A 68,876-nucleotide genomic window follows, 5' to 3' on the forward strand; every position below is an offset into this window, starting at 1 on the left:
AAGAATTCTCTCAGTTTTCCGTAAGCCGCCCATGCCAGTCCCAGGATCTTAAATGTGTCTAGAATCATTAATAGAGCAAGTTCAATAGTTTAAATATTTAGTCTCAGGGATAAATAAATTAAATAACTTTTAAACTATTTGACCGATCGGGGTATATTTCGCACAAATTTAAAAGACGGTAATTCCTCGATGTTCAAATGTATTAATAACATTTTATTTTGTTAATAAAAAAATTAATAAAATCTATAAATTAGTGCAAAAAAACTGCTTTTTTGTAAATATCTCCGTAAATTATTTATCAATTTGAATTTAAAAAACGGGAAAATAAAGATATTCTTGATATAAAAAAATGATATAAATATTGTTTATGTAAAATATGAGGGAAAAACTTATAGACAAAAAATCAAATTGTGACCATAAATTATTGTTTAAAAAAAAAACGCAAGGTAAAAATACGAGTATCTTTTCATCTATTCGTCATCTATTAACCCCCACCTATGTTAAAAGCTTCAAATATCTGCAAAAAATTTTTCGACCTTTTTTTTTGTAACCAGACTAGGCTGAATTGACTATACTGGCATATGTATTAAAATCGGATAGTTCCCGGGAGTTTAGGTAGTCCAGTCGAAAATACCACTGAGCCTCTAAAAATCATACAAACTGAATTTTGATGAGAATGTCACTTTTGGGTCCCCAAAAAATATTAAAGAAAGTTTGCCACTCCTACCCCCGGACTTCCCACTAAAACCCTCCTCGTAGGGGGGACAACAGAAAACATCGCTGCACGGCGTAAAAAAATATTTCTAATAAGAAATGTAGCTGAGATTATTTTGAACAAAAATGTTTAGTAGCATTTTTCTGTAAAATGAACCGTTCTCTCAGAAACAACGCTGGACTCGACCGACGATTCTAAAACGTTTAAAATTCCTTCTTTTTGATTGCTCAGGCATGTCTTTCAAAACTCCAGAACTTCAACTGCAAATTCTACCTAATGCCATCTTCGTGGAAGCATTTCCCGTAATGTAATATCGTTTGTAACGCAATAGTTTAAATTTTGCGTTTTTTAGGCTTATTTCAAATGCCTCATATTTTTTGCCAAATCTTAAAATCGAAATTTTGTGTTATAAATTTTGAAGATTAGGTTCTGTCAATGAAAATTCCATAGCGACCAATCAATTGAAGTAATAAACTTTATTAATCTCATGAGAATCGTAGAAGATGGCAAAAATGGCGCAACTTTTATATACTTGAAGAGTGGTCGATCTAAGGGATCCAAGTGCCAAAATTAAAATTTGCCAGAAATAAAAAAAAAACTTGAAGTACGGAAATAACATATATCAAATTTTTGGTGTTAATACACTGAAGAAACTTAGTCATAGACAATAAATAAAGAAAAAATGGCAATGATCTAAGTCCACAAAAATAATATATGATTAAAAATCTAAAACAGAGGTGAAAAATGCTGTATTTTCCTGGTTACTAAATTCTAGCATGGCCCGAAAGCCTTTTTTTTACTTTCGTTTATTTGCTGAACTGAAGAGCTCCGTTGACTTTAACTTTTGGACATTCTCACCTTTTTTCAATACACGACACTTCTCCCATACCATTAAGTCACTGAAACTTTTCTTGTACAATACTGTTCCTGGATTTTCTTTCATCATACGTAACCACGATCCTTGAGTAATGCCAAGTTTAGATGTATCTATACATTTTGAAATTTTATCGAAATCAAAAAACGTACATTCTTCCATATCTAACACTTTATAATGCCTAAAAGGTCTAGCATCAGCAATTACGGCTTTTACATCGTTTACTGTTTGAAGCTTGGAACATTTTGCACGTTTCTCGATAAGAGCAAAATCTCTATCTAAAGATGAAAAGTTATGACCGAAACTAAAAATTAATGATCGATGGTATCAAAATGTCCATTTGCTACTAAGAAAATATATAAGAAAATAAACATTCGGTTTTTTAATTGCCCTGCATAGTTGTCGCTCCATATACATAGTTTTCGCTTATAAGTTAAAAGCTGCCTGTGTTCAAAGCTTGTACAAGACATGATTATATTTGGTTCCCACCATGACCCGACTATCCTTCATGCCAGATGCACATTATTCTATCTGACGTATCTTGTACGTGTATTCCAAAATTGTAGCATGACAATTTTCGGCTGTAGTACATACTACTATGCGTCAATTTAGGAAGCGAAACTACTTTTTGTAGATCCATGGTAAGGGTACGGGTATCGCTATCTGAAAGAGTACTGCTCCTACTGTCTTCTTGAATAACGTTAAGAGCGTTAGCTGTGTTTCTATGATGTAATTCCAACTAAGTTTTAGCTTTTGTGGATACATTAACATCTTTGTCTCTGCTTTTTAAAAAAAGAAAATCCCAAGTCCTGCAGGTGTCAACTCTAGGTGGTCTCAAAGAAAGATTCGGAAAATCCTTCATAAAAGTTCTCCTATAAAATTTGTATGTTGTGGTACAGTTAGGATGTTTTATTTTAAAAGCGTTGAACAGCTTTATAACATTGAGGTCCGGACTGCGACTGAGATATAATTTTTCACTTTTTGATCGACTGTAGTGGCTCTCGTACCTCAGAAAGCTATTGATGTGATCTTTTACCCTCTGTCTATCATAAAGAGTGTTCTTAAACCTTTTAACACCTCCTCGTTTTTCCTTGAAGATTGTGTGCCCCTCATTTTTAAGCCTTACAAGCGTAGTAATCTTTTGCGAACTTATAGCAAATATTTCCAAAAACGTTTTTTTACAAACTCTTTTCACGTTACCTTGCCCATCTGGAACTGCAAAAGCTACGGTACACTGTCGTCTACTTTCTGATGAATCATCATAACTACCATGGCGTCGACGTTGAACTGGTGAAACTTCCAATAGTCCCATGAGATAGCTGCCTTGCTCGTTGAGTTCAAAGCCACGATTAAAGTTTAATCTTCATATCAATCACGGCCCTAAATTTACATTTGCATGTGATCTAAAATAGAAAAGTTTCATGATAACATCATATCAACAAAACCAAAGTAACAATAAAAAGAGTTTTAGGTTGTAATATTGAATAGCATTGGTAGCTCTTCACAAGTTAGACTCTCGTACGGCCTAAAATTTTAAGAGAAATATCTGTTAAAAATCTCTCTCTAACCTCATGTTTTGGAACGGCTTTTCCAGGTTTTTGCAGCTTACATTTTTGTGTAACATAGGGTTTTCCATTCAATCTAGCTTCACTCTGTTTTTTCCTTATTGATTTCGTATTCTTTTTGTCGCCAAACGCACTAAAATCCATTGTATTTACGTTAAAACGCAAATACATATACAATAATAATCGATTCTATTGACAAAATGTCAACCTATATACTGGCACTTAGATCAATTAGAAAAGTATATGATGCCGGATTTACAGGCGGGTCCATCTTTGGGCTTCGTTTGCAACCATTAGAGTGAAGTTGGCTCTTCTAAGGGGATATTGGCATCGGAACATAGATCATATTAATTGAAAAAAAAAATAAAATTTATGTTTTGGCAGTTAGATCACTTAGCTCGGCCACTCTCCATTTAATGACTTTATACAAGGTGACTCTATTGCGGCAAAATACAAAAATATTTTATAAGGAAACTGCACTCTTAATCTTTAACACCCATTTTAATTTTTGTCGATAGAACACTCTAATCAAAAGATATCGAATTTTTACCGTCGAGTTGATACAAATTTAAAAAATTGATTTCGAGCGCGTACCAGACATTGAAAATCACCGGTCGCTTCAAGCGTTGTTTCTGAAAGATCGGTTCATTCTACACAAAAAGTGCTAATTAATATTTTCGTTCAAGATTATTTCTATTACATTTTTTGTTTGATACATTTTTTTCTACGTCGTACAGATTCTTGGTGAACCGATGGTTCATGTTTTCAGCCCACACAAGGGGAGTTTTAGGGGGAAGCCCGAAGGTAGAGGTGGCAAACTATTTTGCATCTTTTTTGGTGTTGTGATTGACATTCTGGGCAAAAGTCAGTTTGTTCGAATGATTTTTAGAGGTCAAATATCTGGCGATTGTACTAAGAGGCACTGTTTTTGGAAGTATTTATGTTCTAAGTTATAATGAATACGAATTTTTGTCAAATAACCACCAATTCCATAAAGATTTTAAATAAAAATATTTTCATTTCGTGTGTCTAAGCCGGAACACAAATAAGAATAGAAAAATAATATTGGTGTATGCTCCTACTACACAATAATCCTTAGTCATGTGGTCGCCCGCGGGCTGCCAATCGTCTAAGCAATGAAAGTTGGCACTCTCGTTCTAAATATACTCAATGAACCTGGTTTATCTGTGACGATGGTTTCGTGAAAACTTTCGTGGATATGGGGAATACGCACATCAAACCCCATCCCCGACAGAGAAATAAGAAACAAGTTCATTGGAAAGCAGCTGGTAAATATGTTTGATATTTTGCTATCAGTGATAACAATTTTTTGCTTTATAGCGCTTATAAAACTGCTTAGAATAAATGAGAGTGTGTTATTTTCGGACGGTTTGAGTGTTGTATTTTTATCTACTTACACCAGCCGAGTGTAGGAATGTTGTTGATATTATAGATTGGTTAAAAAGTTTGGTGGCAAAGCTATAAAATTAAAAAATTATTAAAGTCTGTGTTTTTAGATTAATTACTTACCACTGAGTAAAATTACAGAAATAGCTCTGTAGAATATCGGCATACATTATACAATTGAAACTGACTGAAATTAAGAACTTTGTTCTAACTTAATCTACTTTATATCTAATAATCTAAGAAAATATCCATATTTGATCAAAGAATATGTTTGTCGTTTATTCATTTAGATATAGTGTCTAATAGGTAACCAATTTTTTTTCATCGCTTATAATAAATTGTGTCATGAGGATTGATGGCGAGCTTCCATTAACACGTTCACTGCTACGTTGCTCTCATAGGACCATGCTCTCATAGACCGATGCTGCTTTAGTAGGCCACATTGATCCGATGGTGCCAAGATATAATTTGCCGTACCAGGCCATGTTGGTTTTATGGGGTCAACACCTTTTCTTATAGCTGATGGGCCGGTGCAGCATATTGAACCTATGTACAATTATTGTAGAAATTAACCAACATGGCCTAGAAGCTATATTACACACACCCACATACAATTTCTTACATTTTTTTGTGGTCCCTGTTGAAAAATGATCCCTGTAATAACTAAACATTAATCGCTATACCAGAAATAAAAATCCTTATCTTATTTAATTTTTATGAAGTTCATTAAAACAAGGTATGCACAAAAATGGCTCGTTCGCACAACTTCTGCTAAAGGAATCTATCTTTTTAGTTTTGTTTAGTATATATTGGCGGTCACACTCTTCACTGTTCTTCTCATAACAGTTTTTGCATATCTTTCTTCGCTGATGTTTACTTCCATCTGATTTCTCTTCAATAACGTGATAAACAATTGGTGTAGGTATTTGTTTATCTGAATTTATGTCTTCATTGTGTGTCACTAGATGGTTCACTATCTGCTCTTCTGACACCCATATATTTTCTCCAGTTACAAGCTTGTACAAAATATAAGAATTTACCATAGATGTCGATAATAAGCTATTTTCCTAAACCACTTCTCGATTTTCCTTGGAGAATTAGAGTATGCCCCTAGTTGGTCGGATAAATCAACTGCTTTGCTGCTTCAGAAAAAACGGCCACATACACAGCATACCCGCTGGTTGCTTTGAAACCATTTATCTCAGTAGCCGTTGTAGCTGCTCATATATGCGACACTGAATACGGACAAATTTGCTGAATTGTAACTACTCTTCCAGGATGTATTCTAAGCATTTAGGAATGCAACATCTAAGACCTGTGGAAGGTGCGTCCAATGAGATGGAAAACATAGAATTTCCACCCCATGTTCCCTCGCATAATTAATTACGTCTAGATTTTTCGTATTTGTTGAATGACCATCTAGCAGTAACAGAACTGGTGAATCCTTTAAAAATAAACTCTAGAATACTCGACAAACTTCTTAAACCATGACAAAAACAATGTCATCTCTATCCACCCTTTTTCATTAAGCTCAACTCATCTACCAGGCCATCTAAAAATCCCTATTCCATTCGCTTTCGGGGAAATATTAACATGGGAGGCATATAGGCTCCTGAGGCAGAGATTTTTATTTCAATTCTTGAGGTTATTTTTAATATAAAATCCCCTCCCTTCAGTTGGAGTGGAGTCCACCCCAGGGGAAAAGTACACCTCGGCGTACGGTATATTTTGCTTTTTAAGGTATTTCCTACTTACTGTTAAAATTTTAAGAAAATGATGCCTGTTGATGAAATTCGGAGTTCGGATGAAATTCCGTGATACACTAGATTAGGAGGACGCCCATTGAAAAGATGGAACAATGTAGTTGTCTAGTAGTATCAAAAGAACCAATGAAGTTGAAACTTAGAGCCAGCAGTGAATGTATGAAATATAAGCAAAACATGATGCAACGGTAAAAAAAACATGCAGTAGGCTTAAAGAAAAGAAAAATAAGAAATTAAGGTTTGGTGTTGTGTATCTGGAACTCTTAAATAAAGCTGGTTCTTTACTTTAGATCCTTGGTGTAGACAGCAACACCCACTAAGTGTTGTAGTCACGTTGTAGTATTCATTACGATTTTGCAGTTGCTCTTGTCTACGAAATTCAGAGACATTAACAGGTTAATGTCAAGTTTAACTATTCTCCTTGGTTAATGTTGAATAATGTGTTTGAAAATAATACAACGTTGCCAATTGTATAAAAAATACCTGCAATTTATTCAAACATGACAAACTTCTGTGACACTTAGAGTTGCATAAAATATCAGCTGCCTTACATTAGCACTTTTTTTAACCATATTTGATTTTGCACGAGCATCTTTTATATCCTTGACCACCATATAGAGATAAAGACGCGGCAATCTCACGAAGAGATTTTTTAACAACTAAAACTTTTTCGGTAGCAATAAGGGAAGCTGGACATACACTGAACTGATTTCTTGTAAATAACTGTGGGAATGTGCCCTTTTATGTCCCGATTTTGTAATACATGTTATCTTCAACTGTCATAAAAACGCCTAATATATTTCTTCCATTAGCTCTATCAACATCGGGGACAGGTAATCTAACAATATCACCAATTTTTGCAGCCGGTAACTTATTGAAATTTACTTTCATTTTTTTGCTTGTTGAAGCAAACCATCTTTTGCTTGAAATCTATTTTCGATAATAGATTTCTTTCATCAACATATTAGGCACCTTAAATCATTTTTATTATTTTCGTTAATTTCAGCACAACAGGCTGTATGAACAAACATATTGTACGAGATACATAAGAAAACGTTCGAACAATTAAACTCACAAAAACCACAAACAATTAGGCTGTTATTTGGTATAAGCGTTAATTGAAATATTGGATAATATTCCCCCTATAATACTTCAATCAACGGTATAAGATTCTCATTTAACGTTTAGTTAAATTCGTTTAAATCTTCAAATGTTCCTTCGACTTCTGAGTTAACTAGAAGAAGAAGATTTACAAAATACCAGGACTTGTTGTTTTTGTTTTTGTACTTCGTTTGTTTCATCGATTTCTGTCGTAACTGGAGGAATAATATTTACAGATGTCTTGGAATGGTTGATTTCGTTTGGTACTTCATATTTGTCAGCAACTTCTGTGATAACTGGAGGAATAATGTTTAGAGAAGAGCTAAATTTGTGATTTTCATTTGGTATGTTTGAACTGGTTATAAAAGTTGTACTTGTAAGTAATAAGAACACGAATAATTAATAACAATAATTATTTACTACCCATAGCTTTACAATATACCTGTAGTAGTTCTCTTATCATTGTTACGAGAGTCCGATGAATTTGTTACAGCAACTTTGATATTATTAATCCCACCTTCTTCTGCAATATTTACTTTATCTAATAAATGTTGAAGATCTTCTTCTGTTTCTATTTCTACTTACTTTCCTACTTACTTTCCGTGTCCGGAACACCAACAGCTTTAAATTTTGTGTTTCCAATGGTTGGCCACATAGATGGCCCTGTTATTCGCTAAGAATAGGTCTTCTTGTGTGCAGGTCTCTCTCATCTCTGTGCATGATAGTAGATGGTGACTATTCTGAGCCGCGCCACAGTCGCAGGTATCGTCCTCCTGGTATCCCCATTTCTCCCCCATTTCTTAATCTACTTGGCTGAACTTGGTGGTCATACAAGGGGTGTCTTCGATCCGTCTCCTGCTTCTTTCGTTCTATCTCTGACGTGACCTGTCTTCTGATAGCAGAAGTCTTTTAACTATATGCTAGACCTCTTCGATACCTTCGATAGACCTGTCGGTTTCAGGCAACCAGATATTATACCAACCGTTTCATTTAACGCAACATCGACGTTTTTCCACCTCCAATGTCCTTCGGGCATGCTTGTTTCTAAGGTGGAAAGCACACACCTGGGTTTTTGTAGGATTGGGTTTCAGATGGTTTTCGTCATAGTATAGTGCTAAGAACAATGTTAGATATGCCGACGACACCATGGTGATAGCAGATAGTTTAGAGGGACTTCAGAGGCTAATGGACAGAATAAACGAGTACAGTCAACAGTACGGACTAAACATTAATACCCACAAAACCAAACAAATGATTGTCAGCAAGGAGAATATAAATGGGGCTCATCTATACATTAATGGGACGCAGATAGAGCGAGTAAAACAGTATTGCTACCTGGGAACTATTATAAACGAACAGTGGAGCAATGTACAGGAAATAAAGAGCCGCATAGGAAAGGCAAGAACGGTCTTTAACAAAATGAGCGCCATCTTCAAAAGTCACAACATATCCCTGGATACAAAAATGAGACATTTGAGATGCTATGTTTTCTCTGTGTTGTTGTACGGGGCGGAGGCATGGACGCTTACAGACACCACTATTAAAAAACTTGAAGCATTTGAGATGTGGCTTTATAGAAGAATGCTGAGAATATCATGGACAGCAAGGATCACGAACAAGGAAGTTCTAGAAAAAATGAAGAAGGAACCAGAGATTGTGTTTACGATCAAACGCATAAAATTGCAATATCTGGGACACGTTATGAGAAATCAGCACCGTTACTCCCTGCTGAAGTCTATATTGCAAGGTAAAGTCAAAGGTAAGCGAGGACCCGGTAGAAGGAGAATATCATGGCTGCGGAATTTAAGAACATGGTTTAAGAAAACCTCAACGGAGCTGTTTCGAGCCGCAGCGAGCAAGGTCATGATTGCCAATATGATTTCCAACATCCGAAACGGATAGGAACCAGAAGAAGAAGATAGTGCTAAGTCTTCTAGGGCATCTGTCAATTTTACTTCTACTTCATTGAAGGTACTTTCCTAAGCTGCCACAGCTGTATCATCCGCGTAAATAAACTGTTTTGTTTGTTGGATTTTGGGTTTGTCGTTGGTGTAAATGTTGTATAGCAATGGCGCGAGGACACTTCCCTGTGGGAGTCCATTTTTTTGATCCCTCCACCGACTGTTCTTGGACTGGAGCGTTACGTAGAAGCGTCTATTCTGGAGAAGACATTTCATTATTCTTGTTAGTCGGAAATCCTTCGTAATTTCGTAGAGTTTTACCAGTAGCCGTTGATGGTTAATTGTGTCATAGGCGGCAGTCAGGTCTATGAACGCTACTCCTGTTATTTATTTCCATTCAAACCCATCTTCAATATGTTGGGTGAGATTAAGAGTTTGACTGCAGCAGTATTTTCCGGGTCTAAACCCTGCTTGTTCAGGAATAATTTTAGTGTCCACAGATTTAGCGATCTGGTTTAGTATCATTCTTTCGAACGCCTTGAAAAGGTGACACAAAAGAGAGACAGGTCTAAAACTCTTTGTATCTGCCGGATCCTTTCCTGGTTTTAAAGGCCACCATTCTAGCTTTCCTCCAGATTTTGGGGATTTGGAATATACGGACATCATCGTTTGTACGAACCACTCTAGAGTTTTTGGTCCAAAGTTTTGTTCTGTTCGTATATCGTCTAGGCCAGCCGCTTTATTATCTTTTCTTTGGTAGATCGTACCGCTCATCTCCTCCAGACAAAAGGAGGTACCTAGAACATCCTCTTCTTCTATTTCATTACTACAGTCCTTTGGAAAGATAAAATCCGATAGACCAACTTTTATTTTCGAACCAAACATTGCTTCGTAGGGAGACTGTTTTATTTGCATCCACGTTATTAGAATATACTGAATGTCACGATTACTCCTTTCGACTGACTATGCCGAGGCTTTCCATGAACAATTTTTAAATCTGGCCACATATTTTTCAGTTAATTTATTACTGTGTTAACGAACTCACGGCCATTATCTAATTGGAGTATTGAAGGTGCTCCAAAAATGCAGAAAATTTCTACCAAATGTGTAGCTACTTCATCTGCCTTTTTTGAAGTTAAAGATCTTAATTTTACGAATTTTGTAAGGTGATCCTGATATACAAAGATGAAACGAAATTGTCCATCAGCTACGGATTACATATCGATCAAATCAACTTGACACCGACTCTTCATGACTAGACTGGTGAATCTCGATATTAACTGGAAAATATTGAGATTAACTTGATTTCATCAGTTTCAAATATTTCATCAAATAAAACCAATCAGTTTTTTGTCCTTCGCAACCTGTAGAAGTCAAGCATAGGATTTTAAAAGAAATATATAGGGCACTATTGTTTATTGATACTAAACCTAATTTTTCCAATAAAGAGTATAGCAAATTCATAATCAAGTTAATTTTAAATTTGGCACTGAGGCAAAGTAGTAAATTTGCGTATAACATAAAATCTATTTGCATAAAGTGAAGTGAATTTAATTACAGACAAACTTGAAAGGTATGCTGGATATACAAAAAGTAATACTTAGTGAAGGTCGAGAAGGAAATAGATAATAATGAAATTTAAATTTTTTAAACTTGTCCACCTTCCAACTTTTTTTGGACTTATAATATTTGGTCTCTATAGGCAGAAAATGATCTAATAAAATAGTTTTTCCAAAGAGACATGCTATGATTTTCTTTTTCGAAAATTTATGTTTGAATTTTATGACATGAAAACTGGGTTGGCGCCATTGCAAAGATTGTCATTTTGACTCAGCAGTGTAGTGATTCACGTTTTGTAGTGATTACGTTTTATAGTGATTATGTTTTGTATCCTCATCATTATCATTCTGGTTTTACATCCCTGCGTGGGTCCTAGCCTCCTCAAAAATTTCTCTCCAGTCGTCGCTATCCATCGCCTTTCTCTGCAAAGTAAGTATTCCCATATTTCTCATGTCTTCATCGATGTTATCAAGGAACCTTGTTCTGGGTCTTCCTCTTGTTCTCTGATCAATGGGTCTATCAAGGAGCGTTTTTCTAGCTGGGTCATTTTGTTCCATCCGCATTACATGTTCTATCCACCTCAGTAGTCCTCTTTTAATATGTTTTACGATATCAGGTTCCTGGTATATTTTATAAATTTTCGAAGTTGTATCGTCTTCTCCACACTCCATTGTCATTCACTGCTCCATAGATTCGCCTTAGTACTTTTCTAACATGTTTTCATTATTTTTAGAGTCCAGGTCTCTGACCATATGTTAGGACTGGACGTATTATTGTTTTGTAGAGTTTTATTTTTGTATTTCTCGATATAATTGTGGATTTAAGGAGGAGATTGAGCCCAAAATAGCATCTGTTGGCCTGTCAAATTCTTCGGTTTATCTCTGCGGTAGTATTATTTTTAGTGTTAAGGAGCGCTCCGAGGTATACAAATTCGTTCACTGCTTCGATGACGTCGTTTTCTATAACGAGTGATCGTAGGATTTGTGGTTGCGTGCTTATTTTCATATACTTCGTTTTGTTGGTGTTTATTATTAAACCCATTTTTGTAGCTGATTCTTTTAATGCTACACACGCCTCTCGTACAGCGTTTTCCGTTTTCCCAACAATATTGATATCATCAGCATAAGCCAGGATTTACACTGATTTATTACATATTGAACCAGTGGTTGTGATTTGTGACATACGTATTACTTTTTCCAGAGCAAGATTTAACAGTATACAAGACAGAGGGTCTCCCTGGCGCAGCCTATTATTTGTTTTGTTTTATAACGTTGTAGAAATTCACATGTAGCTGAAATACTGTACAGTGTAATATACACACCGTGCACACAACTCTTTAAGCCCAATTTTTTTAATACATGCGGATTTCATATTCAGTGACACAAGACGCCGTTTTATCAGTGATTTGGAATTCTGTTTTTCACACCATGTTAGAAATTCTAGTATTTATATATATTTTTTTTATATATTTCTGATCTTTGTTATACTTATAAAAAACGAACTTGGTTCTGTTTTTCTTCAAAAAAATATTACTTTTCTGTGTCCATGGTTCTAGAGTTGAACTTTTTTATGTTTTACTTTTATCAAATTGGCGGCTACAAATTCTCGTAAGGTCTTCTTCTTCTACTTTCTTTACATAAGTAAAGGTTTCCTTGTTCATTGGTGGGTTGTTGCTTCTATAGAAGATTGTCACTCCATCTCTTACGCGATCTATTGATACTTCTTCTATAAAAAAAGCCACAGTTAGAATGCAGTGTTGTTCATAGGGAGCGCAGCGATACCGCTTATGTCGGCACAGTGGTAGGTGTGTGGTAGTTTGGCGATAGACTGAGAAATCAAAACCGTTCGCGCTTCGTTTTAAAAATCTTTACTCATTAATTTACCTGAGTTAAATAAGAGAATAAACAAAAAAAAAATTATTTCTATAAAAAATGCTCGTGTACATAAAATATCTAATACCTCGTAAATACTTATATACATATATACAAAAAAATGCAAGTAGTTTAGCCTATACAATACGATAAATATATATACTTATATAATTTCTAGTGTTAATAATGATAGTCTTTTATACAACCGTAGGCAATTGTTGTGTGCGCGTATATTCCAGTGCTATGATTCGTAAATTCGGTCCTGATGCGCCGCTCGGGGCAAAGCGGCAACGTGGTTGGCCGTTCTTCCATAAGAAATACATTGCCTATCTTACCTGAAATACATTATAACTATGGCTTCTACTATACCACTTGGTGATTTGTCCCCTGCTATTTTAACGACTCTTGTGGCCATTCTACTGATGTGATTGTTCCATTATTTTTTCTATTTAGTGTCTAGTTTTTTGTTCAAATCTCGTCACTTCTTATTCGGTTTTTCAGTGTGTTTCCTGTAAATCTTGTCAATATTCTCATTACTGCTGTTTCCAGTACCCTTTTGTTTTGGCTATGTCCATCGACTTCCACTTTATATCTTATTGGTTCTTTACTGATTACTATTATTTTTATTCTTGTAAGTTATTCTTTGAAATTTTTTTTTCTATAATTATTGTAAGCTTATTGATTTACTTTTAGATGAACTGCTGGTGTGTGTATTCATATATGAAACGCTTTTATTAAAATGTGAAGTACCACTTGTTATATACGCTTATATACAGGGTGTTTCAAAAAGGTATGTCATAAATTAAATCACGCATTTCGGGGACAAAAATAAATTGATTGAATCCAACTTACCTTAGTACAAAAGTGTACACAAAAAAGTTACAGCCCTTTGAAGTTGCAAAATAAAAATTGTTTTTTTGCATTATCTCCTAAACTACTTGACATTTTGTAATAAAAATGAACACGTTACTTTCTTGTTCCGAAAGCATTTTTCATAAAAAGGAAAGAACAAAATCTAAGCTCACAGAAAAATTTTAAGAGGGTGTGCAGCGCTAAATCCCCCCAAACTTTTGAGTACGTTTAAATCAAATGAATTGTGTGGCATCATTAGTTTAACACATTATTTTTAAAAAAATTTTGCCTCCTATCACTTTTTTCAAAAAACAGTTTTTATTGAGTTACGGCCCTTTTGATTAACCTTTAAAAAATTACGCGCAACTAAATAAATGGCTTAAATGAATTAACAAGTACAAAAAATGTCTATAACCTCTATAAATATGATATTACAATAAATGTTTAAAATGACCCCCATTTTCTTCAATACACATTCGGTATCGTTTTAATAGGGAAAACCAAATGAGCTGAAAAATCATATTTTTCTGACGAAATTGATTTGCAGCTTCAATTATTCTAACCCTCAATTGTTGTTCGTTGTCTATTGTTACAGAATACACTTTCTCTTTTATAAACCCCCAAAAGCAAAAGTCTATGGGGTTAAAACCTGGACTTCTGAGTGGCCAAGAAATAGGTGCGTCACGACCCCTTCCAATCCACCAACCAGGATACTACCTGCAAAGGTATTCCCGGACTTCATTACTAATATATTAATAATAATTGTAATGCGGTGGAGCGCCATCTTGTAGAAACCACATATTTTGCCTTATTGCAATATTCTCGTCTTCCAAATACTCTTGTAAATCGTTTGCCAAGAACTGCAAATAATTATCACCATGTAAATTGTAGGGAAGAAATACTGGGCCTATTAGATTGTTATCCACAATTCCTGCCCAAACATTAACTTTGAAAGTCCTTTGGTGATGAGTCGTTTGTTTAGCGTGAGAATTTTTGTCGGTCCAAATGTGCTCGATATGATGGTTTGATATTCCATTTCTACTGAAGGTAGCCTCGTCGATAAACAAAATATTTCTAATAAAATTAACATTTCGAGTGTTTTCCATTAACAACCAATCGCAAAATCCAATCCTTTTAAGATAATCTTCAACCAATAACTCTTGAACCGTTGTTAAGTGATAGGGTTTAAGCAGCTGATCTTTCAAACGCCTCCAAACCCTTACGTGAAGAACATTTTGTTGAGCAGCTATTACCCTTGTACTTGTTCCAGGGACTTCTTCAATGATTTCTAAAATGTCTTCATCAGTTGCATCCATTATTGGACGACCACTATTGCGAGAAACTTGCGGCTGGAATGTACCCGTTATCCGTAAACGACGATCAATGGTCAGAAATAATCGTCTATCGGGTGTATTTCGATTGAGGTATTTTACTGCATAACGCTTTGCGGCTGCTGCACTATTTCCTTGACATTCACCTACGATATTCCCGATAGTTTATTGAAATCATAATTTAATCTGATCCAACTTACCCAAAGTTAAATGCATATCTGCCATTTCCTGAAATGTGTAGGCCATTGTAATATCACAATTTTTAATATTATTCTTATTCACACAATAAATGATAGCTTCAAATTATTGACTATTATTGATGGAACTGTTTGTAATTATTGTATCCGTAGAAACTAATTTAATTTTATGGCCAACTAGAAAAAACCTAGTTTTTCGAAAAAGTGATAAGAGGCAAAAAAGTTTTAAAAATAATGTGTTAAACTAATGATGCCACAAAATTCATTTTATTTGAAGTAATCAAAAGTTTGGGGGGATTTAGGGCTGCACACTCTCCTTAAATTTTTTCTGTGCGCTTAGATTTTGTTGTTTTTATTGTATAAAAAATGCTTTCAGAACAAGAAAGTAACGTGTCCATTTTTATTACAAAATGTCAAGTAGTTTAGGAGATAATGCAAAAAAACAATTTTTATTTTGCAACTTCAAAGGACTGTAACTTTTTTTATCTACACTTTTGTACTAAGGTAAGTTGGATTCAATCAATTTATTTTTGTCCCCGGAATGTGTGATTTAATTTATGGTATACCTTTTTGAAACACCCTGTATAAATTATGTTACAGAAACCAATTGCTTACATTTTTTGCTTTTGCAGTAGATTGCTTCAGTAGTACGAGTAGGCTTAGCAGAATAATATTAGGTTTGTAATTATATGCTTACTTTATGAAACAAAAAATACAATAAACAATATCATTGGTTTATAAACTTCACGCTTTTACTAATATGTATTAAAATAATTAATAGTTAATAAAAAAAAAACAATTTAAATATTAAAATTCAAACTTAGTTTCAGGGAAATAATAATGAAGTTAAAATAAGAATTTTATTTTACTTTGCCATTGTAAAGACACACAATTTAGAAACTACGGATTAATAACTTTCGAACGATCGAAAAAAAAGTTTTTGCTTATTGTATTTTTAAAACATACATGTGTTTGTGACTTGTTTGTTTTGATATCTAATAAATCATATTAAATATATCTCAATGCCTCAAGACTATATATAGATCGACGACAACAATAACAACGCGGGTGCACATCAATAAAGAGGCAAAACATATTAGAACACTTTCCATCATCTATTAAAAGTATAGAAATTATTCTGTACAAATATGTTTGTACAAAATAATTTTGTACGTATGATACCACAATACTCTTTATATGTATGTTCACATTTAAAACGTCTTTGTAGACGTTTTTAAAATGTTTTCTAATAAAAAAAGGTTTTCACGATGTTTTTTATTTACATCATATTTCAGTATTACTCAATTACTTCAGTGCTCATAAGTTCTTTAAATTTTTCTGCGAACTTATGTATTTATAATTTTAGGTTTAGGTTATAAGAATAATGGTATTCTTGCGTGATGGTATACTATAGCAGTATACCATAGTATAATCAACACCAGACTATATCAGATAGTACAAGACGAGTTTCTTGTGCAACCACTCTTAATCAACAGTAATCCTAGAGGAAAATTCTGAAAGCATAAACTTCCAGCCCAGTGTATAGGCGGACGTTTATGCTCCGGAATAAAACGAGGCGGAGAAGAATGTAACGAAATATACAACCTAATAAGAAGGATTTGGAAAGAAGAAAGAATGCACGAAGAATGAAAAACAGGGTGGATATTTGGTGTTCTAAAGAAAGGAGACACCACACAATGTAACAACTATAGAGGAGTAAAGTGCTACAAAATATTGACATCATTAATCGTACAAATACTACTCAAAATACATTGAAACTAAAATAGGAGACTACCGGGAGGGATTTAGAGAGAAAAGGTCAACAATAGACGCAATACACATAATCACACAGTCAAATGAGAAGTGTTACGTACATTACATCGACTTGCATATCCTGTTCATAGATTTCAAGCAAGCATTTGACAGCGTAATAAGACGTACCTAATAAAAGACCTGAAAAACCTCAAAAAATGAAGCTCGTAAAGCTTACGAAAATGACAATGAAAGGATCGACGGCAGCAATAATAACAGATGACGGCATCTCCAAAAATATAGAAATAGCAACTGGAGTACGACAGGGCGACTCTCCATCAACATCATTATTTAATGGCGCTATAGAAGGGACAATAAGAACTACCAAAAGGAAAGGTACAATATTATAACATCGACGTTGCAATCGACGATTAGCAGAAACCTAAAAAGTTTATAGGCAGAAAGTGTGAAGGAAAACATACAAAAGGGGTTTGACAATAAATTAAGATAAAAAATAATTAATATGCTCAAGAAAAAATACAGTTAATATGATAAGGTTAAATATTGGCGAATATGAGTTTGAACGATTTTGAAATTTTGAAGTTTTTATAACCACATATACGAAACTGGAACACTGCCACGAATATGGTTGGAGTCTACATTTATCCCACTTCCAAAAAAACCTAATATATCATCATGTAAAGACTTTAGACTAATTAGTCTCATGAGTCACTCTCTCAAGCTATTTCATAGGATAATTCTTAATAGAAACAAGCAGAAATGTGAAGACACAATGGGAAATAAACAATTCGGTTTCAGAGAAGGATTGGGAACAAGGGAAGCTTTGTTCTCAATGCTAACACTATTTCAACGATCATGGGAAGTACAGAAACCAATTTACGTCTGTTTTATAGATTTTGAGAAGGCGTTTGATAGGGTTCAACATGGTAGGCTGTTCGAATATCTAGAAATGATTGGAATAGATGATAAAGATCTGAGACTTTTACAACATCTATATTGGTAGACGGCAAAGAAACAGACAACATTTGTATTCAAAGAGGTGTTAGACAGGGTTGTGTGTTGTCCCCAACTTTGTTTAACGTTTACTCAGAAATAATTTTTAACGAAGCCTTGGAAATGCAATGTGGAGTTCGAATCGGAGGAGAAACTATTAACAACATCAGATACGCAGATCTAATATCGAAGATCTCCAATTCCTTATAAATCGAGTCACTAGAGAATGCTCTAATAACGGACTAAGCATAAATACAACAAAGACAAAGTTACTTGTGGTTAGTAAACAAGACCTCGGCGCTATACAACTAATTGTCAATAATGAACCAATAACAAAAGTTAACCATTTTAAATACCTAGGATGTTGGATAAACGAGACGCCAAATCCGAATGAAGATATTAAAACTCGTATAGAAATTGCAAGAGGAGCATTTATGAAACTTAGATCTATTCTGAGCATTCTCAGCTGAACTTACAGCTGAGAATTAAGTTTCTAAAATGTTATGTGTATCCTGTATTACTGTATGGATGTGAAACCTGGATTATGAAGGTTAACATGATGAACAAATTAGAAGCCTTCGAGATGTGGTTATATCGTAGAATGCTCAGAATATCATGGGTTCAACACATTTCAAACAGAGAAGTCTTGAACAGAGTAGCTCAAGGTGAAGGCGACTTAATAAAGATGATAAAAAAGAGAAAACTCGAATATCTGGGGCATATAATGAGAGGAAGCAGATACAGGATAATGCAGTTGATACTCAACGGAAATATCTACGGAAAAAGAGGAATTGGCAGGAATAAATACTCATGACTCCGAAACTCAATGGACTGGCTTATCAGCAGATGAATTAATGATAGTAGCATAGTAATCAATAAAAGAATTTTAGCAAGAAACAGAACTTACTGGAAATACAACTTCCTCAAAGATAAGAAGATTACTCTGAATACTAAACTGAAAATTTACAGAGTAGCAACTAGACCAATAATCACATATGGTGCTGAAGTAACGTGCCTGACACAGAAGGATGAAGAAAGACTGAGGATCCCAGCAGATTTACTAAACTTAGGTAATAATGAATTTAGAAAACTGATGAACTACGAAATAAGAGAACTTTTGAAAGGAGAAGAAACCATCAGATTTATCAACGCACAGGGAAAAGCAGTTATCAAGAAATTCATCAAATGGAGACCAGTATCAGGCACACCACGATGAAGACTGAAAACGAGTTGGAAGATCCAGATAATTACGGTCATTAAAAAAATGGGAGTTAGAGAATAGAAAAGTATAAGCAAAAACAAGAAAGAATGTACAAATATTGTAGAGGATGCCAAGTCACACAATCAAGTCATTAAACTCAAATGTTAATGCGGTCTGATTCCCCGAGACAAATGAATCAGAAGAGCCCAAAGAGGGCGGCAATCACTCCGCTAGGAGTGTAGACGCCATGATGCTAGTAGACGCCAATAACATACGTTACGTAAAAGAAGGACATACTAAAATGAAAGTATCAGTATTAGTATTGATCAAATAAAATTGAAGACAGAACAATAAATTATTACTAAAATTGCAACATACAAAGCCTAAAAAATGACAGCTTACAGTGCTTGTACCAAAGGAGATTTGATGGAAAATTTAAAGCATAGAAGAAAACAATAGAATAAAAATTCAAACACATAACGAACAGTATCAAAGAAGTAACAGGTTATGCAGTTTCTCAAATGGTTATAAGTTAGTCTTGCTTAAATTTTACTAGAAAAAAAAACTTTTTACACTTTAATGATAGTGTCAACTATTTCCGAAATCACATACACAAAAATATTTCGAATTATGTGGGTGCGACTATTTAATCGACTTGATTAACATTAACACATCTTAACCTAAAACTTTTTGACGTCAAAAAATTGGCATGACATTTATTTCTTTTGCACCACATCCAAGTATTACATAAAATGTGTATTTCCTGTATATGCTAAAACATTTTTTTTTATAAATATTACAAAATATCTTATTTTAGACAATAAAGAAAAAACCTGAATAATATATCTTCTTATTTTTTGATAATATTATCCCTGTTCGTGCTTCGAATGCCTTGTTATTGGATCAGTAGATCTTTTTCTATGATTTCTTATACTTTTTCAAACTTTTAGTGATTGATTTTGTATTATTTTTACTACGATTATAATTCATTTATAGATTTTTACTCATTTGTTAGACAATTTTCAAACAAATTTTTATAGCTATAATTCAGTATTTCTAAGTAGTTGAATTCCTTTCTTGCTTAGTTATTTTGCCATCCACTTGACGTTTGCGTCTTATGATATTCTTAGAGATTGTCATATAGTTTGTGATGTATCGACATCACGTATCAGTTCTTTGATTTCCCATTTTGTTTCTACTTTTACACAATTTCTTCCTATACTTTTAATTTCCTTAATATTGTTAATCTTTAATTTTTGATGTAAAATATCTTTTACAACCACCGGGTGCAATCGGCCTATATTCTGATCATTCATCTTTTACACATAAACACAACAATTTTGAAAGTCGTAATTACTAGGATTAATATTAAAAAGTTTTACTTTCGGAAAGTAACGAACACTAACATATCAAAAAAGAAAACACCATGGTTTAGAGAGGAAGTGAAGACAAAATGCGAAGAAAAGAAGAAAGCCTTTTTACAATACAGAACACAACAAATACAACAGGCATACAACCACTATAAACGAATAAGAACTGAAACGAATACTTTAGTTAGACAAATAAAAAGGGAACATTGGCAGGGCTAGAGAAACTAATAAAAACTAAAAACATTCAGAAGGAAACATGGGTAGACTACTTTTGATCCCTATTTGCTAAAGATGACTGTAATGAACCATCAACATCAGAGGTGACGACAAACGAAGATATAAATAAAAAGAGGTTAAATCTTTGTAAATTGGTATATTTAAAAAACCCTTAAAAGGGCTACATCACATAACATGAACGTTTTCGGAATACGTTCGGAAAACGTTCGTGTTATGTGATGTAGCCCTTTTAAGGGTTTTTTAAATATAGCCATTTACAAAGATTTAACCTCTTTTTATTTATATCTTCGTTTGTCGTTTTCCGAACGTATTCCGAAAACGTTCATGTTATGTGATGTAGCCCTTTTAAGGGTTTTTTAAATATACCCATTTACAGTTAAGATTTAACCTCTTTTTGTGATACGTGGTATACAGCCAGCTGCAGGAATTATTTTCCTTGTGGATTTTGAAGATATAAATATTGAGGAGGAAGAGGTAAAGGAAGCGTTAAGGAAATTAAAAAATAGAAAATCACCAGGAGAGGAGAGAATATTGAAAGAACTTCTAAAGTACGGAGGACCAGATCTGACCAAACAACTATTAAAAATAATCCAAAAAATATTAGAACAAAACAGCATTCCTCAAGATTGGAGATCAAGCATCCTAATATCTCTCTTCAAAAAGCGAGACAAATCAAAATCAACCAAAACAACACAATAAAATTAAAAGTAGAAGAAGAACTAACCCACCCTATTGAAGCTGGCAATGGGATAAGAGAGGGAGATTCCCTGAGTCCTCTATTGTTCAACCTGATTATGCAGGAAATAAAAACAAGTAAGAACTAAAAAATACCAGATACCAAATGAGAGAAAAAGAACTTAAAATAATCTGCTATACAGACGACGCAATACTACTCTCTCAAAGTGAAGATGATTTACAACGTATGCTGCACCGATTTAATATAACCGCCAGAAAATTTAACATGTTAATTTACCCAGAAAAGACAAAGTGCATGAGCAAATTTACTAAGATGTAAATTGGAGCTGTAAGGTCAGATAATAGAACAAGTGATGGAGTTTAAATATCTAGGCATCACATTATCTAGTTACGGAAAGCTCGAAACTGCAGTTGAAGATCAGGTGAATAGAGCAAACAGAGACGCAGGCTGCCTGAATGAAACAATATAGAGAAATAAGAATATAAGGAAAGAAACGAAAGGCAAAATTTACAAAACAGTCATCAGACCAATAATGACATACGCGGTAGTAACAAGACCTAACACAGAGAGGACAAAAGGGTATTAGAAACAGCAGAGATGAAAACACTTTAAAAAATTGATGGTAAGACACTATGGGACGGAGTTAGAAGTACAGATATACGACGTAGATGCAAGATGGAGAACATCAACAACTGGGTATGGGTATATCAACAAGAAATAGAATGGAATGATCATATAAGCCGAATGACAACAAATAGAGTAGTAAAGACGACAAGAGACAGTTCCCAATAGGAAGACGATCAGTAGGAAAACCACGAAAACGATGGAATGACAACTTAATGGAGGCACATTGAAAAACAGACATAGTCATGTCTATATAAAAAGGAGACGAAGAAGAAGTCTTACTTTCATTATAGCAGGAGAAACAGTGGTGTTAATTCCTGTATCCATAACTTATTCATCAACAGTAACAACTTCAGAAGTATGTAGTTCGGGCAATGGCGTCTTATTGATATTTTCCCCCATTAGGGGAGAGTCTACTGTCTTTGAAGGACACGATCACTTCAAATATGCTTCTGACTACGTTCCAATCCAGATTTTCTAGTGCATGGCCTATCTTGGGTAAGGCCAAATTCTTGATGTCATAATTGCCCACGATTTTTTTCAAATTAGTTAGAGCGCACCATATATCCTCGTAGCTTGCCCTGTCTGTATATGACTTCCTGGTCACCATATACAGCAACTTCTTATAAAATATGATGAGATGAATAAGACAGAGAAGATTATTTTTCACGTTAGGAACGGCTATGAATAACTGTTCTGATGAGACTTACGACTTACGATACGAAATACGTATCAACAGATACATAGACGCTTTGAACGTGAAATCAAATCTTTTCTGTCTTTTTCATGAATGAGATTCCTTTAGTCATCTCAAGATCTTGAGCAACGCAGTGGGCTAGAGAGACGTTATGCGGAACACTAAAAAGATCCTGTTGAACTTCTGTGGTCACTCCGAATCTAGCACTCTTTCTCTCTGCGTAATTTGACATACATTTATTAAATCTTGGTCGCCGGTCATCTTTGATCTCATGTTGAAGGGTTCGTGCTTCTGTTTCATTTGAGCCAGCATAAGGTGCAAGACGATTTATGTGAACTACTGTTGGTTTACCTTTCGGCAACTTCTTAATTTGGTATATTACGTCATTTATTCTCTTTTTCATTTCATACGGACCTTCCCATTGTCTTTGCAGTTTAGGAGACAAGCCTCCACGACGTTGTGGATTATAAAGCCAATCAAGATCACCTACTGCATAGCTTTCATTCTCGCATCGAGAATCATATTGATCTTTCATTCTGTCACTGGCTAACTGTGATGTGTTGTCGGGCAAGTTCATGAATGTTGTTCATTCTTAACTTCAGGTGGTCAACATAATCTTCGCTTGCAACATGTTCTTCGGAAGGTCTGTAGCCAAACTCTAGGTCGCAGAGCAAACGAACTTTACGACCTAACATCAGACAGGTTGGAGTCTGGTCTGTAGTTTCAATCACGGTCGAGAGGTAGGCCATTAGAAATAAATGAATGTGCTGGTCCCAATCTCTTTGATGTTCTGATACAACTTTGGACAGGTGTTTACCCATCGTTCGGTTCATCCTTTTGACAATTCCATCTGATTGAGGATGGAGGGGAGTCGTTCTGGTCTTATTGACACCAATAAATTTACAAACGTTTTGGAAAAGGGTTAACTCGAAGTTTCGCCCTTCCGGAGTGGAAGGGCGAAGGAGTTCCCTTCTCCAAGGGAACACTAAATCGGCTAAAGAATTATTTAACAAGTACCTTTGCAACGGTAGCAGCTTCTTGATTTGGTATTGCATAGGTCTCAGTCCATTTCGTAAAATATTCCATGGCTACCAGGATATATTTATTTTCCCTATTCGTCTCTGGAAATTGACCCGCAATGTCGATTGCTACTCTTTCCATAGGACTACCAACATTGTACTGTTTTTTGAAGGACATCATCTTTACAGTTCATCTAATAGAACCGTTCTCGAATCGCAGATTTTTGCAGAGAATCTTCGTAATACCAAAGTATCCACCTGGTGCACCGTCATGCAACTGACGCAATACTTCTGATAATTTACTTTTAGGTGTAATCAACTAAGCTTGAATTGTGTATTATCATCGTTCTCAAAGGTTTTATACAGAAGATCATCTTTTAGTACTAGGCAATTTCATTGGTTCCAGTAACACTTAACTTCTGGACTACATGCACCGATGTCTTGCCAAGAAGGTCTTTCACTTCGACGAATCCAATCCAATACTCTTTTTATATATTGATCATTTGCTTGAGCGTCTTGTAGCTGATGAGGCTGCCATTGATCATTAATAACGGTGGTTCGTCTCACGGGGCAAAGTCGTTCTCCTAATTTAAGACAGTGATTACAATTTGCACTGTATAGCCGTCTTGACTAAGCATCAGCATTTAAAAGACTTTTTTCAGCCCGGTGTTCGATCTGTTCTAGCTTCTGATTGTTGTATTATTTTCTTGCAATTTACGGCGAATGTGACCTACGTCGCCACCATTCCAACATCGGGTTTCGCGTCTCTTCGGCATCGTGTTACGAACTACTTTCCGTACGATTTCCTCCATACGTTTATCGTTTTGTTCGTCGCTCTCTTCAGAGGTTCGTACTCGATAGCTCCGTGAAGCTCAACTAGTTGTTTCGTGTTCCAAGGCAATGGCGAGCGCTTCATATAAAACTTTCGGTCTTATTAGTTGTAAAGTTTTCTGTAGTTCACTGTCTCTCAACCCATTTACGAAGGTATCTACAGCAATTTCTTCCAAAATGTTATCTGGTACCTCCGGATAAGCCAACCTCGCTACACGAGCAACATCTACTTGCATTTTTACAAATTCTCATTTGCTCGTTGAATTCTACTTCTTATTTGTACTTTGTAGACTTGGGGCATATCCGTAACGTTTAACTACTCAAGTGAACAAGGTCTGGTAACATTTTTCTTGGCACTTAGGAATCGATCTTAGGATATCCACAGCATTACCTCGTAAAGCTGCAGCCAAGGAAACAACTTTTTCTTGTTCTGTCCAATGATTGGCTGTCGCAATAGTTTCAAATTGTCTAAGGTATATGGACCAAGAACTCAAATACGAGATATATCACAGATATAAACATATATTTGGTGGTAAAGACGTAGTATATCCTTTATAAAAATAGGAAGACTAAGATGGGCAGGACATCTGGCAAGATCACAGCAGAACAACCCTCCTAGAAGAATCCTTATGTCACAACATGTGGGAAGTAGAGGTAGGGGTAGACAAATAGGCGCAGCAAACTGGCAACAGTTGGCAATGGATAGAACTGACTGGCGTAATAGACTTGGGAAGGTCGAGGCTCTTTTATAGGGCTGTAGCACCAATGATGATGATATGGACCAAGAAGACTTTTCATCAAATGGTAGCAATTTGAATCTCATATGATGTGTCGTTTCGTCTCTAGGTGATTCTCCGTTCACTACGGGATCTAAAACTACTGCATCAACTGGTGGTAGCAGTTTTGTATTGGTTATCATGGTCTCTAATTGTTTGATCTTCTCTTCTACGTCGTTTACATTTTTCTGTATCTTATATGTTCTAGAAACTTCTTCGAATTTCTCGTCATTTTGTCTAGCTGCTTCTTTAATAATTTGAGACGTTTCTTCAATCATATGCGAGACATTTTCAAATTTCTCGTCGAATCTTCTAGAAACATTTTTGAATTTATTATCTTTTTGTCTAGAAGTTTCTACGATCATTTGAGAAACATTTTCAAATTTCTCATTCATTTTTGTTAAAACTGTTTCTTCTGCTGATTGAAACTGGAATGTCTCTGGGTCGTCTCCATTCTTGTTGAAAACATTCTTCAGTCGTTCTTGGGGCATCTTCTTGGACCCGCTGCAGTCTTCATCGCGTTCTTCTAGTTGCTTAAGCAACTGTTTTACTGAAAGTTCTGGAAGCCGCATCTTTGGCCAGGCACGCACTTACTTTTTAAATCTTCGTTTTTTACAAAGACCACTACCGAACTACGTGGATATTCCCGATGAACAATACTTTTCAAAAATTTCAAAAGTCTTTTTCAAAAGTCATTGCTGAATTTATTTTTAAATCTCACACCGTGATACCAAGTAGAGTTTTTAAATAAAACGAGCGGTTCTAATTTATGTAAATATATTTATTTATAAGTTTACAGCACGACAATATCTTATCAACTAAAGTTAGTTTATACAAGTTATTATGTACTAGAATATTCTGGAATAGTCCACCTCTATTCACTTGCATTAACGCGGCAATTTTCCAGGGAGTTTCCAATAATTATGATGATAAACCCTCCCCTAATCGTGATAAGGGAATATAACGAATTAATATCTGTATCTAATTTCTGGTTAGAAGAAGGATATTCAAAAGAAAACAAAAACTATCGAACAATTATTATTCTCAGATCACATGAGCTAAAAACCATCCTATGTAGTGTTCGCACAAGAGGGACATTATTTGCTTCTAATCTTTATGTTTAAATATACTTAGATATTAGTCAAGACCTTTGTGTCTGCTACATAGACTATAAAAAAGCCTTCGATAGGGTTACACATGATATAATGATCGAAATTATCAAAAACAAAAATTGCTTATAAGATTCTTCAGAAGAAGAACGTCTGATTGGCTATTCCTATTTCTATCGATGACCATTACTTTAGTTTTTTTTATATTTGTTTATAAGGCATCTTCTCTGTTTATTATCTGAAGTCTATTTTTGTTTTTAGGTTTCTTTGGTTAACTCTGAGAATTATTTTTCTCATTTCACCATGATTCTATTTAATTACTTCCTTATGCTCCATATTTAGTACTGTATATTCTTTCTTCTCCATTTACTCTTATTAACGTTTTAAAGAACATATTTTTTTCATTTTTAACTTGTCTTACCTTTTTTATACTTCTCTTGACCAAAAGTTTCAATAATATCAAAGTACGAAAATGTATTGAGTCATAAAAAAATCAAAATTTAACCAGAGACTCCACAAAATTGTTAATTCACAAATGAATACGTCATGTAATCCACTATGTTCAGTATGTTTTTTTTTCGTAAATATAAGATTCTTTTATTGATTTTAATTAAAAACTCTTTTTTATTTGTTGCAGCTCGTCCTCATGCTCCTGGAAAACCATTTCTGGTTGCTGAGGCAGAACAAACTCCCGATTTAGTCACCATACGATGGACCAAACCACCTAGCGATGGAGGATCTCCAATTTCCGGTTACTTGGTCGAACATCGACGAACTGGTTCGCCACACTGGGTTAGGGCCACCCCTCTTCTTGTACAGCTTAACGAGCTTACCATTAGTGGACTTGAACCAGGCTGGAGGTATCAGTTTAGAATTAGTGCTGAGAACGCCGTAGGTATTTCTGATCCTAGTGAACTATCGGAACCTATAACAGTAACACTACAAAGATCTGCCGTAACAGCACCGCGAATCACACAGGAATTACAGGACACTAGTGCTTTAGAAAACGAAAAAGCTGAGTTTGTAGTCCATTTTCTTGGCCAACCACCTCCAAAAGTTTGTTGGTACAAAGACGCCTTTGAAATTTTTAGTAGTCGAAGAATACGAATCCTTACTGAAAATGACAGAAGCGTTTTAACCATACATCAGTGCTCCTTATCTGATGAAGGTGAGATCAAGTGCACTGCTACTAATCGTGCAGGTCATGTTTCTACCAAATGTAAATTGGTGGTTGAAGCTCCTCCTACAGTTAGACTCCCAAGGCAATACGAAGATGGCTTGCTATTTGAAATGGGAGAGCTAATACGACTTAAAGTTTCTGTTGCGGGACATCCGACTCCATTGGTTTTTTGGAGCCATAACGGAGAATCGATTAAAAACGACGATAACTGCGAAATCGAACACGTCGATAATTCATCAATTTTGAAAATAACCGAAGCTAAACGAGAAGATAGAGGTGAATATTTGGTAAAAGCTGTCAACAAATTGGGGGAACATACGCAATCTTTCTTAGTAACTGTAACAAATAAACCTTCTCCTCCGGGAAGAGCTAGAGTAGTAATGGCTTTGGGCAGATCAGTAACTCTATCTTGGAATACACCTAATGATGATGGTGGTTGTAAAATAGGGAATTACATTATAGAGTATTATAGGTTAGGTTGGAATGTTTGGTTAAAAGCTGCCACTAGCAGACAGCTTACAACGATGTTGGGAGATCTGATAGAAGGCAGTGAATACAAATTTCGTATAAAGGCTGAAAGTCCTTATGGAATAAGCGAACCTAGCGAAGAATCAGAGATTATATTTATTCCTGATACAAAAAGAGGTATTGTAGAACCACCCCCAAGAAGTAGAAGTCAACCAAGAGATATTCCTGAGACACCAGTAACACCTGCTGCTAGGAGAAAAAATAAACCGAGGTCTGCATCTTCTACTAGAGTAGAAGACGATCAGAAGATGATACCCACGACAGTTCCCTTAGAGCAAAGCGCTCCACCAGTGCGTCCTATGCGCACAAAAATAAAAAGTCCTACAAAGACGCCAGAGGCCTCCCCCTTACCACATAGAAGAGACTTAAATACTATAGCCAATAAAAGAGAACTGGAAGCTAAACTTAATAAAGAAATATTCTCTAGAGCCGACAGTACAGTAACTCGGGATATGGCTTATGGTAGTCCTGATATTAAGATTAAAAAAGAAGTAACCACTTCAAACTATTTAACCTCCGCGTCATCTAATATTTCAAGTAGTTCTGGCAGATCAAGCAGAAGTCCCAGTCCCAGTCCAGAAAAAGTTAGTGATCATAAAGTATACAAAGTTAAAATTGAGAAACCGCCTCGAAACGACAAGAATCTCTCTCCAAGTCCCAAACAGTTACGAAAGTCTAGATTATCAAGAGATAATAGCGAGAACTTAACAGGAAGTTCGGAGTTTATGTTAGTTCTTTATCCTGATGAAAATCAAAAGGGTAAGTAATAAAAACGTATGTTCTTTGTTTAAATTTATTTTTTAGATTTATTTCTTTATTTTTTTTATTTAAAGGATACAGTCAAAATCATCCTAAGGTTTTTAGCGGTATAACTGTAATTTAAATGTTGCGGCAAAGAAGCCACATGTTGACTTAGTTTATCGAATAAGTCTTCTTCTTCTTCTTCTTCGTCTAGCCATTCACGTCCACATCTGAACATAAGCCTCTTCAAGTCTTCCTTTCCATTGTTTTTTATTGTACGCTACTTGTAGCCAATTTTTCCCGGCAGTCCTTTTCAGATCATCTGTCCATCTCATAGGAGGTCTGCCTCTGGGTCTTTTGTGTTGGTATGGTCTCCAGGTTAAAATTGATCTGTGCCATTTGTTTAGATCGCTCCTAACTACATGTCCAGCGTATTCCCATTTCAACTTTAATGATTTTTGCACCACATCGGTGACTTTGGTTTTCTGTCTTATCCATGTGTTTGTTTTCTTGTCCTTAAGTGATATACCTAGCATTGCTCTTTCCATCGCGTGTTGAGTGACTCTAAGTATATTCATATTCTTTTTTGTGATTGTCCATGTTTGTGCCGCATAAGTTAATATCGGAATAATGCATGCATCAAAAACTTTAGATCTAAGATGTAATTGAATTTGTTGATTTCTGAGTATATAGTTCAGTTTACCGAATGCTGCCCAAGCTAACTTTCTTCTTCTTTTTATTTCTTCAGTTTGAATTTCCCTATTTAGTATTATTTTTTGTCCTAAGTATATATATTCTTCAACTTTTTCTATAACTTTATCGTTTATTATTGTCACGGTGTCTTCGGAGTGCATGACTTTTGTTTTGTTTAAATTCATTTTCAGTCTTATTTTAGAAGATTCGATATGTAGTTCTAAAAGCATGGTTTGCATTTCTTGTAGGTCAGTAGCTATCAGGATTATGTCATCTGCAAATCGTAGATTACTGAGGTAGCGGCCATTGATGTTTATTCCCTTATATTTCCAATTTAGGTTTTTAAAACCGTCCTCCAAAACTAAGGTGAACAGTTTGGGTGATAAAGTATCTCCCTGTTTGACTCCCCTGTTTAATGGTACAGGGTTCGTGTGTTCATTTTCATTTAGGTAGTATGTAGCTGTAGCTTGGTTCATAGTTTCTTTTATTAAGTTAATATATTTGCTGTCTATTCTACAATTTTGCATTGCGTTTATTACGGCCGTGTGTTCTATGTTTGGTTGAGGAACCGCTATAGTTTTTTTATGGACCATCTTTTATCTTTTATGGACCATCCCATACAGCTTCTATAGTAAATATTTCTGAAATTGAAATAGTTGCCATAGTAACTTTAATAATATCATTCCAGAGAACAAGAGTGAGCTTAAGAACTTCGCTATGCAGAACGTGGGAAGTTTCATTTTTTTTTTATTTATTTAAGTGGGGCTCTTTCAATCCTGTCTTTTCTAATTGTGCCGCTACAGTGTATCTTTTGATTTGTTACTAACTGTAAAATGTAAAAAATTTATCAATGTAGATAACACATTCCTGTTAGTCTATACAAGCCTATACAAAGCTTTTCTGTTACGGTATTTCCTAACGAGTTATCCTATAATTTATCTCTACTTCTAGTAGAGGGATGAAATTTTGCAAGGTAACCTTTACTGGTCGCAATGCACCAGAATTTATATCCGTAACGGATGGGTTTTCCTCGAATAAACTACTTCATTGAATGAAGCATAAGTCCATAATACGGCTCCACTACGGAAAACTTCCGTTGAATGGCCGATAATAATAATGAAAACGTTCATTGAGATGGTCAATTAGGGGTTGAACTTTGAATGCTTTATCGGTTTGTTGATACAACGTATTATCGTTAAAATGTAAAAGTCTATGAATCTGTTCAAATCTGTTCTAACTCATAGTATTACTAACTAGAAGCGAGTGAGAGTCCCCTCGACATTCCGAATACTTCTCCTATGTGGTATCCAGAGAGAATAAGGTTACCAAAGTAGTTATATAAATCATCAACAGACAAAGTGAAAGGGCAGGATTTTTGTGAACCGTGCTTTACCGTTTCTTTATAAAGATAATCCATGAATGTTTGTTGTTGCTATTAATCTCATGTAAACTATGCGTACCAAAGGATTCTGACTTGGCGTTCATATCACCCAGGACTATAACTGCATCCCCCTTTTGCACGTTTTCACATTCTAATTGTAGTTGATCCTAAAATTTATCGGTTACTATTTCGTCTGCCGTTTCTGTTAGGATATCGTTGTCAGTGGCGGATCCAAGAGGGGTGGGGGTCACAGGGGTCATGACCACCCCCAAAACAAAATTAAATATCAATCAAATAATCCTATTTAAAACCCATCAACCTTATAAGCAGGAAGTCAAAAGTTGAAATGATTCAAACTCATTTATTCTAGGGGTAAGTGTAGAATTATACGGAAGTATTTTTAAATTGCTCGTTAAAAAAATCAACAATTCTAAATACAGTAATACCTCGACTAAGACGTCCACGAATTCAGAGTTACGCGATTTTCAAATTTTGTCAATTCTTCATTTGAGTGCCAGAGAATCGTTCGATTATCGATGGGATAGAATTACCGCCCGCACATTATTGCTCATTCAATGTACATGACATGACCTTTTGCACGAAATCAGCACATTTTTATTTTGTATTAGGTAGTTCTTATCTTCAGTTTTGTCTACGAATTGGTTGTTTGTAATTTGAATATGTATTATAATTGTTGAAACTGTGCTACATTTTATAATTTATCTATAATAAATATAAAAGTGAACATTATAAGCTCTGTCTGATACGTTAGTGATGCTGTTCAAGGTATTTGTGAAACTCGTAGGGTTGAAAGGCATGAAGGTCATCTTTAGTTCCAGGGCGAGTCAATCATCAAAATATACAACGCTCTTGAAACAATTTCTACGTGGAAGGACAGTAAAATGTCAGCTGAGACATTTTCATAAATGGAAACTATTAGGAGACAAGAATTTCTCATTTCAGTAGTTTGTCTTAGTGATGTTTTAGGTACAACTGTATCACTTAGTCTTCTTCTTCAGTCACCAAAATTAGATTTGAAGTAGGCTACTGAGGCCAAATGCATTCTTCAAAATAAAAGATCAAATGCTAAATCTGTTTTTAGCAAACTTTACTATGAAGTAAACAAAATAGCTGAACAACTAGACATTGAATTGACGATACCTCGTATAGTTTCTCGTCAAACCTGTCATCAAAACCAATCTGCTAACTCTTGCGAAGATAATTTCCGAAGATCTATTTATTTACCCCTTTTAGACAATATCTTAACGGATTAAGAAGAACTACTTTCACCGAAAGTTATGAATCTATTTAATCTTCGAGTTGTTTTACATAAAACTGATAACACACCAGAAGATAAAGTTGCATTAAAAAATTGTTGACGCCTTCCAGGATATTATTGGACGAACTACTTACTGCATATTCCACAGTAGAACAAGAGTTTTCGCTGTGGATTCAAAAGTGGAAAAGAGTCGTGCAAAATAATGGAAAACTTCCAGATTGTATTTTAGAAGTATTAGAAAACTGCGATATTTATAATATGTATCTAAATATCAAAATATTTCTGCAAATATTAATTACACTTCCAGTCAGTGCAGCAACAACAGAGCGTTCTACGCTTAAGCGTCTAAAGACTTGGCTTAGAAATAGAACTTCGGAGAAAAGGTTAACTGGTTTAGCACTGATCAATGTGCATCTTGAAATTTCTCTAGATGTTGATGCAATCAAAGAGCGATTTGCTAAAACGGATAGGCGAAAAGAATACATTTTATAAAATTATATAATATTTACTTATCTTATTCTTATAGTATTTTTAATCACTCAAATTTTATTTACCACTCGTTACTGGCTGTTACTGAAAATTCGTGAGAAAAATTTCAATACCGAGTGAAAAAATACTTCACTCACTTGTAGTTTAATATGCCTAATTATAGAAATAACTATTCTTAAATTATATTGTTTTTTATGGCATAAATTAATTTAAATAAAATGCTGTTTACACTTCTTCTTAAGGTTCCTTCTTCATTACGGAAGGGTGGCTATAACTACAGCAAATTGCTATCTCGAGCTGTTCTTAGTATCGAATGTGTATCCTTGCCTGTCCAGTCTCTTACATTCTTCAGCCAGGAGCATTTTCTTCTTCCTGGATCTCTTTTTTCTTCTACTTTTCCTTCCATTATGAGTCGTAGAAAGTTATATTTTTCTTCTCTGTAAATATGTCCTAGATCACTCGTTTTCTGTTGCTTACAATATTTAGGAGTTCTCTCAGTCTTCATTATTCTCAGCACCTCGTTGTTGGCCACGTGCTCTGTCCAAGAAATCTTCAGCATCCTTCGAAAAACACACATCTCAAAGGCCTCATCTATACGCCTCATACTTGTAATCCCGAGAGTCAATATTTTCAATCCATATAGCAATAAGGAATAAATGAATGTTTTTACAAATTGACATCGATATCCAACGATAAGATAGAGTTTATTAGGAATGTTTAATACATTCATTAATGTTTACACTTACATTGAGTTATTGCATTTAAATTACTTAACATTGGTTTATTACTTATTTATCCTTGGTTTGTTATTGATTTTGTAACCATAGGATAGGTGGGTTTAAATTAATTGTCTTTAAAATATCTAGTTTAAATTGACAGTCCTTGATTTTTCAGTATTAATATTTTAATAACTTTCCTTTGGTTTAATAGTTTTGTACACTTGATTTTACTGCCATAGAGTATGTGAGTTTAAATTATTTTTTTTTCTGGTTTAAGTTTAAGATCCCTTAATGCTGTACCCTTCTTTGCACCCGTAGTGTTTTTGGGTTTTAATAACTTCTTATTCGTTTAATATATCGCTTAAAATAATTATTGAGAAAATAGTTCCCTTACATGAGGCACAAATCATATCAATCGTAAAGGTGCAAAAATCTAAATCCTATATCAAAATCACCCTCAAGACCCATGACCCCCCCTTCCCCTCGACAAAAAATTTCTGGGGATCAGCCACTGAAAGGTGCAAAAATCTAAATCCTGTATTAAAATCACCCTCAAGACCCATGACCCCCCCCTGACAAAAATTTCTGGATCCGCCACTGATCGTTGTCCGTTAGACCGTCCGGTTTGTACGTTGTTCATAGAATTCATGATAGCTGAGTCTAAGGTAAACAAGTCATGGGTCTATTGCATTTCTTTCATAACAATTGTGTTAAGTTAGAGTTATAACGCTCATGTTTGGTCACGGTTTGGGGAATAGGAATTGGGACTTAGGACAGCAAGAGTGATGCTCCATTCAGTTGCTTGTGACGACAAGCAGGAAAAACTGTGGGGATATTCTATCTATATAAACTTCTTTGGTGACCAGTACCCACACGAGGGAGCATAACCGTAGATCTGGAAATAAACCACTCTCGATTCCACAAAATTACCATATTCTTTTTGAAAAAGCTTTGACACCACTTCTTTTTATTGACAAAATTATTAGCCGCTTCGCTGGTTGAAAAAGAAATACCAATTTTATTATTACCTTTGACTTTAAACTCAAACATATCTTTTAAATTCAAGTTGAAAATATCATTTGCTATTTGAAAAAGATTATATTTGCCTGTTTTATGCATTTTTTTTTTTCAATTTCTTGTATACTACTAATAACGACTATTGCATTTTTATATTTATTATCACTTTCATTAAATTTACTTTTAGTCTAAGTATGTCACATCATTGCTTATCACATTTTTTATTATGTATTTTCGTTGTTTAAATATCCATTTTATCATTATCCACATTATAATTAATGTATTAAGGATCAGGTGGCTTCTTATTGCCGCCATGTGTCGACATATCAGAAACTGATCAAAAACTTTATTAATACTTGTAAGCCAAATATATGATAGAAAAAACTTTCCAATGCACTGTAAGGTATTTTATGAATAATTTTTGTGCAGGGATGTTAGTACAAAACACATTATTATTTATGTTACATCTGTCTATGAATGCAGTGTTGTGTCAAATTGCCGAAAATGGGGCCAAAGTTGTGTGAAAACCAAAAATTTTTCCTGCGTCTGGTACCAATATTTTTGTACGGCATTAGGTCGCACCATCATACAAGAAACAGTGAGAGAAATAAAAGAACAACACCTGAAGAAAGATACAGAGAAACGGAAATCGTGGATGACCAATGAAATACTTAAACTTATGGATCAGAGAAAAAAAAAAGAAAATTTCAAGAATATAAGAGAATACATACCATCGTCAAAAGATAGATAAGAGAAGCCAAAGAGAAAAAAAAACACAACAATGTCAAGAAATAGAGGAGTATCAGAGTCGATATGATAACTTCAATGTCCATCGAAAGGTGAAGGAAATAGCTGGAAAGTTCCGAAAACGCAACAGCGGAAAAAAGAAAGTATGGAAAGAATACTTGGAGTAACTTTTCCACCACCTTAAAACAATACAAGCACCCCCCATTGAAGAAAATTTAGATCTCGAACTCCTGCCAGGAGAAATAACGGCAGCCGTCAGACAAATGAAGGATGGAAAGGTACCGGGACTTGATGAAATTCCTGCAGAACTGCTGAAGCTATTAGATGGGGAACAAATAAAAATAATAACTGAAATATTTAATGAAATATACAAGGCCAGAAAAATCCCAGTAGAGTGACTCAAATCCACTTTACCATTGCCCAAAAAACCAGGAGCAAAACTTTGTAAAGACTATAGGACCATAAGCCTAATGAGCCATCTGCTGAAGCTGTTTTTAAAAGTCATCCACAAAAGAATTTTAAAAGAAATTGTGCCCAATCAGTTTGGATTTGTGAACGCCGTTGGTACGAGGGAAGCGTGCAGGTATTGTTTCAGAAATGTAGAGATGTCAGCTGTGATGTTTTTGCATGTCTGATTGACTACAAGAAGGCTTTCGATAGAATCAGGCATGAACACATGATGAAAGTGCTCAAGAGGACAGGGATTGACGGAAGAGACCTAAAAATAATAGCTAACCTGTATTGGAATAAATCAGCGGTGCGTCGAATAGATGGAAAATATACAGATTAGGTCAAAATCTTAAGGGGAGTGAGACAGGGGTGCATAATTTCACCACTGATATTCAATCTGTACTCGGAGCACATTTTTGAAGAGGCTCTAAAAGATATTGATGAAGGCATCTCAATTAATGGAGTCAAGCTCAATCACCTGCGGTGCGCAGATCATACAATAGTGTTCCAATACCATTGAAGGGATTCCAAACCTTAATGAACAAAATAACGGAAACAAGTAGGACATATGGACTGGATATAAACACCAGCAAAACCAAGCTAATGATTTTCAGCAAGGAAAACATAACTGGAGCAAATCTGTATGTGAACCAAATGAGAATTGAACGTGTCTCATAGTACAACTACTTGGGAACTATAATCAATGGGTCGTGGGACAATACCCAAGAGATTAAATGTCGCATCGGAAAGGCAAAAAGTGCATTCTTGACTATGAGCTCTGTGTTCAACAGCCATGACCTCACCCTAGAAATAAAAATAAAGCTCCTTAAATGTTACGTGTACTCAGTGCTTCTGTACGGAGTAGAAACGTGGACATTGAAGGCGGAAACTCTATCAGAACTTCAGGCTTTTGAGCTATGGTTATACAGAAGGATCCTGAAGATACCATGGACAGATTTGTTCAACATCGTGAAGGGCGGTAAGCTGCAGTACTTGAGACATATAATGAGAAATCAAGGCAGATATGAGCTACTCAATGCATTTTGCAAGGTAAAATTGATGGAAAAAGGGCCCCAGGACGAAGAAGAATATCCGAGAGCATGGTATAGAAAGACCTCAACACAGCTATTCCGTATAGTAACCAACAATGTCATCATAACCAGAATGATCGCCAACTTTTGGAATGGGCAGGTACCCTAATAAGAAGAGGTCGCAGTTTATTATTTTTGTATTATCTACCTAATTTATAAATGCCATACAAATATGTTTGGCCGAAAAGTCCTCATCCCCCTGGTTGTTAAGTTTATCTTACCAGTGTACTCACTTTTATCGATAAGAATTGACGGCATAATTTCTAAAATTGTTATTAGATATTGTAGTATTGCTTTATATTATGTGATTCATGCCGGGTCAAATGATCCCTTAAAAGTCTCCCATGGACTAGTAGTGTATAAGATCTACGCCAACAATTCTATTAGTAGTGACTGTTCGAGTTATATTAATTCAATAGGGATTTTTCCAGGTGCTGTGGTTTTCCCGTTTTTCATTTCCTTTAAGGTTTGTCTTATCTCGTCCGCACTGATTGATTGTACTTCATCTTCGTCTATTTGATCTGAAGATCTTCGAGTTTTGAATTTGTAACATTCTTCCCACTCTAATATACTTATGGGGATTAATCTACCTGTTCTTTTGTGATGTTTTCTGAGGTTTCCGATAAACTTCCATGCTTAGATACTCGAGTTTCACCCATATATCTGTTTATTTCTTCACTTTTTATGTCCCACGTTTCATTTTTTTTTTGGTCACAGTTTTCTTAACTTCCTATTCCAGTAAGTGTATGTTCTCTAATCTTCTGGATTTTCTGTTTGTAGCCAGATTCGATGGGCTCTCGTTTTGGTATCTACAACTCTCTTATTTCTTGTGACCACCCCGTCGGATCTCGGTTTCGCACATTTTCCTTGTGCACCCTATGGCCTCTTGTGCTACATTATGTATACCCTGTTTTATTTGACAGTATAATTCATCCACCGTCTTGTTTTTTTTTACATTTTTTGTGTAGTTTTGTAGACAATATGAATTTGAAAAAAAAATGGTTGATTCATTCTTTAGACTTTCCAAATTATATACTCATTTTTTCGGGCATTGTTTGTTTATACTGATGGTCGCTGTTATTTTCCCGGTATTGAACCAACACCTTTGCCATGATTAAGTGGTGACCCGACTTACACTCCTCTATCATGACATCATAAATAATTAACCTTAGCCTTCTTGTTAGCTGTGTCCATGTATACAGTGATGAGTGTCTTACCACCCGGCTTTTTAACGTAAGAGATAGAAAACACAGTTACCTTGTGAAATAAAAAGAGATGAAACTCGTAGAGGTGGGAAATAATCGGTAGAAACCTATAATTTACATTACCATTATCGATAGTCTCACACCTTTAGACGTTAGCTTCGAGCTAAATCACCTCGGTCATAATTATTATGTGTAACGTATGTGTGACGTATTTCCATTTTTTAATTTCACATAAAGTAAAAACTGATTGTCCACAATAAAGCAAAAATGTGAATAAAATAATTTAATTAATAGTAATTATTTAATCTTAAGTTTTAAATTATTAACCAAGAATAATTTCTACTATGATGTGAGGAGTTTCATACACTCTTTTCACGGAATAGTTACAATCCTTCGTGGATTAGTGGTAAGAATTCGACACAGACGTCGCAGACGATTAGAGTTCAAAACCCACATGTTTTTTTCTTTTTTTTTTTTTAATAATTTGAAATTATGCAGAGATCGTTTTGCTTTGAATCGCTAAACATTTATGTCAGTCGTTACTAGTATTAGAAGTGTTTAAAGTTAAACATAAATATCTTATTGAAAAAAAAAGTATCGTCGTACTTTCGAAAATAAAGTAAAAATTCTTCAAAATTAAAAAAACGTTTAAAGAATGTTTAAATAAGTAAAAATTCTATAAAAATAAAAAAAAATATTTTAAATAAACGTATTTACAATATGTTCAAATAAGCCTTCATTAGCAGCAGAACAATAACCCAATCTATTATAAAAGTTTCGTCTAACATTAGTTAATGTTTCTGGACTAATACCTGTCATTGAATCAGAGATCTTTTCTCTTAATTCTTGGAGAGAATTAGGCCTATCGTCTTCAATTCCATATAGCTTGGACATGATGTATCCCCACGTAAAAAAATCACAAGGTGCAAGATCAGGTGATCTTGCAGGCCAAAAAATATCTCCGTGGCCACTAATCAATCGATTAGGAAAAGTCGCACTGAGATATTCACTGATGATGCGAGAATTATGTGCGGGACAACCATCGTGTTGAAACCATATGGAATCGAAAGGTATTGGTAAATTACGAAGGGCTGGGACAATTTGATTTTGCAGAAGTTCCAAGTATTTCCGCCCAGTCAACATACCGTCTATAAAAAATGGACCAAAGACATGATTCCGTATTATGCCTCCCCAAACATTTACTTTTCGAGGACGCTGGGTACGAGCGACATAAGTCTGACGAGGATTTCCTCGAGACCCATAACGAGCATTCATTGTATTGTGACGGCCCTGCAATGAAAACGTACATTCATCGGTGAACAAAACGTTCTCTAAAAAATGTTCATCTTGATGTGACATTTCCATTGCAGTTTGACAAAATTCTAAACGTCTATATTGATCCCCAGGGAATTGTTCGTTGGATTTATGAAGTTTATAGGGACGGTATCCATGTATTTTTAAAATTTTACCTACTCTAAATCTTGAAATTCCATATTGTTCTTCGAGACGAGATGTTGTTTGGGTAGGATTTTGCTTAATACTTGCACAAATCAAAGTGTCCCTTAGATCCAAATCTGGATTTACCTCTCTTCGTCTACGAACTCCTCTTGGAGTGAACACGGATCCATAAGTAAAAAAATTACGTATAATAGACTGAATTGTTGATCGTGCTGGAGCCGGCCTATTTGGAAACATATTTACAAATTTGTTGTCTAATCATGTTGTGTGATAATCCATTCACATGCCAGACAACAATTTGCACTTTTTCCTCGACCGGTAAAACCATTTTCACGAATTGTTTTTTCAATAAAAAGTTTCTGTTTACCGTGCAAAAACACTTCTCGGTATGTTATTATTTTTGATGGCTTGATGATTTGGTTAGCTGTAAAGCAGGCAGCTGTTCGCGCGCATCCATTACAACGTTGTTAATTGTTTTAAAAATCATTACCTGTACAGAGGAATTGATATTAACACTGAGAATTTAGTGATGGATTTGGCATTAAACAGTCTTAACCGGATTATTTTGCAATCACAACTGAAGACTGTAAAACTAAAATTGAATTTGAATTATTTTGTATTTCTATTTTTTAACATTGGAATAAGAATACATTGTAAATAATGAGTTTTTCGAAAACTTTTTACCTAATATGTATCATATTTTCTATTATTTTTTGATTGAGTAAAACAAAAATTTTATCCTTGGTGTGAATTGAACCTCAATCTTCTTGTCACTAGACCACGTCTCTAACGATTACGCCAATTCGACATACAATACTTGTTTTCGGATGGAACATACCTACCTTTAGTTTAATCAAATATTTCAGTTAAGTTATTTTTATTATTAAATAAATTTAAAGATTTATAATTTAAAATCGCTAATAATTAATGTTTTTTACTATAATATATCTTAATTTATTCAATCATTTATTCTAACATCAGAAATTATTAAAATAAAATATTTTCGAGGTCATCCGTATAATTATGACTGAAGTGAAATAGCCACGTCAAGAACTAGCTTTATCTCATACTATCTCACAACTTAATCTGCCTTCTATCCTTTCCGCTATTTTGCCGGGTAGTAAGACACTCATCACTGTATCTTTATGAGCATAAAATCTATCTGACGAAGTTTTTTATCCAAAAAATATTTAATGAAAGTATACTTACTGAACCCATCTCCCATATCTATACAAAAAGATAGTGACTTTAAATTTCCATGATCTGACCAATAAATATTGGCAAAAAAGAAATATCCCTTACTCTGCGAAGCGTACAATCAAAATATAGCACTTTTAAAAAATATAGATAGAACGAACTACATATTCAAAACCTACACGTACTCTTTTTTCTTTTCACATACAGATATTATTGTACCAAATTATAGTGAAAACATGTATTTAAATAAAAATATTGTCCTGTCTATAAAGAGGAATTTAAAAAAGAGTCAATAGCTCTATCGACAGATACGTCTAAATCTTCAAATGGAACCGGATGCGCTTTTTTTATTCCATCGGGACATTCATAGGAATATAGAAAAGAAATTCACTGAAACCGAAACCGGAGACTTCGATTTATACAGCAGAGGCTCTTGCAATATATGAAGCTTTATTATATATAGCTGAATTTGATGTCGCCCATATTATAATTTTATCTGACTCCTTACCAGTGTTAAAATATATTTGTAAATATGAACCCCCAAACTTACAAGACTGCTCATACATTTATAGCATTAAACATTAAACAATTTTTTTTAACCAAAGGGATCGATGTACATTTTCTCTGGATTAAAGCACGTGCAGGATTTGAACATAATGAATATCTTCTTCTTCTGCCTTCTTGTATGTAGGCTTTAAAGCCTGTTTCTTATTCAGTATGAGCCTCCTAAATTGTTTAAATTATCGCACCATCTTTTTCTTGGTCTGTCAATACTTCTTCGTCCATTTGGTGACTGATCTCGTGCTATTTGGACTATCCTATCCTCTGCCATCCTACTAATATGTTCGTTCCACTCCTGTTTTCCTTTTGTCACTCATCCATTTATATCTTCTATATTACATGCTCTTCTTATGTTTTCGCTTCTCTCCCTATCCAACAGACTTTTCCCTGATATTCGTCGGAGTATTTTCATCTCTGTTGTTTCTAGTAGTCGTTTCGTTTTAGATTGAATATGTGTGTTAATCTTTGGAGCTCGTCTTCTGTCTCTGTGATTAATGCGTCCTCGTCTGCATAGCATAATATTTGGATTTCTTTATTTTCGATTCTGTAACCATGACCTTTACGTAGTGCTTGTATTATTTCGTCCATTAATATATTAAAGAGAAGTGGGCTTAACGAATCACCCTGTCTGACTCCGTTTTGTACTGGTATACACTGTGTTAGTTTCCATTTATCTTCGCCTGTATTCGATTATGGAAGTAGATGTTTTCGATGGTTTGTATAATATTAATTGGTATGTGTCTTTTATACAGTAGGTGTAAGAAATGTATCTTCTGTAGAACATAGATATGCTGGTTTATTGTACTCGTTGGTCTTTTTTGTGATTTGTCTTAGTACAAATACGGCGTCTACGCAGAATCTTCCAAATCTGAATCCTTGTTGTTCATCTGATAAGGTTGTTAGTTAGTAATTATTAGAGTACAATTCGGGCACGCATGTTATCCAAAACCCTTAATTAAAATACAGGTTTTGGATGATGATAAATGTTAGCATTGTGGAGAGGAAAGTAATTTAGATAATATATTTTTGGTTGTACTAAAATACAGCCTACTCATATAAACTAATAAATGATTTATTAAAATGTAAAGCCAAAAAAATCCTCTATCTTTTGTTGTTTATTCTCAGTATATTTATTTTGAATCTGCATGTATTCTGCAGATTGCCTTATATTCTCGTTTATACTATTTTTACATCTATATCTAATTCTACTAGAAGTTTTTTTAATTGTTAGTTTACTTATTGTTATTTTGTTTTTCCACCGTAAAATACTGAGATATATTATTAATGAATGATATTTTTTAGGTCAATCAGATTTAGACTTCGAAGACTCAATGCCACCTCCAATGTCGTTATCAGCACCAGAACTTGGAATTGAAGCACCCATGTTCAACCCAATTAAAACGTCTGCCAGTTCCACTGAGTTATTGCATGAAAGAGCAATGAATCGATTATACGAAGCAGCTAAAGCAGAAGAACAAGAGTTAGAAAGAAGGAGAAAATCTATCGAAATGAGAGGACTGAATATAGAGATTCCAAAAATTCAAATAAATTCCAAGGACCGGAACGATAAACTTGGGCAAGATAAACTTGAATTGGAAAGAGTAAATTCAATAAAACGAAGATTATCTGGTGGAACAACACAGCATCTTTGGACTAGAAGACATAGTCTTAAAAGTTATGATGATGTAAAGGGTGATAATATTATTGAAACTATTGACAAATCTACCCTAAATCCTGAAGAAAAGCGCGAAATGATGATGAAAAGGCAACGGTCCGATTCAGAAGAAATAGAAGAGCAGATGTTTGAAGAATTACGATCAAAAATGTCAGTGAAAAAACAAAGTAGCACAGAAAAACGCAAAATCAATATAGCAGAAGTTGAGAAATGGGCAGATGACTATGTCTCAAGTACAGAAGATTCCTCTTTCGAAGAAGATGATGATGAAATAAATAAAAGTGATCAAAAATTTTCCTTTTACGAAACAGATGAAGAAGAAGAGACATATCATCCAAGAGAATTAAAATCCATGTCGTTTACCAAAGAGGAACCGTTCGAAATTTTAACCAAAAGGAAACAACCACCCAGCCCAGATTTTGTACCCAAACCAATTCTGAAGAAAAAGGAACTAGAAGAAACGCTATCAACCTCTCCTACAAGCTCTCCAAAATTAAAAAGATCTCTTTCGCCAATTCCTCCTAGTTTAAAACCAAAAGATCGCCATGCTAGTTTAGCGGATAAGTCACACACTCTTCCCCTATTGCAAAAAACTATTCCCGAAGAAGTAACTACCAGCTCTAGACCTAGGTCAATATCACTTACAGTAGATGACGTCAATGAAGATGATGAAAACAAATCGACTCAAAGAAAAAGGTCATTTTCTTTATTACCTCAAGACGAACTTCTTCCAGTTTCAGAAGATAAGCCCAACAATGCAAGAAAAAGATCTTTCTCTTTATTGCCACAAGCTGACCTTCTTCCTATTGTAGAGGATAAACCCATCATTGGTAGAAAGAGATCATTTTCTCTTATTCCTTCTGATGAACCAAGTACCACAATAGCTCCAGAAAGCATATACAATCTTAATCCGCCCAAAATGTCTTTTTTAATGCAAACTATTTCTGCGGCTGCTACAATTTCTGGAATAACAGCAGCAAGCATTGTCATACCCGATCGGCTTGTAGAGAAACAAAAAGATGCCGAAGAGGCTAAAGTAGTGGTAGATCACTACAGTGATATTGTTAGAAATTACGGCTCTAGAAGGAGGTCTAACGCATCCTCTAAATCTAATACTTCAATTAACAAAAGCCAAGATTCTTTGCAGAAAAGCAACGACTCTTTACCTCGGGTGGAAAAAAGCTTAGAAAATTTAACAGAATCTAAGACAACGCCAACTGTAAAGACCACTTACAGTAGTAATGAAAAATCAAATCCTATACCCATTTCTAACTATCATGATTCTTATCCATCATATAGAAGCCCCCAAAGTAATCTTAATAAGCAGGGAAACGCTTTCTCTTCAACTTCTTCTGCGGAAAGTGGATATCTTAGTTCTCCAAGCCAATCCGCTTTAGTAGCTAACAAAGAAAATGCAACAATAGATAAAACCCCTTCTCGTGAAGGATTAGCTCATGGACCCGATTCTGTAGATCACAAGTCAAAATTACCTACATCGGAAAAACAAAGTAATATTGTTTCTCCAACATCAGGAAAATCAATTAGTAGACCATTTTCCCCAACGCTCAAGGAGCAAGTGGATCGACCATTTTCTCCCACAAGACAGCCTGATAGACGTATTTCGTCAACACCTGAAAAAGAAATAAATCAATCATTTTCTTCAACAAGAGACTCCAATAGACCGTTTTCACCAACATCCAATGAAAAAGTAGATCGTCCGTTTTCTCCTACAATGCAAACTAATAGAATATCATCAAAGCCTGAAAAACAAAATAATCGACCATTTTCTCCAAATTTCGAGAAACAAACTCCTAGACCTTTTTCTCCAACTATCAATCAACAAGAAGATACTCCTTATCCAGATCCATCTTCTTCAAGAGAACCTTCCAGTAGAAAAGTTTCGGCATCACCAGCTCGTAAGCAAGAAAAACGAAAAACTGCTTCTCCATATCCCAAGAATAGAAGGACATCACCATCTCCTATGAGAGTTAATGACCATTACACATCTGAAATACCAAATAAAAGGAAAACGTCTCCTTCTCCAATGCGCAGCGCTAGAAAGACGGACCCCTCCCCGATGAGAATAAGACCACCGAAGTTAAAAGAAATTATGACACAGACTTCCGAAGGATTGGGATCAATGGATGAAAATTATCCGGAATTTTTACGAAATCAAAGGCGGGAGGAACTACTCGCAGAGGCAGAAGTCAAAGTGCACCATTTCGTTGACTATCTAACGGATTTGGCGATGTTTTCGGTAGCATGTTGGTTCTACCTTTTTAGTAATGAACTATTTGCCATACCTATTTTATTGGTACTGGCATATAGGCAGTTGCAGGTGCAATTTAGACAGTTTCAAGACAAATGTTTACAGTTTCAAGATAAATGTAGACAAATTCCAGATAGACTTGCGAGTAAAGTTCCCAGGTGGGTATTACGCCTAATGCGAAGAACGAAGTCAGACTGAAGTTGTGGTGTTTAGTGTTTTTAGGTTACCGTATTCTTTATTACATGTCAAAATATACAACAAAATAGTTTTCGGGTCAATAAGCCATGATTTGACATTTCTTTCTGATATTTATTCTGCAAGTGTTATATATACTATTAAAGGCGATACAGCAACAGAAATAACTATCTATGTTATTCATTGGGAATTTTTCTTGAACATCTGCGATATTTATAGCCGTTGTATGTCCCCTGGACCTGTAGGTTGGTCTATATCGGGACTGTGATAATCGGTTCCACTTCGGAGAGGTTTTTTATTTCGTAGTGCTGAGATCTATATACCGATTACATGCAGACTGTTTTATTTACGATAAAAGTTGGTCGGATTTGGTCTTGTGTTTCGTCGAATAAAATTTTGTGGTTGTTTAGACAACAAAACAACAAAAAAAGTACAAAAATATCCAGAGACAAATAAGAACCGAAATAAGAAAGACCAAAGGAAATTGGTTAAAAAGAGCGTGAAGACCTAGAGTTGTTGGAATATGCATAAAAGGTAAAACAAGCAGCTGGTTTTCAAAAATTCAACACAGCTAGCAAACTGCATGATTAACAGGGAAACAGGGATTTCAGATAAAAATCAAGAAATATCCATTATGGATCAAATACATACAAGAAATCTTTAATGATAATAGGTCCGAACAACTTCCGTCCTACACATATAACGATTACTTACCAATCAGATCAGATGAAGTGGAAAAAGCAATATCACAACTAAAAGATGGCAATGTCTAACAAAAATATTCTTCTTCTTCTTCTTCTTCTTAAGGTGCCATGCATTTCTGCGTAGGCGTCCACCGTACATCGTCTTGTCAGGTGAGATGTTAAATATTCTGGATTAAATAATTCTGTTTTTAGCAGCATTGCGAAGCATTTCATAGCTGTGGATTCCTGTCCATTGTCGAATATTGCACAGCCATGACATTTTTTTACGTCCGAGACCTCTCCTACCCTCTATTTTCCCTTCGAGTATCAGTTGCTGAAAAGTGTATCGTTCTCCTCGTATAATGTGCCCCAAGTATGCAGTCTTCTTACTTTTTACATAATTAAAAAGTTCCCTATCCTGTAAGCCCGCTCTTCTGAGTACTTCCTTATTTCTGACCCTGTCCGTCCATGATATTCTGAGCATTCGACGCAGGCACCACATTTCGAACACTTCAAGTTTGTTAATGGAACTGGCCTTTAACGTCCATGCTTCCATTCCGTACAGGAGAACAGGCCACACGTAACACTTAAGCATCTTGTATCGGAGGTTGAAGTCCAATTTGCGATCAGTCAGAAACTTACGAAGCCTCAAAAAAGCATTTCTGGCTTGTTCAACTCTGCTCTTTATTTCATTCTCGGGGTCCCAACCCTCATTCAGCAAACATCCCAAGTATTTGAATTGCCTGACTTGTTCGATTTCTTCTCCAGAGATATATATCTTTGCGTTGGGGTAATCATTTCTACTTATAATCATTGATTTTGTCTTCTTGATATTTATTTTCAAACCCCGAGCTTCACTTGCAAGAGTTAGATCATTCAAAAGGCACTGAAGATCTTCGATGTTATCTGCCACTATGGCTGTATCATCGGCATACCTGATGTTATTAATAAATATGCCGTTAACTTTAATACCCTTATTAGAGTCTTCCACTGCTTCTGCGAAGGCTTTTTCTACGTATAAATTGAACAGCATTGGAGACAGTATACAACCTTGCCTTACTCCTTTTTTAATGGAGAAATCTTCTGTTTCGTTGAAATTTTGAAGACGTACTGTTGCTGTCTGATTCCAATACAGATTGGCAATGATTCTTATATCCTTTGCATCCAATCCCAACTCTTGTAGGTATTTTATCATCAATTCATGTTTTACATTATCGAATGCTTTCTCGTAATCGATGAAACAGATAAAAAACATCCTTTCTTTGATCTAAACAATTCTGTATCAATGTTTGCATACTAAAGATCGCCTCTCTCGTGCCAAGTCCATTTTTGAAACCAAACTGACTCCATCCACTGACCTCTTCACATTTCTTAAACAATCTAGTGGGAAGTATTCTCAGGAAAAGTTTCAAAAAGTGACTCATTAGGCTTATTAGTCGGTGGTCCTTGCAGAAGTTCGCACGTGGTGTTTTTGGTAGGGCGATAAATGTAGATCGAAGCCAATCTTTTGGAATCTGGCCCGTATCGTAGATGTCGTTAAAGAGCTTGACAATAATGTCTAGGTTTTCTTCATTAAGTAACTTGATTGTTTCTGCGTACATATCATCTGGTCCTGGGGTTTTGTTACTTTTTAATAGTTTGATAGCGTGTACAATTTCAGCTTTCAAAATACTTGGGCCATACAAATGGTCTCCCAGTTGTGGTGGTTTTTGTGTTCTGTCATCATTGAACAAATTGGCTGTGTACATTTTCCAAGTATTAAGTATATCGCTAGGGTCCGTTATTAATTCATTTTGGTCATTATGTATACCAGTGACTTGTTTTTTCTTGAAGACACCAGCAATTTCCTTAATTTTCTTGTGAAGATTGAAGCTGTCGCCAAGTTTATATAGGCTTTCAGCCTCGGCGCAAAGTGTAGTCATCCAGATCTCCTTCGCCGCTATAATTTCTTTACGAACTTGACTGTGTATATTTCGGTACCCTACTTCGTCCTGCCTGATCTTACACTGCCTGCATTGTTCCATCATCTCTAATATTTCTTCTGTCATCCACTCATTCTTGGTAGTTGTTTTACTCTCGAGTAGAAAAGTGTTGTTCAACTCATCAAATGATTCTTTTATGGTGGTCCATGACTTTTCAACATCATTCTCAGTTGCCATATTAGAGAACCTATTGTTTATTTCCTCTGTGTACGCTTCATTTGTTTCATTGTTTTTGAGTTTTCTAATCTTAATATTCAATGACATATATTTAAACGGAGTAATACCAAGATCATGGCTAAGATCAACGTTTATTGCTCTACCAAAGAAAACAAAATCTGTATCGTGCAATAATTTTTGGACCATCAGCTTAATGAGCCATATTTTATTTTATAAGTTATTTTTGAAATCATACATCAAAAGATATATCTAGACTATACGAAGAACAAATCAGCCGTATACACTTTGGTTTTTGGAACGCAGTAGGTACGAAAGAGACTCCCTTTAGCGTACAAGTGCTATTTCAACGATGTAGAGATGTAAATTGCGATATTTATGCATTCATTGATTACCATAAAGCGTTCGATATAGTAAAGCTGATGGAGATATTCCCAAATATTAGAATTGGAACACCTGTGATCTAAGAATTTAGTAGAGATAGTGCAAGCACTCCTGACCACGGCGCAGTAGACGAAATTTGGTTTAGTCCCCACTTCCATGCGAAACACATTGTACTATGCACTGTATAATTTCACTTACAATAGAACCTTTCTGCCTTTACGTGAATTTGACTCCGCCTTCGCGCAGCTCCATGGTCAGGAGTGTTTGAACTATCTCTAGCAATATTTACTGGAATCAAACAACGTCTACCCGTTCAGAGACGGAGAATCAAGTGATATTAAAATCGAATGTGGAGTCTGACAGGGATGTATATGTTGAAGCCGTAATTCGCATTAACGGAGAATGTATCAATAACATCAGATACGCAGATGTCACGTTGGTATTTGCCGATCGTTATAAAGCCTTCCAGGAGTTCATGAATAGAATCACAGAAATAAGTCAGAGATACGAACTTTCAATAAACATTAAGAAAACAAAATGTATAATGATCTCTAAGAAGGAACAGTAAATTGAAAGAATCAGTGTGAACAGCCAACCAATAGAAAGAGTAAAAACATACACATACCTTGGTACGAACGAAGCAGTGTGCAAAATACAGATTGCCATGATGGTCTCCAACATCCGAAACGAATAGGCATTACAAGAAGAAGAAGGTTGTTTGGATCTCTGGCGCAGAATTCGATTCGCCAGATTTTTAATCTACGGTAAGAAAATTTTACCTTTTGGTACACTTTTTCTGTTGATATTAACGTAGGCTCTTGCCGTAGATATTTAATGACTTCCAGCATCCATTCTCTTCTAATGTTTTTTAAAATGCATTAATTATTTCTCCAAATATTTAGGTTTACATAGTCAGGTATCATGATTCGTTAAAAATTTTAAGACTTGTGTCTTTTATTTAGGGTGGGAGTCAAATTTTTTATCAAGTAACGATCTGTGTGCATATGTTTTCGGTACGATCGACTTTTCCCCGCTGGATTTTTGTCCTACTAAAAATATATAATATCGAAAATGAACGCACAGAGACCATTACTTGAATATCAATTTGAATCACCACCGGATAAAAAGAGATGTGTCATAAAAATTTTAACTAATCATTCTACCCACATAGGTATGTGAAGCTTAATATAAAAAAATCCATACGTCCTGAAAGGGCAAACAGAATTAAAAAGTTTAGCTTTCTTAGAGTATATTAAAGATGTCATGGACTGAATTGGCAACATTAAAAAAAAATTATTAATTAAATCAACAAATACGGTAGAAACAAATCTAAGATGGGCCAAAAATCCAAAGGTGACGGGGTTCACTACAGGAATTTATTGCATTAGCTGAAGTTGTAGTTCAGTTTATATCGTAGTAACAAAATGGAGTGTAAAGATCACGCAAGAAATTTTTTTTTTTAAATAAACATTATAACATAAAGCTACTATTAACAGATGTTTGGAGAAGATATTAATAATACCTAAATAACCTATTACCTTTTATTGTAAAAAAGAGCTTTTGCATCTAAACAGAATTTAAATCTCAGCACTTCCAAATACAGGACTCTCTCATATGCAATGAAAATAATAATAACGACTCGCACTCGCACCATCCAACAGATCTCGATGAATACATGACGACTAAAAATAACGCAGATAATGGAGGGGGATCATCAGTTAGCAATAAGACCGTCACGTCCGTTTCCGTATCAACCTTAACAATGTTTGTCGCAGTAATAGACGAAGTTTCAGAAAAAAATAATTCCAGGCCACTACCCATAAACCCCGAAAACAATATTACTAGACCTAGACATGCCATTAAGAGACTTTTCTATTTTTTAAAATATTATACAGAAATTTGATGGATACAATATATTATTTTCAAACATTTTTGGAAAATAAAGAAAATACTAAAAAGGATAGAAAAATAACATTAAATTTCTTATATGTTCTAGCACACATTAAAAACGATTGACACACATACTTTGCCTTTGCCAAACTTTTTACACCGAGAAACCATTTTCTTATCACTTTCGTATGTTATTGCTGTTTTATATTTTACCGCATGATAATGTTCAAAAAATGTCATTATTTGTAACGTTGACATGTTTTATTTCTGGCATTTTAGTCCAGTCGCGTTGGATGAAAAAAGGCCTAACCTTGCATGGCGATCTGTCCCAAATTTTATTATTCTGACCTTTACGGAAGTCAAAAGTAGTTTAAATTTCAAATCGCAAATCGCAATTAGTCGCCATCTTGAATATTAAAATAAAAAAAGAGAACCATTTTTGCTCAATATCTCCGCCATTTTTACCTTTCTGACAAAAATGTAAGGACTGAAATTGTTGCAAATGCGATTTCCTAAAATTTATATTTTACAATTTTTTTCGTGCGGTCGATATTTTCCGAGTTAAGGGGGGAAATGGCGAAAGGGGTAGGAGGAAACATAATTATCGATTTATCTCGTTTATTATTAACTTTACTGCATGAATGTATATAAACAAAAATGGAGAGAGTTATATTTCTACAATTTTGGTCTTCTTCATCTTTTCGCTGAAATCAATATTAGGTCATAAGCCTAAAGATGAAGCACTAAAACACTGGAGAAGATCATGTTCAGGAATGGGGATCCAACTTGACGACGATACAACATTATACACTCTACATTTTGCGGACGACCAAGTAGTAGTGGCAGCAAAGGAAGATTTGGAATTCATGGCGAGACGGTTGTTTAAAACATACGAAGAATGGGGCCTATCTGTAAATAGAAACAAAACGCAATACTTATGCATCGGGAATGAAGTAGAAGATCTAATGGTCAACGAACATGAAACAATCAAGAACTGTGAGGAATATATATATTTGGGAACAACAATCAACAAGAGTGGGCGCACCGAAAAAGAGATAGAGCAAAGAATCGTGAAAGGAAAAAGGGTGATAGGATGCCTAAACCTGATGCTATGGTCAAAAGAACTATCAAATCAAAGAAAGCATCTCCTCTTTAACTCCATCTTTAACTTTATCTTTAAAAGTATAGTGCTCTATGGATACGAAACATGGCAACTTACTAAATCTCTTGAGCGACGCCTACTTGCATTGGAAATGGACTTCTGAAGAAGATCAGCTAGAAAATCCAGGCTTGATAGAATACAAAATGACCGAGTCAAGTCAACCATCATTGACGAAATTCAAAGGAGACAACTGATCTGGTATGGTCATGTGAAAAGAATGGACGACAACAGGCTGCCAAACCAAATTTTAAAATGGACGCCAAGGGAAAGAAGGAAGAGAGGAAGGCCAAAACAATCCTGGCTGGGCGGCATTCAGAAGGCAATGTCGGAAAGAAACCTTCACCCTGGCGAATGGAATGACCGACGTAGCTGGAAACTGGGAACCGGAAAGCGGAGAACGCTATAAAAAACCGGGAAAAAAAAATAAGCCTAAAGAACTCTAGACGGTGACGTTATCAGAAGCAAGCCACCAACAGGAACGAACCTTAGCAAAAAAATTAAACACATTAAAATTGTATAAAATATATTTGTCTTAATTTTTGTTTATGTACATTCATGTCGTAAAATTAATAATAAACGAGATAATTCGATTATTATACTTCCCCCCCCCCCTAACACAATTTTTTACTTTAACTCGAAAAATATCGACCACACGAAAAAATGTGTGAAAAAAAATTGTAGGAAAATGCATTTGCAACAATTTCAGTCCTTGGTAGTTTTGGTAGTTTTGTCGAAAAATATAAAATGGCGAAGATATTGAGCAAAAACGCTTCTTCTTTAAAATCAAGAAGGCGGCTGACGCAAGGGCGGAATTCACTCGCGATTTGAAATTTATACTAGTATTGCCCCTACCTAAAGTTAAGAATAATAAAATTTGGAGCAGCTTGCCATGCAAGGTCAAAAAATGCTATCCCGACTGAACTATTTATAATAATCTTGAAATGAGACAGATTGGACCGAAAAAGATATTATTTATGCTGGGTTCAATCATCTCAAAGAGATTTCTTTACGCCAAACCGGTGCAATTCTTGTTATTAGCATTGCAATTCTCCAATTATTCAAGTTATTTAAGTTTTGATGATCATATATTAAAATAAATACGGTTTTATAATGCTCAAATGAGAAATAATATTTATTTGATACTTTTTAACTAAAAATTGCATTGACCCGTTAACTTCTGAATAAACTGTTGTCTTCTTCTACGGCACTACAGCCCAAAATGAGCCTTGGCCTCCTTTATTTTTTGCCTCCACCCTTGTCTGTCTGTGGCTGCTCTTCTCCATACACGGACTCCTAAAAATGCTTGTGCGTCGCTGCTTACTGTGTCTTCCCAGCGCTTTCTTGGCTTTCCAACTGGTCTCTTTCCCTGCATTCTGGCGTTCAGTGCTCGTTTTGGTAGCCTATCCTCTCCCATTCGTATCACATGTCCGGCCCATTGCAATCTTTGTATTCTAATGAAGTCTGACAGGGGTGTTTCCTTATACAGTTGATAGAGCTCGTTGTTATATCGAATTCTGAAGATTCCGTTTTCCCTCACAGGTCCTAGTATTCTCCTCAGTACTTTTCTTTCGAATGTGTCGAGTTTGTTTTTGGATGTTTCTTTCAGGACCCATGCTTCGCTGCCATAACATGCTATTGGCCGAATTAAAGTTTTATAGATTCTCATCTTTGTATTTCGGTGGACACTTTTAGACCGAAATATATGGGAGAGGGCAAAATAAGCTTTGTTTGCCTGCGTTATCCTTTTTCGTATTTCTCCATCCTCTGCTCCATCGGCATATATTTCTACTCCCAGGTATGTAAACTTTCCAACCGTTTCAATGTCATCTTCATGCATAATGTTTTGTGGGATTATATTTCTTCTCGTCTGTACCATTATTTTTGTTTTTTCTGTGTTAATTTCCAGACCTAGCCTTTTCGTTTGTGTTTTTAACTCTGCGTATGCTTCCTGTGCTCCTGTTGATGTTCTACTCATAATATTAATATCATCGGCGTAGGCAGCCAGTTGAACCGTTTTATTGGTCAGTAGGTTTTCTCGTCCAGTTTGCATTTGCCTAACCGCATACTCCAGTGCCAGGTTAAACAATGTTGGTGCCAGCCCATCTCCCTGCTTTAGTCCCTGCGAGATTTTGAAAAAGTCTGTCCGGTTGTTTTGTATTCGTACACATGCCTGAGTTTCATCCATTGTGGCTTTAATGAGTCTAATTAGCTTATGTGGTATTGCTAATTCTGCCAATATATAGTATAGTCTGTCCCTTTTGACTGAATCGTATGCCTGTTTGAAGTCTACAAACACGTTGTGAACATCAATGTCGTGTTCCCACGATTTGCTCAAGACCTGCTTGACTGTAAATATTTGATCCATTGTCGATCTTCCCCGTCTGAAGCCCGTCTGATATTCTCCAATAATATTTTCTGCTAGTGGTTGGAGTCGCTGGTTTATAATATACGTGAGGACTTTATACGCTGTACATAGTAGAGAAATTCCACGGTAGTTTTTGCACTGGAGTTTGTCTCCTTTTTTATAGATTGGGCATACTATACTTTTCTTCCATTCGTCGGGTATTTTCTCTTCTTGCCATATTTCTTTGATAAGCGCGTGGATATGACTTGATAGGTGGTTGCCACCTACCTTATACAGTTCTGCTGGAATCTCGTCAACTCCCGGGGATTTATTGTTTTTCTGGGCCTTAATAGCTTCGAGAACTTCCTCTATGGTTGGAGCTTCTACTTCAACTTCGTTCTCTTCTACATGGTTCGTACCCATTTCATCTTCCATATCTACTTGTGTTCCAAGTAGGGTCTGAAAATAATGCTTCCAGGTTTCTGTGACTTTCTGTTGGTCACTGATTATTTGCCCACTTTCATCTTTGCATAGGCTTGTTTGAGGTTTATATCCACTTTTTATCTTTTTTAGGTATTCGTAAGCTCCTCTAATTTCGTTTTTTTTGAAATTTTGTTCCATTTCTTCTATTTGTCCATTTTCATAAGCTCTCTTTTTGTTTCTGCATATCTTGTCTGCTTTCCATCTTGCGACTTCAAATGATGTTCGTCTTTCCCGTGTTCTTCTTGTTATGTACATTTTGTGCGCTTCGTTTCTTTCTTCTATCGCTTGCCTGCACTCGTCATCAAACCATGTTCCTCTTCTCTTCTTTTTCTTGTTTCACACGGTGGACGCTGCTGCTGTCAGCACTGCTGTTTTGATATTATTCCATTTGCTCTCTATGGAGTGCAGTTCTTGTGTCCTTAGCTCATTTGTGACTTCTTGCTCGAACTTCTCTCTACATTCCTGAGTCTTCAGTTTTTCCAGGTCTAGTTTGTTTGTTCTTTGTTGTCTTTCGTTTCTTTCTCTGTTAACTCTGCACCTAAATTTGGTTTGCAGTAAAAGATGGTCTGATCCACAGCATGCTCCTCGTCGTGTTCTCACATCAGAGATACTACTGGCTGCCCTTTTGTCTATCATCACATGGTCAATTTGATTGGTTGTGGTTCCATCTGGTGAGATCCACGTCATTTTGTGTATGTCTTTATGTGGGAAGCATGTGGAGCTTATAACCATGTTTTTACTGGTGGCAAAATTTATCAAAAACTCCCCATTCTCGCTTGTTTCATTGTGCAGTGAGTGTTTTCCTGTTGTGCCATAGAACTGCGGTTCCTTGCCTATTTTGGCATTCATATCACCCATTATAACCTTAATGTCATTTTTTGGCGCGTTGTCATATACTATCTCCAGCTGTTGATAGAAGCTTTCCTTTGTATGTTGCTCTTGTTCATCTGTTGGGCAGTAGATGTTTATCATAGTAAGGTTGAAGAAGTGGGTGCGAATTCTTAGTTTGCATATCCTTTCATTCACTGCCTGGAAGTCTATGATTTTTGACTTAAAAACATTATCTACCACAAATGCAACTCCACATTCTTTGATTCCTTGTTCTTTGCCACTATATAGAATTGTGTGCGTTTTGGTGTCCCTGACACCTTTCCCCAGCCATCTTGTCTCCTGAAGAGCAGTGATCATAAGATTATATCTTTTTAGTTCTTGTAGAAGTGCAGTTTGAGCTCCTGGTCTATTTAGCGTCCTCACATTCCAACTTCCAAATGCATAGTCCATGTTTCGTAGCTTTAGTCGTTTCCGAAAGTTCCCCTTGTTCCGAGGCAAATGTTTAGGTTTCATAACAGTGTGTTTTTCCGGGAGTGGGTTGTTAGCCCACTGCCCAACCTTCCTCCTTTACCCGGGCTTAGGACCGGCAATGGTGACTCCTAAGCTACGCAATCCACCCATTAGTCACCACAGGCGGAGTTAAACTGTTGTCACATAAACGATTTCACACCTTATGCAAAGGTGTCTGATCACAGTTTACGTATGCCATGAAATTGTCCTTTCACTCTTACCAGATTTGGATAAAATTTGGAAAGAACAAAAATAATAGGCTAGTCCAATATTGTCGCCGCCTTTTAAATACTTTTCTATGTTCACTTAACATCTTCACACTGCTTTTTAATCAGATTCTTCGTTTTTATTCCGCACAGGTCATTTTGCTGGCAAATTCATCAAGTGTATTACCACACATATTAAATTGCATTCTTAATTTTTCATTTTATTAACAACACTCGTTTTATTAGTAACAATTAGATCTTAAAATAATTAATTTATACATTATTTCAATTATTTTTCCTTAGACTTTATTCTTCCTCTTTTGCTCTTTATTTAATTTGTTAGACTGCCTGCTTTATCTTTAAACAACCATCCCCTTTATCGATCCTTCTCTTTCAGGTAAGACTTACGCTTCAATCTCCTACCGATAATTGGTCTTAAGCGATTCATGTGACTCTTTATGAGAATCCTCCGTTTTGTTAATATTTTTATTGTGCTTATTTAAATTTTACTTTTTTGTTTGATAATTACTTTATCTACTTCATACTCATAACAGAAAGTGAGGTTGCATGGTTGCAATACAAAAGGCAAAAAATGGAAAAGCACTTGGCCCCGATGAAGGAAGTGCTAAAATACTCAAGTTTTTGGGAGAAAATGGAATTAAAGCACTGTGTGGTTTCTTTAACAGAATTTATGATGCTGGGATATTATCAACCATAGACATATAATACAAAAAAGACTGATCGTTGACAGAGAAAACTGAGGCAAAGAAGTCACTGCATATCTTTCTAATTTGCCAGGTTTATCGACCACGTGACCTTAATGACCAATGAGAAGGTCACTTGGTCGATAAACCCGGCCCATTAGGTAGAGATGCAGGAACTGCTTTGCTTCAGTTTTCACTGTCGCACTGGAGGAACGCGACTAAATTGCAGCATTCAGTAATTATTGTATTATATGTCTATATTACCAACTGATTGGCTCAAGTCAACATTTGTCACAATACCAAAGAAACATTCTGCAAAGACATGCAGTCATTATCTGACAATTGGACTGATGAGTCACGTTTTGAAGATCTTCCTGCAAGTAATACATAGCAGAATATATACGATATTAGAGAAGATAATTAGCAATACTCATTTCGGATTTAGGAATGACATGGATACGAGAGAAGCCTTTTTCAGTGTACACATAGTGATACAGATATAAATAAATCAAAATGTATACCTACATCTGTGCAATCGATTTTAAAAAGGCTTTTCACAAGGTTCGACATAACAACGTGCTAGAAATATTTAAAACAGCTGGATTGGACGATAAAGATTTACGAATAATTGGAATACTTTGGTCACTTTATGAGACACCCTGAAAAATATGAACTTTTGCGTCTAATCATTCAAGGAAAAATCCTAGGTAAACGTGGTTCTGGTAGAAGAAGAACATCATGACTGAAAAATCTAAGAAATTGGTACGGAATATCGACTACATCATTATTTAGAGCTGCTGTCAATAAATTCACGATAGCGAATATGGTAGCCAACATGATATCCAAAGATCTATAACGGTCATGGAACTAGAAGAAGAAAGACTTCATACTTGCATATCACAGTTACCTCAGATGATGTCGTGCATTTCATTTTAAAGGCATAAAGCATCATATTAAAATATAATGCAAAAAAATGCAGATCATGTTTGTTGTTTGCTGCTAGCACGGAATCATCATACAATTTTAATCTTGTTTTCCCCCATACATATGTCGTCAATGATGACACTGACTAGCAGGGGGATCAACCGGTTTCTGAAGGCTCCAATTTCCATCCGGTATTAGTTGAGTAAGCTTTTCTTTTGTCTGCAATTGCATTTTTTTCTATTCGGTCCACCTTAGTATTTCTTACAATAACGAATAACGGTCTTTGTAATTGTTGTCATTTCTCTGTTTTTTATTGCAGAAACTCGATATTTTCTTTTATTTTAAAAATAAAATGGGCTGTAACGAACTGGTCTATATCTATTGTATTTGGCATCAATATATATGTTCATTTTCTCTGCCTAAACTCTCATTTAAAATTGCATTCTTTGCTGTTACTATTAAAACAATTCTAATGTGCATGCTGTGGTGAATAAGACATAGAAAAAAAATATTTAGTGGGTTGAAGTTACATTGGTCTTATACAACTTGTCTTCTAGACGCACACACATCGAATTTGAACGGCCGATACAAGTTCGATCGAACTTTTGTCGATGATGCTTTGCACGCACACTACACGACATTTATTCGATTAAGTTTGTTAGTCATCAAGAACTTGCATTGAGTGATGAATCTCTTTAAGACTCGTGTTACTGCTATATGCTTGTTACATCATCGTACGAAGTGCAGACGCCAAAAAAAGAGCTCTATGTGTCCATCCAATTAATGAAAGAAAGTCTATGAAAAGAAGAAAGAAAGTGTATGAGGAGACGAGGATAACTTTTTCAATTACTTTAGAATCTCTACTTCAAGTTTTGATGAACTTGTTCTTACCTACCAAAACACGAAGAAGAGAAGCTGCATATCATCACAAGAAAGACTTGCAGCTGGTCCTCTGGCCGGTAGACAAGCATCGATGTGTGTGCGCACGCTTTCATTTGGTACCGTTCGCCTTGAAAGGGCGCTAACGATCACGGCAGCTGTCCATAGTGTCCATGCAGTACCAGTGGTCGAACGCCACACGACATCACACAATACTACTTGGCTTTTTTATTTTACCATCACTACTACCATACTTTACATACAACTGAAATGTTTGCTCGTTTACTTATTTCGTTGAATACTGTTTATGCAGATCATAAACCTAGCTTTTATGTCCCAATGTAAGGACTGTTTTTATTTTATGCTACTTATGTTATTACTTGATTCACCAATAAATATGATATCCAAATTTTCATTGGCATTAATCAATTTGACTGATTTTCACAGAACGAATTTGATTACATTTATAGCAGTCCCTTATAAAACTTTTACCGCGAATAAATGTCTTTGTAACATGATCGTATGACGATTTTCTTAAAGTTTATTATTGTATATCTAATTTATATAAGTAATTTATTTAGAATATTTAATATAACTGTACTCGAAACGTTATTGTTATTATAATAAAATATTTTTATGTATTTGTTGTGTACTTTGTAAAAACATATCCAGGCGCAGATATTTTCCAGGATAATAATCTATTAGTTACAAACAAAATTACGACTCAAATTAATTCAAGCCATACTGTGTGAGCGCTTTCGGCTTAGAAAGCCATCCTCAGAGTTATGCTACAATAGAACACTTATATAAGTAGAGCAAGGTGGTACACAGTGAGAAAAAAAATTAATTATTGGCGATATAATTTTTTTAATCATCGATAAGAACTGACAGTTTCAGCCATAATGATTTTTGGTATCTTATGTATCACTTCCACAAATATAAAGGGCTGTAGTTTTAATTCAAAAAAGTTATGTAACTTTAAAAACAACCTTGCATATGTCTCAGTGTGTACCACCCCTGGTACACATTGAGACATGTTACTAGTACACAGTGAGACACATAATATATTCCATAGTTCGATAATAAAAATAAAAAAAATAGTCAATATAACTTCGTAAAATACTTATATTTCCCAAGAAAACATAAGAGCTGATACCTGAAATAAAGGCTAATTTGCGAACGTCTAGATGACCAAAATTTATTTCAAATTTATTGTAAGATGCTGTCAGCCTCTTGTTATTGCGAAATGGCGTTTGATTTGGAAAAACAAATCTGACGTCTTCTTTCTCCACGAAAGCAATATCAGGAACAGTGGGAAATACGAAACACGAGGCACCTATTTTGTTGGTTTTGCGCATAAAATTGACCTCTACTTCTCAATTGTTGCACGATACAACAATCCCACGTAAAATATATTTTTGGACTTTTCTTTGAATCTCACTAAAACATAGTCACCCTCTACAGGATCACGATTGCAGTCAAATGCTTCGTCATCCACTGGTCCTATCCAAGAATCATCATTATCATCACTATCTCCCAAATTAAAAACTGGTTCACTTTCATCCGAAGAACTCTCAATGTCCACAATACGTGTTACTGTCTGTTTCATTGTCAAAGAAACCAACTGGTTCCGTTTTGCTTCGAGCGCATCTTTCTCAGGCGTGTTTGTGAGGAACCTACTTTTCTTCTTCTCTCTGGGCTTCCTATTAACTTTTCTTGCCTTGGCCTTAGGATATCTTTGCAACATCTCTGGTGAAATGAAATTTTTATTTTCTTTGGTAGTTCTAGAGGGTGTTTCAGGACTTGGGTCTAGAGGAACAGAGTTTACGGCCGATGGTCCTCGAAGGACGTTATTTATTGAAGGATTCCTCTTCTACAATTTCCATAGGACGATCTGTCACTGCCGATCCAAGAAAGTCGTTATCTCTTAAAACATTTGGATTAAAGAGACATATCCCTGTGTTTTCAAAGCCTGATCAAATATTTTGAGGTACGAGAGCTTTATCGTTTGCTGTACCAACTAACTCAGCAATATTGTATATTCTGATGAGCGCTCCTGGATGATTCAGTAGCCAAGCCTCACATTATAATATGTCTTGAAAGGGCCAAAGACAGCCACATCTAAGGGCTGGTTTGTTGCTACAATATGGGGGCAACGTCAAAATATGGACACCTGCTTGTCGAGCCTTCATGATTACTTCCACTGTGACGTGACTCCCGTGGTTATCAAATATTAGCAGCGACGGATTTTCTTTGGAACTGCTGCTGTATTTGATAAAAAGTTCTAATACTTGTAAAAATAGTTCTGCTGTCATTCAACCTAAAGGGTTAGCTAGTCCCAAGGTACCACGAGGTGCTCCATTAAGCATATGCTCTTTAAATAATTTACGTGGAAACACTATCATTGGTGGACAGTATGTGCCAATGGCGGATATTATACAACAGGTGGTAACTAGTACACCATGTTCACCACTAGTGCAGCTATTTACTTGTTTAATGCCTTTTTTAGTCACAACTTTTTTGGGGTCGTGGACAGTTCTTGTGCTAGTCTCATCAATGTTGTTTTGAAGATTATCAAAAACAGCTGTACTGTGTGTCGGTTGAAACAAGTTAAGGCACGCTACATGCCTTATACTATGCCTAGTATGCTCAACTTTTTTCTTTTCATAAATGCACGAAGCCAGTCGACACCGGCCATTTTACGTTCTGTCCACAAGGTTGGTACCTTCAATTTGTTTACTTTAGCTACATCAAATGCGATGCGTCTTACAGCTACAGTAGTTAGGCCGTACGCCATATTACTGCAAGTTTTAATGTAGTTACACAGAATATCTTTCTGTTCATCTGTGAAAATTTTGTTCACCGAATAATTTGGTTGCATAATGATTGGTAAATTTTCAGGATTATTTCTTTTCTTCTTCACATATCTCTGAAGGGTTTGAAGTTTGACATCAAATTGTTGTGCTTACAACAATTCTCTTAATGATCATATTCCATCAATGACAGCATTAACAGCATTGGACATCAGTTCAACAGATGTCTTGCGAATTTTGCGTGGAACATTCAATTTTCTAAGCATCTGCAACTAAAACGGTATCATTATATTCAGGTAATTGTATTAATATTCATTTGTGGCGCACAGTGATTCAGTACCACTATGAACCAGTAATGCTTTTCCCACTGTGTACTGTTGGACGTTATTTTGAAATTTACCATTCTGAAAAAGTACAAGTTATAAGTTATAAACAACAACGTACCTTGTTCACAACACCTGATACACCTGACAATATTCAGCTGAGATCGCTCAATAACTGTTTATAGTTTCAGCAAAATATTCCTCTAAATATTGGCGTAAATTTAACTTTATACTTTAAAAAACACGTTTTAGCTAAACACATTTACACTATACGCCATATTACAAAAATAACAATAGTAGTGACATCTGTGATGTAATAGCCCTCCTTAAGTAGATTGGCGAAGCAAATGTAAGAAAACTTTTGAATTTAAATTGGTTGTCTTACTGTGTATCGCGCCTCACTGGTACCACCCACGGTTCGTAGACTTACTACGGTTGCCTCTTCCGCCTAACCAATGAACATAAAGCCCGAAACTATACTCTCGTGACGTAATTCTTCCCCTTCAACCAATCAACACTGCAATCGACCTGCCCTCTACATTGTTTCAATCGCGAATAAATGGGTTTTGTATTCTTGTGTACTCTGGTGACGTAACTCAAGCATCCCCACCCCAGTCGGAAGAGGCAACCGTAGTAAGTCTACGAACCGTAGGTACCACCTTCCTCTAACTAATTTAAGTCTTACAAGTTTAACTTATAGATGGACACAAATAGCTGCAACCTTCAAAATCATTCTATGGGGTATATCGAGAAATGACTATTCAGTTGTTTGAAAGTGAGTGAAGCGTAAACATTGATTTAGTTAGCATTGGCCACCAATTTTAGTGGAACATCAAAAACTAAGATGTGAAATAATTTTTTAATAAAATGTAAGTGTACGTAAGTGTCGTAAAAAATTAGATTTTGAGAAAATCAATAAACGACAAAAAAGTCCTCAAAAATACAGCTAGATGCATGTGATCAAGGTATCTTACGGAGATAGATATATAACTTTTATCTTAGCGATCAACAAGTTCAAACAATCAAGAAAATTCATTAGAAATTTGTAAGCTAATTGAATTATACAGAAAGTAGAGAAAGTATGGAGTAAACGTAAAAGTAAAATGGAGAATACAAGAACCAAATCGACTACATATTAATTAGAAACAGATGGAAGACATGTTTTACAAACGTAAAAACTAGACCAAGAGCTGAATGTGGATCCGATCATAAATTGTTATGGGCTTGCTTCAAGATGAAGTTAACAAGAACAATGTCGCACCAAAATCAAAACAGGCTGGAGATTTCAAATCCGAAAATGCCATAGAAACCACTGTAGAAAGAACTAGAACCGAAAAAAAGTTCATCAAGAGAAAACACTGGATGACAGACAGAACGCTGCAACTTCTCAAAGAGCGAAGGAGAATCAAATCTCTCATATACCAAAACGACAGCAACAAAAACGAATTAGCAAGGTTAAATAGAGAAATTAAACATATAAATGAAGAATGTGAAGGACTAGAGAGACATGCAAACCGGTATGAATCGCATGAGCTATATAACAAAGTCCGATATCTATCCAGGGAGTTTAAACCAATCACACAAACAATAATGGATGAAAACCAACATATTATAAATGACGAGAAAGGTAAATGCGGAGGTATAGAGAAAATATTGTCAAAGTCAAATCACGACGAGTTCATTGCAGAGAGAGAACCAAACATTCTAAAATCAGAGGTAGAAGAAGCAATCAAAAAGTTAAAAAATAGAAAACCTCCTGGCGCAGACCAGATTACCTCAGAAGTTTTAAAAGAGACTGGAGATATTGGAGTAAATGTTATGCATATGATCTGCAAAAAGGTACTCCGCTAGACTGCAGCAAGTACCGAACGGTAACCCTAATATCCCATGCAAGAAAGGTTCTACTTTATGTAATACATGAAAGACTAAAAGCTTTTCTATTGCCTCAGATATCAGAAGAACAAGCGGGATTTGTCCCAGAAAAAAACACATCCTTAATGTCAGACAGCTAATCGAAAAAACTCGTGAATTCAATACTCCTATGCTTATGTGTTTTGTGGATTACACAAAGGCCTTCGATAAAGTCAAATGGCAGCAGCTATGGTCCATACTAGCAGAAATGGGAACACCCAACTACTTAATTCAACTAATTAGAAGTCTATATGAAAATAATATGTGCACAGTAAAAATAAACAACACCCATTCCGATCATTTCAGAACAGAGGCAGGTGTCAGGCAGGGATGCAGGCATCTCGCCAACTCTGTTTAATATCTACATCGAACACATTATGCGAAAGATGCTAGACGGATGGAAGGGTGGAATACATCGAGTTAGAATCTATGGAGAAACTTTGAGCATATTAACGTGTGTATTAAAAACGGCGTAGGTAGGCGTGGCTAACGGTGATACCAATATGGCGGTAAGATCATGGCCGGACTCAATAATATTAAAATTACTATAAAAATATGACTAGTTATTCAGAAGATTTAATCATAATCTACAAAGTGCAATACATTTTTAATAAACTATGATTTATTTATCCCGCGGTAAACACTAAAAACACGATATATTATACATAAAGATAAATTAATACAGCCAAATACTATTAATTTATTCTCTGAAGTACGGGCCATTACTTTGTTTACATATTTGTATACTAACCTGTAGAACGTTATTCCTGAAGATTTTTTTATTAGCATTGCTTCTGCCACTGCAACTACGTTGAGAACAAGAAACCATTATTATGCACTATCACAATATATTGTTACAGTTTCTATAAAAGTATTATAAAACTAAAAATATTCGAAAATCAACAAACATAAACAAACACATACGATCTGTCAAAAGTGTCAAAACAATATGGCCGAAGTCAGGTCGTTTTTAGTAACGTGATGCCCTCTCCATAGATTCTAATGGTGGAATATCAGTAGGAGGTCAAAAAATCACTAACTTGAGATATGCTGATGACACTTTAATAATTGCGGCAAATCAAGAAGAAATGAAAGACATAATGAGATGTCTGGAGGAGAAAAGCAAAACATATGAACTAAAGCTAAATGGGAGTAAGACAAAGATCATGATAGTAGATAAAGCTCGGAATAATCTTCAACACATTAAAGAAATTGGGGGCTTTGAAGTAGTAAATAGTTTCATATACCTGGGGTCCCTAATAACAAATGACGGAGGGTCTGACAGAGAGATACGTAGAAGGTTGACTACTGCTAGAACAGCTATGATGAAACTGGTAACAATTTGGAAAAATTCTAGCATAACAATACAAACAAAACTATGGCTGGTAAGGGCGCTCATTTTTTCCATAGCGACATATGCATCCGAAACGTGGACCTTAAAGAAAGCGGATAAAAATAAACTAGACGCTTTTGAAATGTGGGTATACCGCCTCATGTTAAGAACATCCTGGATTGATCATCGCACTAACGTATCGATATTGAAACAACTTAAAGTAAAGGATAGATTGCTTAAACAAATACAACAGAGATATTTGCAGTATTTTGGACACATTGCTAGAAGAACAGGTACGATGGAAAAACTGATAGTCGAGTTGAAGGAGTAGAGTTGAAGGAAAGAGACCTAGGGGAAGATCTCCAAGCCGTCGAGGGTAGAGTTGAAGGAAAGAGAAATAGGAAAAGATCTCCAAGCCGTTGGGTAGATCAAACAAAAATATTGATTAACCAATGGTTACATGAAGCCGTACAACTAGCCCAGGACAGGAAAGGATGGAGGAAAATCGTGAAGAAACTGTAAAGGCCTGATGGTGTCACCACATCCCAAAAGGGATTAGGACTGAGGAGGAGGAGGTATAAGGGAATTTCATAAACTTGCGTTTCGCTGGAAAAAAACAATCGACAATAAAAAAACCTTGATAGAAAAACATAAAATTAGAAACATTTCCAAGTTGAAATTGTTGAAAAATTGAATTGAATCTCAAGGAATTAAAAAAATTTACATTTTTCAAAAATACTTTACTTTTCCTTTCGTTCAAAATAATTCATAAGAAAATGATGCCAAAAATAGTAATAAAACTACTGACATAAAACAGCATAAGAATTTTGCGAAAATAGTTGAAAATATTATCAGAGGTGTAACAATATAATTTGCTTATAGGGGGCTAAAAAGGGGGACTGAGCAATTACTGAGCTGGGAGATAGTGTAAGCAAAAAAATTGAAACGTTTCTGGGCAAATACTAAATAAGAAGATTATTAGGACGCTGTTTAAAAAAGTAATCTTCTTGCTGCTTAGTAAGAAACGTTTAAGGTTTTTCTTTCCTAAAAAATTATAAGAATGAATATCTATTTAAAAGAAATATTTTTCTAAACTCCTAGTTTATAGAGAAAAAATTTGATTTGTTTATTTTGATTTCACATAAACAGTTATTACAAAAAAATATCTAAATTTATTTAGAAAAATTTAACTAATCGCTTCATTGGCTAGTTATTTCTTTTTAAATTAATAAAAAAGTTTGTTAACTTAGATTTGAACAAAAACATTATTCCACAAACTTTAAACAATTAAAGCTGACCTTTGGAAGACACAAAATGGAGACTGGATACCAAAACTGGACTTCAGATTATTCTGGATGATAACAACATGTACTTCAAACTCGGCTGCATATTTTTCTCTTAAAACTATGTCGGTATACTTAGCCCTCAGGATGATTTTATCAAATCCCTTGTCACAGGATACAGCTTACAACAAAACAGTGATTAACTCACATTTAAAAGATTGCCATACCGCATTTTGAGCTCAAATCACCTTCTTCTTATCACACACATTTAATTAGGGAAAACTTTGCTGGTTTTTCAAAACCTCACGAAAACGGTGTTCACGTGCCCAGACCCTGAATTTCTCTCCACAGCTGCCAACATCAAAGTCCCGATGACCAGATTCGGAAGTCTCAATAAAAGCGACCGCTTTCACGACCGGTCCACCGAGAAGTGGCTTTAGCCTCAAAAATCGGTATAAGCATAAGCAGAAAGATTCTTGCTTATTTTCTGCGTAAATATCTAGGCGGAACCAATATCAAACGAAAGAGCAATTTGTTTATTATAAACATACTCCAAAATGTTTAGATTATCAATCTCAGAGACGCAAAAAGATTTTTCGGTGTTTTATGATATATAGGGCAAAAAATATGCTACAGAGGTATAGAAAAACTGTAGAACGAAGTGAAGACATCCAATACCATACCTATTATTAGTTTCGCATAAAAATCTGAAATCAAGAAGCAAGAATGTATGACAGATAAAATATTGAAGATGATGTCAAAGAATACAAAAAGTTGCATAAGAATATACTAAAGGAGATAAAAGGAGCAAAAGAAGCATAGCTGACAGAGAAATGTACGGAAATTAAAATACTACAACGCAAACATGACGATTTCCATATAAACACAAATATTAAAAATGTACAGAACACAGGCATAGTTGTAGACATTAAAGGCCAGATTTTGACTACAATTAAAGATAAATTTAAAAGATGGAAAGAATACATGCAAGAATTATTCGAAGATACAGCAAGAAGACCGATTGAAATAGATTATTCTAAAAGCCCAGAAATAGTAAACAAAAAAGTAAGCCAATTAAGCGAATTAAAGATGGGGAATCACCAGAACCTGATGAAGTACATCATGAACATTTGAAGCTATTAAAGGCACACCAAATCACAGTTTTTTCTACAATATATAAGACTGGTCACTTACCAAAATACTGCCTACTATCAATATTTATTCCACTTCCCAAAAAAAGCCAACGCTAGGAAATGTAAAGAAGGTATATTAATTAGTTTGACGAGCCATGTACTTAAAGTGCTTCTTATTAGCATTTCTATTATACAAGAATACCTAAGTGAAGTTCAGTTTGGATTTAGACCAAGATTCGGAACAAGGAAATTTTTTAGTTTGCAATTGCTAGGACAGAGAGCCAGGGATATCAACTGCATTGTTTATGCATGTTTCGTCGATTTCGTCGATGTCGATTTCGAGAAATCGAGAAAAACTAATCGATAGGGGAGAGCGGCCCAAAATGATCCTTGTGGGCAAAACGATCCTTCACATTATTTTTAGGACTGGTAATGCCATCTGTATTTGCAGTGGCGTACCCATCACCCAACGCACTTCTACAGTCAGTTGAATATAAACTTATAAGCTAGCGTAGCAAAATTGTATTTCCCGAATTTTGCGTAAACAGTGATTTTATATAAGTTTGGTATAAGGTAAGTTCCTTGAAATTATTGTAATCTTACTTTCAAACAAATAGGAATGTTTAATTGTGATAAAGTTGCTGCAAGTAAAATATGTATATATATACCAATAAACACGCCTGTCAGAAAAGGGTGCTCGTTCTGGGAAAATGATCCCCCATGTCGTCAGGTTAAATGATCCCGGGATCATTTTGACCTTTTTAGCAAAAAATTTATGATAAAAAATATAGGTCACTTGATTTTTTTTTCAGGACGACAAAATGGTTTAAAAATATAAACGAAATACCGACAGGTAAAAACGAGACGAAGATAAAATGCGGCAAGCTATAGAAAGTGTGCATAAGGCCTTGCATACAAAACAACAGCAAGACATTTTGAGATGCCGTTGATGAGTTTGAAGGGACGTTGTAAGCGGAAAAATAAGCTAGCCACGGACCATTTGAAGAGATTAGGAAGTAAAACCATGTATTTTAACCTATATTCTTGACATGGAAAGCCGAATGTATGGCCTTACCACCAAAGACGTAAGGTCTAAGGCGTACCAACTCCTTAGGAATTAGGTATATCATTGTGGATATATTTTCGGACCAAACAAAACTTGCTAGTAAAGACTGGTTAAAAAGGTTTCGCACGAGATACCCTCTACTTTCACTGAGATTTCAACAACATCAATCGCCCTCAGTCGTGCTTTTAAAAGAACTGTTGTAATAAAATTTTTCATTTTGCTTAAGAACATATTGAATAAAACGCCATTCCCCCACTCTGGATATTTAACGTACATGAGACCTCTGTAAGTACAGTACCAGAAAAAAACTGTAAGATTCTTGCCAAAAGAGTTCGGAATATTCGCTGGATAAAAAAATATAGGTAGGTACCTAGGTACGTTATTTTAGAATGATACTTGGGAGTAATAGTAACTTGTTTTTTAATTTATATTTATACATGAAATAACTCAAAAGTCATGTTCTTTATTCGATAAATAATTTAAATGTTTTTCTACTCCAATTTTACATTTATTTTTATG

General features: G+C 35.3%; 1 protein-coding gene across 2 annotated transcripts; it reads left to right on the plus strand.

The window, feature by feature from the left end:
* Positions 1-4,268: 4,268 nt before the first annotated feature.
* Positions 4,269-45,507, plus strand: MnM (myomesin and myosin binding protein). 2 transcript variants are annotated; one of them, XM_072543976.1, is made up of 4 exons: positions 4,269-4,443; positions 15,770-15,814; positions 27,102-28,931; positions 42,503-45,507. In XM_072543976.1, exons 1-4 carry the CDS (start codon positions 4,374-4,376, stop codon positions 45,340-45,342), a joined length of 4,785 nt encoding a protein of 1,594 aa, XP_072400077.1. In that variant the 5' UTR covers positions 4,269-4,373; the 3' UTR covers positions 45,343-45,507. The 2 variants fall into 2 exon arrangements, with proteins under 2 accessions (XP_072400077.1, XP_072400078.1); XM_072543977.1 differs by lacking the exon at positions 15,770-15,814 and having other exon boundaries at positions 4,270-4,443.
* The last annotated feature ends 23,369 nt before the right edge of the window (positions 45,508-68,876 follow it).

The sequence above is a fragment of the Diabrotica undecimpunctata genome, chromosome 9, assembly GCF_040954645.1.
Source record: "Diabrotica undecimpunctata isolate CICGRU chromosome 9, icDiaUnde3, whole genome shotgun sequence".
Taxonomy (NCBI): Eukaryota; Metazoa; Arthropoda; class Insecta; order Coleoptera; family Chrysomelidae; genus Diabrotica; species Diabrotica undecimpunctata.

Bases quoted from the DNA above. Each gene is read 5' to 3' on its own strand.
- MnM (XM_072543976.1), top strand. From the start codon at position 4,374: ATGGGGAATACGCACATCAAACCCCATCCCCGACAGAGAAATAAGAAA. The intron at 4,444-15,769 runs GTAAATATGTTT...TTGCTTTTGCAG, and splicing joins AGTTCATTGGAAAGCAGCTG to TAGATTGCTTCAGTAGTACG. The intron at 15,815-27,101 runs GTTTGTAATTAT...TATTTGTTGCAG, and splicing joins GCTTAGCAGAATAATATTAG to CTCGTCCTCATGCTCCTGGA.